At 39.1% G+C, this 65,157-nt stretch overlaps 1 protein-coding gene across 3 annotated transcripts; it reads right to left on the bottom strand.

Moving 5' to 3' along the window:
• Positions 1–4,446: 4,446 nt before the first annotated feature.
• gne (glucosamine (UDP-N-acetyl)-2-epimerase/N-acetylmannosamine kinase) lies at positions 4,447–48,670 on the bottom strand. 3 transcript variants are annotated; one of them, XM_041256627.1, is made up of 12 exons: positions 48,528–48,669; positions 16,421–16,626; positions 14,744–15,198; positions 13,092–13,244; positions 12,491–12,703; positions 11,779–11,866; positions 11,298–11,508; positions 10,469–10,598; positions 9,527–9,748; positions 8,849–9,031; positions 7,908–8,024; positions 5,657–7,611 (listed from the first exon to the last, which is right to left on the bottom strand). In XM_041256627.1, the coding sequence occupies exons 2-12, from the start codon at positions 16,612–16,614 to the stop codon at positions 7,376–7,378; spliced, it is 2,202 nt and encodes a 733-aa protein (XP_041112561.1). In that variant the 5' UTR covers positions 16,615–16,626; positions 48,528–48,669; the 3' UTR covers positions 5,657–7,375. The 3 variants fall into 3 exon arrangements, with proteins under 3 accessions (XP_041112570.1, XP_041112561.1, XP_041112552.1); XM_041256618.1 differs by having other exon boundaries at positions 48,533–48,669; XM_041256636.1 differs by lacking the exon at positions 12,491–12,703 and having other exon boundaries at positions 4,447–7,611; positions 48,533–48,670.
• Positions 48,671–65,157: the final 16,487 nt, after the last annotated feature.

Raw genomic sequence — 65,157 nt, 5'->3', positions numbered from 1 at the left:
CGTGTGTTGTCTACGGTCCTCCTCTGACGCATGTGGGGGAGGACTGAAAGCTTCCAAAACCACTGGTTGGTTAATATGGAATGATGAGACCACCTTTGGCAAAAAGGCTGGGTTTGTTCTTAATGTTACCCACGAGTCATTTCCAGTGAAAGCCATACATGTGTCAATCATTGGACAGCGCATGAAGACATAGGGTAATAGACATTGCTAATAAAAGTGCCACTTTGAGGGAAACAGGGCGCACCTCTGCTGAGGCCATGGGCTCAAATGGGGGACCTGTAAGGACCCCCAGCACCAGCTCCAGATCCCACTTAGGGACCATGCTTTTCATCGGAGGATGGAGCCTCCGAACCCTTTCAAAAAACTGCACTGCCAGGAAGCGTGCCCCAGGGGACACAAAGTCAATTTTATCGTGGCACACTGATATTGCTGCCAAGTAGACCTTCTGAGGATTTTCTCGCATCAAACAGGTAGTTAGAATTGTCTCAATAGGGCAGGTCACAGGATCGTGACCTTCAGCAATGCACCAGTCTTAGAAAACTTTCCATTAATATGAGTACTGGACTCTAGTGCTAGACACCCTAGCAGACTATAATGTCTCTACCACTGCATCTGTCAAACCTTGTTTGGATAGACGGCGCCGTTCAAAGGCCAGACACAGAGTTGGAGCTGGGCTGGGTTCAGGTGCCACAATAACTCCTCCACTTGGCTCAGGAGGTCCTTGTGGAGCGGGAGCTGCCACGATTGGCCAAACAACATGTTGGAGAGGAGAGCAAACCAGGGGTACCTCGTCCATCTGGGTGCCACCAGCAAAACCTCGGCTCTCTCCACCCTGATCCTCTCTAATGTCAGGGGCAATAGTGGTAGTGGAGGGAATGCATATAAGAGCCCCTGTGGCCAGGGGTGAGCTAGCATGTCTACTCCCAGGGGGCCCCCGTCTCTCTCCATAGAGAACCATAGGGGGCAATGAGTGGACTAGGCTGTTGTAAAGAGGTCGACTTGTACCATACAAAACCTCTCCCAAATCTTTTTCACAATCTGAGGGTGCAGTCTCCACTTCAAGCTGTCTAGAGCTTCTCTGGACAGGAGGTCTGCTGCTCTGTCATCCACACCGGGGAGGTGAACCGTCCTGATGGAACGCAAGTTTCTATGCATCCAAGACAGGAGTCTGTGCGCTGCGTGAAGGCCAGGTGAGTGCAGGCCACCATGGTGGTTTATGTAGGCTACCACTGTCGTGTTGTCCGTCCAGACCAGCACGTGTTTGTGCGTAAACTGCTGGCAAAAATGAGGTAACAACAGAGCTACTGCTTGTAGCTGTTGGGCCTTTATGTGTGCTTGCTGCCAATGTCCCTTCCACTGACCTCTTCTTCCCCTCCCATTCCAGACTGCTCCCCAGCCCAGACTGGAGGCGTCCGTAGTGACAACTTCCCTTCAGTGAAGGGAGCTGAGGGGAGATCTGAGGAGCAGATTGGCGGGGCAGAGCCATCACTCCAATGTCTTCCGGCATTGTCTGCACACTCGCACCAGCCCATATCGATCGCAGACCGGGTGCTACTTGAACGTACTCACCCAGGCTTGAAGCAGACGCATTCTCAGCAGCCCTAGGGGAAGGATTCTCAAGGCGGCTGCCATCAGCCCCAACAACCTTTGAAATATTCTGACCTGTAGAAGAACATCCTCTCTGAATTGGGAGAGTGTGACTTCCAATGACCAAATCCTGTCTTCCAACAGTGAGGCAAGCATGCTCACAGAGTTCAATTTGATCCCCAGGAACACTGTGGACTGAGACGGTCCGAAGTTCCACTTCTGTTGATATATGGAGAGCCTTAACTTCGTCACATGATCTATGACCTGTCTGGTGTGTGCCTCGGCGTGTGCATTGGAATACGTGCAAACTAGCCAATTGTCCAGGTAGTTATAACTTGAATAACTTGCAGCCTGAGTGAAGTCATTGCTGCATCCATGCACTTGGAAAATGTGCAGGGCGCCAGTGAGAGGCCAAATGGCAGCACACAGAATTCGTACGTGTTGCCTTGAAAGGCGAAGCGTAGATATTTTCTGTGCGCGTGACGGATTGGGACATGGAAGTCGCCGTCTTGCAGGTCGATCGATGTGAACCAGTCGCTCGGCTGGACAGACTAGAAGATACGCTGTGTTGTCAACATGCTGAACTTCCTTTGTTTGAGGAACATGTTGAGGACCCTGAGGTCCAGAATAGGCCTGAAACCGCCGTCCCTCTTGGGCACCAGGAAGTACCTGGAGTAGAAACCACTGAGGGCATCGCTTGGGTTTACCAAGCACACAGCCCTCTTCTGTTGAAGATTAGTGCTCCTGTTGAAGATGGTGGTAAGTAGCACACCCTTGAAGGATGGCGGGCCTAAGAGGAATTGTAGAGCGTAACCATGTCTGATAGTTGATATCACCCAGTTGTCCTGGGTGTACCCTTGCCATGGTTCGTGTCCAGTGGTCAGTCTGGTTGTGAGGGGGGAAGGTGGCAGCCGAAGCCCTTCAGGGGTGGTCACCCTTGGGTTTGGGAGGGGGCATGTCTTTTTCAGGCCCCAGCCTCGGTCTCTACCTGGAGAACCGATTACCTCTAGCCGGTGGTGGTCCCTTGCCACTGACTTTTCCTCTGCCTGCTTGTTTGGTCTGGGGTTCAGGGTAGCATTCAGGCCCAGTTGCCCCAGCAGGCTGAGAAGGCCACCTCGGGCACTGGCGAGACAGGAAGGTGCAAGAATTTGGAAGCGAACTCCGTGGCCTTGTAGGACCTCTCAAGGCTCACATCAATGGTCGCTCCGAACGTCTGCCCTGGTGTTATAGGGGCATCCAATAATGCAATCTTCTCCGCCTCTACAACCTTGGCTTGGGTTAGTCAAAGATGTCGGTGAGTGGCCACCAGCGCCGCTAGAGACCTCCCTGATGCCTGTGCCTACAAGGGGAAGGAGAGAGTTACCTCTGCGGCCATCGCCTGCCTTCCGGTGAACGCCCTCTTGAGCTGTGCTACCTTGGCAGTGTCCACTTGGATTCTATTTAGGGGCACCTATGCCTCCGCACCGGTGGTGGGGAGGGGAGGGTGACCCAGAGGTATGGGGGAGATCCCTGGTCACAATGGCAGCCTGGGTTCCAGAGGCCCTTTGAGGAGGATCTTGGACCACGGATCTCGTCCTTCCCTGCCCCGAAGAGTTAGAATCCGCTGGGGAGATGGCCGCCCTTCTGTGCTTTGTTCTTTTTGACACAGAGAACAGTCCAAATCACCCTGATCACGGGGTCTGGCCCTAGGCACCGAGCACAAGAAGTGTGCCCATCCTGTTTTGGGAGCTTGGCTGCACACTGGTTGCATTGGTGGAATCCAGTGGAGGACCCTGCAGAGTGCATTGACATGGCGCGTGGGCATCTGTGCCGAGCAACATGCATCGGTGACCGTAGTATAATAAGCGTCGAATAATCAGCGAACTACACAAGGCAGTAGAAGAGAAATAAAAGCTGATCGCCAATAGAGGGGTCTAAACCAACTCTAATCAGTAGAATCTACCGATGCGAGACTAAGGCAATTGGTAATCTCAAAAACACTTGTATTAATGTAGCTTTTAGAAATCCAATTTCTACATCAAAACTATACAAATGAACCAATTTCCAGCACAAAGAAAGCACAAGGCAATCTGTGCATTGTCTCAGTGAGGTGAGAGAGAAACTGGTGATATGCTACTGTGAGGACGAACCTCTTCAGCAGGAGGTGGGAGAGAGTTCCCCCTCACAGCAGGGCCCTGATAGGTCAGCCTTTTTATATATGCTCAGCAATTGATGGGTCAGAGAGGTGCTTCCTATTCGATAATGGTTATCATTCCACTTGAAAGGGAACTCCTCTTCCTCAATATATTTATTTTTCACTGTTAAAAGTGGGTAGGTGGGTAGGTGGGCAGCTGTGCTATGCTGCACATGCAACACTAGCTGCCAAATACTTTAGTGATCTCTACATACATGTGAAGTTGCAATGGCAGAGATTATTAAAAAATATGCATTGTGTACTTTTTTTTTTTTTTACCTGAAATGCAGAATTTTTTAAAAAATCAGAATGACTGTATGGCATCCTTTGTTTTGTAATTTATTCAAAAGGGTAAAGTTGGGCCTTCTGAGATATTTTTCAACTTTTAGAGTTACATACGACGATTGTAGTAACATTTTGCAAATTAACAAATATTCAAATACATATCTGAATCCTGAACAGATATCTGAATATGAAAACAAAAAACCATGTTCATTCCAGCTGTCAGTTTTGCATGTACTCATTTTATTTATATGTATATATTCTTAGCACACTCAAACTCAGGGGAGACGTTTAGGAGGACATAAAGATGTTTCTGACTCCTGTAAGTGGCTCATTCGTACACTGGGCTTGCAACGTATCTGGATGACTTTTAATAATCAAGAAACTCACACAGACTCATTCGATTTAGTATTAGTAGGCTACCCCTTCATTTTATTAAATGCTTAAAAATGGATTGAGTAGTTACAGACTAGGTTGAATCCCAGCTAACAGGCAATCTGGGAAGTCTAGTGCCTTAACAGGTATAATAGCATTAATACTTAAATACATTTTATGGTTATAACATGTTCTGACCTTAAGCTAAGCATGTATAAATCTAAAAACGCCCACGGCTAAATTCTAGAGCATCCAGTATATCACTCTCTTAGACTAAAACATAAACATAAACCTTATAGCCATGCATCAATATAAGAGAGACATACATTCAAAATAGTTTTTACCTCCCAAAATATCTATGGAAGTGTAGAATATAGTGTAAGGACAGAAACTGTCTTCAAAGGCAAAGACTTCTAAATACGACACCAACAGCAATCAGCTTGATCAGAGGTCTTCAAAGCATGGATCACATCAGCTTGTAATAGCAAACTGAGTGACACAGCAGTACAATGCATACATGTTAAACGGCTTGAATCAGTGTTCTATAAAGTACAGTATCTAGTATACCTTGTTACATATTACTATAATATACATTATACATTTCACTTAACTGTCTCACACACTACATTGTAAATATGATAACTGCCTTGATTTTGTACCAAATCTTCGCCAAGCTTTTATTTTATTATTCAATCTTAGCCTTCTATGTACATTTCGGAAAGGATTTGATCTTTTACGTCCAGCTCTTACTACACAAATCAAGATCATTATTTTCTTTTACTTTCACTTTTATTTTTGTAATTCTTAGTCATCCTGTGTGGACCCTCATGACCTTTAGAGGCACCCCAGGGGTATGCGTACCCCTAGTTGAAAACTCCTGCCCTAATCTATTCTGAATAAAGCAAGTAGGAATATATACTCACAAGTGGACTACTGCAGTATTGCAGGTTCAAACACTCAATCAGAAAATTTGGAGTTCCCCAGCCCCCAGTTAAAAACGGGGGAATAAATAAACCTGTTGACCTATTTGAGGCAACAATCAAAACATGAGGTAGTTCTTTAAAATAATGGCAACACATCTGGATTGTCCATCAGTCATTAAAGAGCTTAAAAAAGAATTTGCACAACAAATATAGTGTACTGTACCAAAAGTATCCTTACATTTTAAGTGTATTTAACCAGGTCTGAAGAGTGAGATTGCATAATCTGTAAAAAAAAAACAAAAAAAAAACCGAGACCCAATTTCAAACAACTATAATTTAACGTTCAACCAGATTAACAATACCAAATATATTACAAAGCAACATAATGTCATTTCAGACTTTCTTTCCAGGCACCGCTGAACAGATTAAGACCAGCTTGACCAGTTATGCCACTATTCCTAACGAGGTCAATCATTTTATTAATATTGAATCCTTTGTTTCGTGGATTTTCTGTGTATTTCGTGGATCAACTGTGTATTGAGATAAATAGAATACATTTATAAACATTAACATACATTTAATAAATAATGAGAAATGGTAGCTAATTGACAATTTTAAATTATATATATATAGGAACTCCACTGGTAAAGTAGTGTAAAACAGAATGTTGCTATACTGAATTTACATTCAAACAGACATTTAAAAAAACAACACCGTCAAATATTTGTCTACTAGACTAAGATGTTTGGTAGTTTTACTATGACTTTGTGATTGAGTGTTGCAAAACGCAATGCAGTATGTATCAGGTAGTTTTTTGTTAAGACAAATACAATAACAGATATTAGAAAACGATTCAGTATCATCAGCCAATCAGCTTCCAGCTATAGTGGGCATTAATACAAACAGATGCCCATTGGAATGTCACCGCATCACCTGTGAATCAAATTTAAAATCAATCTGTGCAAGTACGTTTTTTATTTTTTATTTTGACTTGCTGTATCTTTAAGCTTTGTTCACTATTGGAGGCAAATACTAAAACAGACACAATTGGTCCAAATTAATTTTCTTATCCACCAAAACCAGCCAATCAATACTGGCTGCATCGACAAAAACCACCAATTCTGCACCTGCAACTGCAGTCAGCCGATGAAGCTCAGACAGCTGCTTTCAACAACAAAGCGAGACATGGCCAGTTCAGTAATATTGCTCCATACAGATATCTCACTCTGTTCAGATAAACTATAAGCAGCTCTGACAAGGAAAAAAATAATTTGTTTAATAAAGTTTTTTTTTCTTCTCTACTGATGTGTGTTATGAACAATATGAGGACTATTTTCCTAAAACATCTGTCAGCAGAAGGGTACCCAACAAATTATTACAAGTTCAAGGTAAATGTAGGTTTTAAAGTGTTTTTTTTTTTTTTTTAAAGAAAACAGAGAAAAATCATTTCTAAAAGTGCTAACTGCAGTCGCGGTCAACTACCACACTGATCTATTTATTTGACTTTCACCCAGTGATATGTTTGAATGAAATTAAGCAGCATGGATGATACCACTACTTTATAACATTAAGAAAAAACAATCCAAGCTATTTATTCACAAGGTATGTAAACCAATGAGTCATGTTAAAAGGGTACACTATATCACTGTTGTTGCAATGGTATAACAATTTCAGTGTTCTCCTATTATCTGTATGCAAGTTTCCATCTTTCACTGTGAGGTGCATCATGCACCATTAAAAACAAAACAGTAAACTTAATTTGTAATATGCAATTTAAAAAAAATCTGGTGTTCCATAAGATGAACAATTTTGAAGCTTACTTTATATAATGACCTGAAATATATATTTTTAAAAACAAAAAAAAGATACAGAACTTCAGCACAACATGACTTAAGTTTTGACTGAACAAAAAGGCTTTCTGTCAATAAAGGCAGCTAACTGAATGTATATAGTATAGGCATACACAATATTTTTAGAACTGCAATTAAAAAAAGCAAAGTCTGCTTCTGGTTTGAGTAGTTTTTTAGCACTGTGTCTAATATATTCTTCGTGTTGTGTAGTCGAGCACCATGCTGGCAGCCCCTAGGAGGGCAGGCTCCTCCAGTTCTGAAGTGACCACATTGGCTCCCTGGGCGGACGTCAGAGCTCTTTGGCTGACCACATGCTTGACAATGTTCTCGTAGTGGGGGGCTAGCACTCCTGATAGGATCACCAAGGACGGGTTGACAGTGTGTAGGATGTTCACAATGCCTACAGCCAGAGCCGCACCAGCTGCAAAAGTAAACAGGGGCAAGAGGTAAACTCTCTGCAAATCAAAAGCCAATATTATACTGAGAGTCCTGGGTTATTGAAACCAGCCCCACATTTATTCTAAATCTGACCTGGTAGACTGCTGAATAAAAAAGGCTTTCAAAACAGAAATTAAGGGCTAAAATCCCACACACCACAGGAACGAAACATTTTCATTATAAAACAAACATAACTTAAAAACACATACATTATGAGATGAAACATTAAGAAACAAAAATGTGTCAACAGTAATGAATTAGTAGAAATGTTTAACACACCTGCTCTTAAGATGTTATCTGCTTTTGAATTGCCCAGCTTGGCTGCCTGAATGAGATGAACAGCACTTACAGATTCTTCATTCTTCACCAACATTCCTTCAACCAGAAGCATATCCTCTGAGGACAAAAATAAAGACATCCCAAAATTTGCTTGTTTTAAAAAATATATATATTTTAAACTTTTTTAACCACTACTATATACTTTATAGTAATGAAAGCCTTTTCCCCTGATCATTAATTAAGTAGGAGTAAACTTGATTAACGAGATGAAATAGGAGGTGAGGGATTCAGTTGGGCCAGTAAATATATTTCCAAAATAATTACACACATTCAGTTGAACTGGCATTGCTTAGCCTCTAGAAGCAGCCCATGGCTATTGCAATATAATAATACTAGTCATCCGTATTTACTAGGGGAAAGGGGACCATTATCAAACATTTTAGTTTGTAATCTACTCTTAGATTTAAAAGAATAAACACCTGTTCATTTTACAAAACTAAATTGAAATTACTTAGGGGCATATTATCAAATCACGCTATGAAGATTGAGGATTTACCCTTAATGTGCCTTCAAAAAACTACTATTGCTAACCTGTCTATGTTCCTAACATGTACTTTCAGATAGCTTATGTTATTTAACCATATTGCCTGAAATAGTTGCTGAAATCCCCAAAAAAATAGCAGGTAGAGAAGATTAAAAATACCACAAGAATGGCATACCTTTTTATTCTTTTTTTTTTTTGTTGCTACAAGTAGACTTCTGAGAAATAGTCAGCCCCTCCCCCAACAGTAGTATTTGCTATGAAAACTAGCTAAAAACAGGAGATAAAATGTTGGTACTGTCAACACCAAATATCCCCTTGGTTGTTCCTCAAGTAAACATTGACAAGCAGTATTCACACTTGCTGAAAGAGCAGATCTTCACATTTTTTGAGTACTGACCATCATGCAGCTTCTTGGCCTCTCTCTGCAGCGCCATCCCCGACGCATATGCCTCAATGCAGCCTCTGCTCCCGCACAAACACTCTGGTCCATCCAGGGAAACCATGATGTGACCCAGCTCAGCTGCGCAGAAAGTGCTGCCATGAACCAGCTCATTGTGGTGGATGATTCCTCCTCCGATGCCTAGAAAAGAACGGACCCGGTTAGTTATAAGTTGATGCTGTGTGGATGGAAAAGTGTTAAATTGAGGTTGTTTGTTCATATCAGTGGATTTATTTTTCTACACAGAATTGGACCAAAAAAAAATGGTCAAAAACTACATTGCTTTATTGGGTAAAATAAAACCTATTTTAAAAGCAGTCTGCCTGGGTGGTCCAGAAATGTTGTTTTAAATCTCGCATGCGTGTTACAATCCTCCAGTAGAAATGTATGGAAAGTGTTTATTTATTTCTTTTGTAGGTTATTTTATAACCATTTCCAGGTGTTTTTACAGTGTTTATTGGATATACACACTGACTTCATTTTTTTTTTTGGGGGGGGGGGGGGGGGGGGGGGGGGGGGGGGGGGGGGGGGGGATGGGGGAACCCCCCACAAAAAAACCCCACAAAATTTTGGGCTGCATTGAAGATAACAAAATATTCACAGTACATAATTTTGGTAGCATAATTTAAAATCTACCTGTGCCAGTAATAACAGTTACAAAGTTTTCCACTCCTTTCCCGTGTCCAAACTTCTTTTCTGCCAAGGCAGCGCAGTTACCATCATTGTCCACCCACACGGGCAGGTGGAGGGCGTCTGAAATAGGGGTCCTCAGATCGACAGAGTTCCACTCCTGAATCAGCTTTGTAGAGTGGAGTACCACTCCCTTGTGTGGGTTCACACGGCCTCCAGTGGAGATACCTGAGCCAAAGAACAGAAAATCCATTCATCATAATAAACTAGAGAAATACTGCTATTCAGTCCAATCAATTCTGCAACGTACCATAGTAAGCCAAATGATGAGCCATCTTATTTGTATTGTAAACTTTAAATTGTGTAATTCAACACAGGCACTGTTTACTGGTTTTAATGCAATCCTAATCTAGATTTTGTGACTGGTGATCTCTGTCAATCAGACTAGTGCCCCAAAACATTTCGTTATAGCATTTTTGGCATAGATACATTATTTGCAGGAATACTTGTATTTTTTTTTTTTACATAACTGCTATAACAACTGGAATCATAATGCAATCTTTCTCAATGTAATTGCAAAACATGCATTTTCTCAATTCACTTAATTCTAAATCCAACCAAAGGTAGGTCCCTTTACAATAACATTCCAATGCCAATTGACTGTTTTTAGAAAATTTCTTATATGAATCTAATTGCTTTAAAAATGTGTTGGGGTTAGATATTTTAGAAATGTAAAAACTTTCCATATGTTTATGCTTCTAAATGCATACTTTCTAAATCATCTTCATTATTAAATTGCTCCGGAGGCAAAATGATTACTGGTTCAATTTTTCAAACTGCATAATTCTCCAACACAGTCCATAGTCACCGCTTTTGAGACTTTTGAACAATGTTTGCATGTTCTATTGCTTTGATGGTAAAGAAAAAAGCAGACATGTTCCAGCTCACCAACTCCAAGAATTCTGCAGTTAAAGCGCACTGCTTCAGTAGCAGCCTCTACACACATCTTCAGAATCAGAGCAATTCTTTCTTCATAAGTGTTCGGGTTAGACTGGCTGTATTTCTTCATTATCTCCCCCTGTAATGAAAAAGAAAGTAGAGCAGGCTACACTGTCACTGGCAACAATAAAAAATAAAATAAACAAACAAAAAAGTGATCAATCCACCTGCTTTGTGGAACAAGTTGAACTCACTTTAAATAGATGAGGTCAAGACCTGCAGGCAAAAAGCTTATAAAACAGTCAGGTAAGATATACAGACATGGGAATCTTGAGGCTTCTGAAATCCATTGGCAACAAAATTTAAATTTTTATAATGGGAAGGATAAACCAGGAAGCCCAACCATTTTGTCAGGCATAGGACATTTTTCTATTCCCATTTTCTCAATCATTCTGAAAAACTCGGATACAGTAACACAGGCTGATGAACAGCAAAACTGTGGAAGCAAGTCGTCAGCATTTCTGATTTGCTCAATACCCTAATGTTGTGGACATTAGTTTTTGTGGTTTAAAAATGCCTGTGATCATAATGGGACATGCAGATTTCAAGCAGCAATGTATACTTTTTAAAGTTTACTTACAAAAAAATGCACAGTACTTTTAAATGTAGAATACTTTTCATTGTAGTGTAACTGAAATTTGATTCCAGTGTTACTGTAACTTCAACAAAAACTGACAGTATGGATTTGGCTTAGACTCCTGATAATAAAAATTACTGGTAAGACACATTTGTTTGCTGGTCCTTTGAAATTCATATTAATGAGAAGTATTCTCCCTACCTTCATGCTGATGATTGCCACTCGGAGGTTGGTCCCTCCCAGGTCCACAGCCAGTGCGCTCTGTGTCTCCAAGACGTGGTCAATGTCCTGAGAAAAGCATTCCTTCACAGGCGGGAAACAAAACTTCTTCTGCATTGGCTCATCCAGATCAATAGATTTCAGGAACTTCAAGATTCGCGGGACAGCGTTCCCATCTCCGTATATCTTTGAACTGTGGGACAAAGGGACAAGGCATCAGCTATTTATTTGATGCCTTACTGATAAATTTTGGGAAATGTGAGAACAACACGGACAAGATTTTGTTTTTTAGGAGCTACCACATTTAACTTTATTCTACCAAACCATCATGTTTCAGGATTAGAACTTACAGGATATATGCTCAAAGTGGCCATCCACAGTTAAGACCAGTTTCATGAATATCAAACTGTATTTTATTTATGAAAACAAACATGACATTATTTACCATTGTGAGAACACTCACCAGGGGTACCGTTTACCAAACTGAAGCTCCAGTGCATGAAATATTTTATTCTGGGTATCTGCATCCCGTACGTGGAGAACATTTTCACCTAAACAGCGACACAAAAATGTGAGATGGCTCAATATTGATAAAACAAAGACTGTTAATACCAGACTATACATTTAAAAATCTACATGCTGGGTGTGCATAATAAAATAAATAGGTTTTAATGCAGTAGAGGCACCAACAGCAGTTTATTTAATATTTTATTATCTATAGTGCTGAAATGTTTCCATATCCTGAAGTAACAAAATATAAACAAGCAAAACCAGAAAAAAAAGGTTTTCATCACAACAAAAGGGAGACAGACTAAAGTAATTATGCTAATGAGTCACAATAATATATTTCAGAGGCACTGTACCTGTCTCTCTACCAGAGGCACTGTACCTGTCTCTCTACCAGAGGCACTGTACCTGTCTCTCTACCAGAGGCACTGTACCTGTCTCTCTACCAGAGGCACTGTACCTGTCTCTCTACCACAGGCACTGTACCTGTCTCTCTACCACAGGCACTGTACCTGTCTCTCTACCAGAGGCACTGTACCTGTCTCTCTACCACAGGCACTGTACCTGTCTCTCTACCACAGGCACTGTACCTGTCTCTCTACCACAGGCACTGTACCTGTCTCTCTACCACAGGCACTGTACCTGTCTCTCTACCACAGGCACTGTACCTGTCTCTCTACCAGTCTGCCGAGTTCCGAGGTTGATGACAGGGGTCCCGAAGGCCCCGGCTTCCCGAACACCACAGCTGCTGTTGCCGATCATGCAGCCTGCGTGTGCCACCATCTGAATGAACTGTTCGAAAGGGACGTGTTTTACTGCCCGGAAATTGGGGTGGTGCTCAATGCCTTTCTTCCTCATCACTCTTACCATCTCCTTACTGCCTGTAAATCAGTTGTTGGGATGGTAATACAATAGTATAGTTTATATAGGCATCAGAAAGATAACAAATGGCTACATACATTTAAAAAAATATCCATAATGTTATAACAAATGGAAATTGAGTCAAAGCAAAGTCAAACCCAGGGCTCCAGAGATTAAAGGTTGGTGAAATACCCACTACATCACCTAACCTGACAGACTGCAGTATGCTTGATAATGTTAAGTATGTATTAGGCATCCTGTGCTCATCTTTCCCACTTTTCAATAATAACCATTTGTAAAAAAGTTAACTACATTAAATATCTGGTGCTACATTTGTAGTAGACATTTTCACTATTAAAAGATTCCATACTGTCATTTATATACCTTGAACCAGTCCCTATCCCTTACCTGCATCAATATTGGGGAAGAGAATCAGTGTTTTTTTATTGAAGGAGATGAGGGCATCCAGGGTCAGCTCAAACATTTTAATGGAATGTTTAATGTTGGTTGTGACTGGGTGCTGTAGAGCCACTATGTAGTCTCCTGCATTCACCCCTTCTCCTATTTTGGGATAACAGAAGTATTAAAACAAAGAGGGTAACATATTTACAAACATTGCTTTTTATAATATAATGCATGTTTATATTTTGTCATGGCTTACTTACATGTGTGTTTACTCTTGCTCGAGACAGGCGTTTGGGCTATTGAAAAGGTAGGTGATGGATACTACTGAAGTGAACCATGAGTTTGCTCTCCAAATTGTTATTGCCTGCTGTATCCTGCACAAGCTGTGCCAGGATCGTAAGGAGGTCTTCAGGTGGTTGTCGACGGTGAGCGAAGCAGAGGAACAGCTAGCTCAGCCGCCAGCAAGAATTGCACAACAGCAATATGAAGAGGGTCCTGCCATTAGAGATGCACGGCTACCTTTATTTTTGTAACCCGACGGCATACTTTTATTTTGTATCACATTTTTTGTTTCATTAGCTTATTTTGTACCTCTTTATACCATATATAGCAAACTCATTTGCACTGTACTTGTATGACTGCTTCTGCTAAATAAAAAATTGGAATATTGGAGTAGTATTGGTGATTCCCAAGAAATAAGTCGCGAAAATTCCACACCACATTTTATTTTGAGTGGGTTAAACAATGTTCGTGTTGTGCATTGTATCAAGCTGCCTCATCATATCCTCTTCCCTTATTATTGATATTAACACCTGAGTCTCTTCAAATCACTCCAAGTGGAGGATGGACACAGTCATTTTGACAGTTGTTTGGAAAGCTATTTGCAAGTGTATTCTGAAATATTTTACAGTAGCTGTAACCACCTGAATTCACAAGCCCACGATGCAGCTGATCAAACATTTTAAGCAACAGTTTTAAACAGAAACTTGATAAATACAATCTGTATGATACTTTACAAACACATTTAGATCTGTGTACGATTAGCATTATGCAAGGTTTTAGGTAAGACCGAGAAAAAAGTGGGATTATCTGTAACATCAACCTGATAAGGGAAATACTGCAAACAAAAAATGAACACTTCCCTGCTGCCATCTTTGGACCATGATAACTTACGTATTCCCGAGTGACTTATATTGCGGATTTGGGAAAGGACTTGAATGAACTAATTAACATTTTCAAGAGAAACTTGTGTTTCCATGTGTAAATTGGTGTTGATTTCATGAGCATTTGCTCGATTCTCACGGCGGCTGTTTTTTGGGGCACTTTCACAAATTTTTCTTCCCAACATGCACGCGCGCGGCCACATCACATGAAAAAAAACACACATGTAGGCCCAATTTTGTGGATAAAAACAGCAAAGTATTTTTGTATGGAGAAAAGCTACTCTACTTATTTAACAGAGCCCTGTTCTTTGGCCCAAACTCAAAAAGACTGATAAGACATACTACATTGCATCTGACAAATGGCAAATATCGTGCTACAGTGTTTTGCTTTACATTTGATACACCAATGGACATTATAGGGTTAAAAAATGTAGTTGTTAGTTCCAGACCCAGATAGCTGGCTATCATTTCCCACTATATTTTTAGACCCACCTAACCAATTTTTCAGAACGCTCATATAATCCTCCTTGTTCATGGCTGAAAGCAGCTTGTCGTACGAGGGGCAGCCAGCCAGCAGGATGCGGTTGTTGTCCTCACACATGGCTATGAGGTGTTGCTCTGCGGTGCGGGTGCAGCATACATGGTAGTGTGCAAGCTTGGTGATGGCGTGGCGGATGGAGTCATCGATGGTGCCGCTCACCTCCCCACCCTCCACATGCAGAATGCGGATATTCATAAGCGCGGCTGAGGTGGCCAGGGCTAGAGCGTCGAAGCGATCTCCATGCACAATCATCACGTCGGGCCGGAGCCGGTTAAGTACGTCAGGCAGCTTGACCAGCGCCAGCCCCACAGACTCCACCATGGCTGACTCGTCCTCTCCCCTCACAATGGTGTGCAGCTTGGTGTGGATGTCAAAGTCATCCTGTTCTATCATGCGGTATGTGTTGCTGAGAGACAAGAGAAATTAAGTGATTCAACCAGATTCATCAGCGGGTCTACTGTGTCTTTCAGGCTGCATGGAATTTAGATTCATGATTAATGATTAACAGTGAATGAAATGGCTTTGGCTAGCTGGGAACCATGAGAACACTCCGTCACAGTTCTGTGAGTCAAACACTGAACACTAGCAGGGGGGAGGGCAATATATCTGAGCCTTTTCTTTTACCTAAGAAAATGAAGTTTAATTTACTCACTGCTGTTATCAAGCTCAGATGCGCTCCTGTTGAGCACTTTGCTTGTCAGCTAATAATAATCAATACTGGGAGCAGACATGTTATTAATTAGAAACCTGTGCTGCGAATTGGAAATTACATGCAATAATGATGGAACAGATGTTTAACATCTATCACCCTCCCTCAACCTGCTCTGAGAGTGCTTTATTAAACCATTATCATATCATCAAGACCTGAATGAACCTGCTTGCAGCGGCAGGGCTGTGATAGCTTTTTTTAACCCACTGGGAATACGAATGACTATCAAACTACATATTAATGAAAAACCGACTCTGGAAAATCATTAACAGGAATGATTTGTTTACACAACTTTCAATATTTTGCTTTATACTTTGGTTTGAGGTGTCAGTTATACCCCTTAAAATTCCTCAAAATTAGACCCTGATGATAATTGCTACACACGAAGTTCATTTATATTTTATAAATTCAAATGACAAAGTTTTGACAAAAGGTTGTTCAATGTCATCAATCAAAAACAAAAAGAACACATTGTTAATAATCAGGAGGTTCGTTTCATAGCTCCTGCATGCACCTTAGTTGGTAATTGCTAGTTCTATAACACTAGGTGTTGGTTTTTCATTTTACAGAAAAATGATGCAAACTTAACACTGGGGTCAGTGTTTGTGACTATGGCACCCATGTCTTGGTATTCCAGAGTGTCTTAACCATCTTCTCAGAAACACACTTTTGGGTTTAAATGAGGAACAAATCTCTCACTTTTTTTTCTCCATTAGTAGTATATTCAAATATTTGGGATACTATTGAACTGGTGGATCAGGATGCTCATTAATCTTTTGTCTTCTTGCATTTGTTCACGTCTAAATACTTTGTCCAGGGTACTGTGCATACTAGTTTATCATCACAGCCACTTCAGTATTTATATTTAGCACTATTGGGTGTTTAATAGTTATGGATAATTAACTAAAACATAGCATACCCATAATCATCAATCAGATGGGAACCCAAAACTACAACCTCCAGGTCGAAGTTCTCTGGATCGGCCTTGATCCCGAACATGATGGGAGCGAGCTTGGAGTAATCGGCACGGTTGCACGTGGCAACACAGATGCGGAGTTTCTTTTTCCTGTAGCTTTTTTCCATGATGACTTTCTTCTGTTTCTGGATGTTCATGTAGTAAAGTTCCTACAACACAAAAGGGGGGCAAATTGAAACCTAACCAGAGTCTCCCCTTCAGAAGTGGGTACAGATACAGAAATGTGCAGTAGGCTTAGTGAAAGTTAAGGGCCAGCTTTCAACAACTGTCGTGTGAATAACAAACTATTTTAATTATGAAAACAGACTCTTGAAAACATTCATTTCATCACCATTTCTCAAAATTAGATCCAGATTCACACAAGTTTCTCGAAAGTCACAAATTATTTTGCTTTATTATTTTAACTTTGGGTTGGTTTCATTCTCTACAATTCCTACTACACATTAAGTTCATTTATAGTGTGGTGGAGGATCAACAGGTTTCACCAGAGTGAAAATACAGACTGGAAAACAAAATTATCTAAAGCAAATTGACACAGGACTTGCAATGAAAGTGTTATGCTAACAAAATGTATGGCATACTGAAATGTGCTAATCCCATTGAATAACACTAACCAAGTGTAACCATGGTTACCATGCAGTCATACTACTGAAATAGTAAACACTTAAGTAGCCATTCCCCTGCTTATGACAACATACAAGTTGGCTGACTTTTGAACTAAATACATCAACTCTCAGTAACATCAATGGGAACAATTTTCTAAGCAGTAAACACTTCCTGTAAACCCTGCCTATCATGCAAATGAATTCTGTACCAAAACGTAAGGGTACTTACAAAACTTTTTCTGTATTGGAAGAACTGTTGCATGACGACAAAACAAACAAAAGAAATGTTTTAAACAAAAAGCTATCGCAGGTATTGTAGAAAGGTAATCCAGAACTGTGCCTCACACTTTATTACATTGATAAAATCAGCAAATGTAGAAAAGATTTTGGTCATGCCATTGTAACACGGATAAACCAAATACTGTAATTACCCCCATTATGCTTTATGGTACATTTATATTTCCTTCACATTATCTGTAAATTAACCTATTGATAACCTGGATATTTCTCAGGAAGAGTATTTGGTTCCAGATTGTCTACCACTTTGCTTCTGCAGCAGTTTGTTTCCTGATTCGGTTGGCAGCAATCAGTAGTTTATTTATGACAGCAAGACGCTGATTGTATGTATTACAACAGGATGTACAAATAAGGAAGTTGTAGTTGGCAAAGCAACAATGCCTATAATTTAAACAGTTTTTCTTTCTTGAAACTGGTCGCAGATAATTTACTTAATGGGTGCTGTTGACTTATTGTACAAGGTCATGTATGTTTCTCCACCACATACATTTCTCCTAAAACCAGTGTTGTATTCCTTCATGACAAGAAATGCAGTTTTGCGTGTTCAATGTTATTTTTTTTTTTACAAATCGCTATAAAAAAAACAAAAAAATGCAGGGGTTTGTCAGATGCAAAGCGCTGTGAGCTATTCATACAGCCACAGCAGCCTAATGAGAAATATGAATTCCCAAAGCGGAAGACATCAAATAAAGTTGAAAATGATTTCTGGCCATAAAGGAGGGAGGGATTGGCTCACAAATTTCACATAGTTTTCTTGGTTGCTTTATTCAGCAGTTGATGATCGAGCCTATTGCGTACCTTTTGGTAGAAAAACAAGAACAAATTCAGAAAAACAAAAGGTCATACACTAGTCCTTTAAAAACCTGGGGTTCCACAAAGCAGCAGTAATATTGGCAATGATTTGTATCTGTGATGCAATCTAAAACACCTGCACATCAGCAGGTTAAACGAGTAAGTAGCATGGTTTTGAAAAAACAGCTTCATCTCTCCCCCACGTGTTGCTGCAATGTCTAAATAACGAACCTGTCATTTTCATTGCTAGCATCCTGACAATTTTTTCTTGTAACTTTAAAGTATTTCAAAACTGTTTTCAAAATGCCCACCCTAGTGCACTGATAGTGTAAGGAATATTGCCCACATTGTCAAACAAGTAACACAGCAGTAACGATCCATGATGTGGTACGGAACGGAAAAGCCAGAGCACTTTTTTTTGCAGTGATTTAGAGGACAGATCTCAAACCTCAGTGTACTAGAGCGGACATTTTGAAAACAGCTTTGAAACAGACTTTAAAGTTAGAAGAGTAAAACGTTGTCAGGATGTTAATGAAAAGAAAAATTAGCAGGACCGTTATTTAAACAGTTGTAGCAACACATGGGGACATATGCTATATTTTTTAGAAACCTCGCTACTTACTCTTTAATTCAGCTTATAGAGAAAGTGGAAAAAACAGCTTTTACAATTTTTAAAACTATTTTCATATTTTAATGAATCCAAGTACTGCTTATTATAGTTGTACTCTAAGTACGTTACTTAAATTACTAGCACGTGTTCTAAACTGCACTGAAAGAAACATTTCCTCAAAGTATGTTATAAATTTGTTAAATTTGTTTATCTTGGAAAATGTAAGCTACATGACTAGATCCGCCCTGTATTTTGTTTATTTTTTTGTATTGCAGCATGCAGAATACCCCATACATGAACTGATAAAGAAATCATGGTTTGTATTTATATATATATATATATATATATATATATATATATATATATATATATATATATATATACACACATACACACACACACACACATATATATATTATATATATATATATATATATATATATATATATATATATATATATATATATATATATATATATATACATACACACACACACACACATATACACATACAGTGCCTTGCAAAAGTATTCAAACCCCTGACCAATTCTCTCATATTACCGAATTACAAATGGTACATTGAAATTTCATTCTGTTTGATATTTTATTTTTAAACATTGAAACTCAGAATCAACTATTGTAAGGTGACACTGGTTTTATGTTGGGAAATATTTTTAAGAAAAATAAAAAACTGAAATATCTTGTTTGCATAAGTATTCAACCCCTGTGCTGTGGAAGCTCCCAATTTGCACCGATAAGAGAAATTGCCCTAACGAGGACACAATTAATTACCTTACCATTGGCCTCCACCTGTGAAAAATTTAAGTTGCTGTCACATTTTCTGGATAAAAACCCCACTGTTGAAGGATCATTGGTAAGGCTGTGAATCTGAAGGAAAATGAAGACCAAAGAGCATTCTACAGACGTTAGAGATAAAGTAATACAAATGCATAGATTAGGGAAAGGGTACAAAATAATATCCAAGTGTTTGGATATCCCAGTGAGCACAGTTGGATCAATAATCAGGAAGTGGAAGCTGCATCACACCACCCAGAAGCCACAGAGAGGCCAACAATCACTTTTAAGGAGCTACAGAGTTCAGTGGCTGGGAGTGGAGTAATGGTGCACCAGTCAACCATATCAAGAGCTCTGTATAACACTGGCCTGTATGGGTGGGTGGCAAGAAGGAAGCAGTTACTCAAAAAGTACCATCTGAAAGCATGTCTGGAGTTTGCCAGAAAGCATGAGAGTGACCCAGCTGCGATGTGGGAAAAGGTTTTGTGGTCAGATGAGACCAAGATAGCGCTTTCTGGTCAAAACTCAAAGCGCTATGTGTGGCACAAACCTAACACTGCCCATGCCTCAAGACTCACCATCCCTAGAGTGAAGTATGGTGGTGGCAGCATCATGCTGTGGGGATGCTTCTCATCAGCAGGGACTGGGCATCTTGTTACAATTGAAGGAAGAATGGATGGAGCAAAATACAGGAAAATACTGCAAGAGAATCTGCTTCAGTCCACTAAAAAACTGAAGCTTGGGAGGAAATTCACCTTTCAGCAGAACAATGATCCCAAGCACAAGGCCAAAGCAACATTGGAGTGGCTCAAGAACAAAAAGGTGAATGTCCTCCTGAATGTCCTCAATCCCAGTTTTTTTATTTTTCTTAAAAATATTTCCCAACATAAAACCAATATCACCTTACAATAATTGATTTTGAGTTTAAGTGTTTTAAAATAAAATATCAAAACAGAACGAAATTTCAATGTACCATTTGTAATTCAGTAATATGAGAGAATTGGTCAGGGGTCCTGAATACTTTTGCAAGGCACTGTGTGTATATATATATATATATATATTCAATGATATTAATATATATATATATATATGATATAATTGACAACTATTCCCTGTTTATAAGGACTTATCTAAAATTTTTTAACTTTAAGTTTACAAAAACACTCAGGGGTAGCCAAACCTGGCACATGCTGTCCATTCCACAGCAGGACTTTGTTTCAACCTGACCTGTCATTTAAATAATAAATGTTAACTGAAACCTTTACTTTTTAAAATGTATTTATTTATTTATTTATTTTTAAACAAAAAAAACAAAGGAAATTCACTGCAAAAACTTTGTTAAAGTAACGTTAAGATTACTCAAGCAAAACCCACAACCTAATCACTGCACCACATTGCGTATGTATGACATCAAATATGACATCAGCAATGACATCACTGATGACATAACTAATCACATGACAAATGCTCCACGAAGACTGGCCATAGGAACATATCACTGGGAAATCGTTCACCATAACTTGGTCCCAAAGCATTCTGGTAGTTGATCAGTGTAATACAGACAGAGAAAAGTGTCCTTCCACATCAGTAATAGTGATTAAGATCACCAGTATCTGTGGAGTTATAACAGACTAGCCAATTATCACATTATTATGGAAGAGAAAAATAAATATGAACTGTGAAACAGTTAAAATACATTACAAATAAACACAGACATTACAAAGTTACTAAATCCGTAAATAAAATGGCAAATAGTACGAGTTCAACAAATGTATTTATATAAATTAGCATAAATCTATTGTCATTATAGCTGTTTCACCAATTACTTTTGGACATAAAAGAAACAAATGTCTCAGTGTATGGAATTACAACATAAAACATTTGCAAATTTAACTTTAAAAACGTGAATTATTATGAAAGATTAGCAAAGATTTATAAAATAGTCTTAAAATGATTAAAACAGAAACATTTAATTAAATAAACACACAAACTACTTTTGTATGAAGATATACCTACACTGGAAACCATATTTTTCAGCCATACAAACTTATACTACACTCGGATAAACAAAGAAAGAAGATATTAGATATAACAAACATTTTAATGGAAAATTTGTAAATAAATGATAAATATAATGGTATATCATATAAAGTGACTTAAGTATTGTACTTTCTGTTACTTAGGGGAGACAGAATATCTAGATGAAATGTCTGTGCATTGGATTTCAACGTGGGTATATTTCTTCACCGAGTAGTAGCACAAAGATGGAACCCCCCCCTCCCCATTATTTTATTTTTTTTAGAACATACCATTTTAGCAGACACACCCAGGTTATGTTCCTATGGCCAGTCTTCGGTGAGCAGGTAGGTAAATAAGTAAGGAAGCTAAACTAACTGTATTTCATTATTGATTAGTTTATTTCTTTCTACGCTACCTGCCTTTAATGAAGCTATAACTAGCCATTTTAAATCATGGCCGTTTAAGTGAATTATATTTTCTGATGACGAAGAAATTAGCTCAAAATTATTTTTCTATCTACACATTCCTTAAAGGAAATTGATCACTTTACTGTGTAAAGGATGCAGTCACTACACTACACACCGTTAGTTTCATAAAGACATTCTGTCTGGAGAATCGCCTCTCTTTAAATCTTGCAAATATCACTGTAGAGTTAGGAAAGAAACAATTGAGAGGATTAATTATGCATTTACATTAAAAGGGGCGCTGTTTAAATTACAAAATCGGGTAACACACAGCAGTGAACCTGTTTTAGAGCAACGAGTCAGTCAACATGCCTTTATCAGCGTTTCATATTTTATCCTGGTTATTATTATAATGCCAGTAAAACGCTAAACTTAATTTGTGGAGTACTGTCCATAGGATTACTCTCACATGACATTGCTGGACTGTTACTGAACTGTTTCAGATTTTTTATTGTTATTGTAAATGAGAGCAATAAGCTAAACAGGTCTTTTCAAAACACCTTTATTTGTAGACTGAAATACTGTGTTAGTGGAAGACTGTAAATATGATTCTCACAACTGTGCTGGACATTTGGCTTTCTGAAACTTTGTAATATAATTCTCAGGTTGTCCTGCTTATTTTAATGCCAGCAATGAGCCAAGTGATGTCTGTAAACATTATGACAGGTTTGAAGTGTCTGCAGATGCTTTACTACCTATTACAGCTCTGATTGAAAAAAAAAAAAAAAAAAAAGAATTGTGGTAATATTTATTAACTACCAACGTTATATTTATGTTCAAATGCCATATTTAATTATTAATACATTGATATAAATTGGGAACAAATGTGACTGGCCATTTTTGAAAAACTGAATTTGGAATTTCCAAGAATGGAACAATTAGTAGCCCTAGAGATGGTTACAATTGAAGGCAGTGCATATGCCAGTGCTTTAGGCAGTACAAAGCAATTTTATGCAGGCCACCAGTTAAGCATGTGGTCTATATCTATAATAACAACGGACAGCACTGCAAAGGATCAGAGGATGTTTCAAAATCAAAGGCAGAGCCACAATAAATGTCTTGTTTAAATTTCAAGTAAATTGTAAAATTGAAATACTTCTGTTGGAAAATTGTTTCAAAATTGTATAATGCAATAAAATATATTAAAAGAGTTAACGCATGGCCAAAGGTTTTTCACTGATAATTTACCCTCTCAGTCAAAACGGTAAGTTTCTCAGTATCTAAGCTCAGAGGGAACGTTGGTGGTGAAACACCAAAATATACATTTTCAGGACTCATTCTGGAACGATAGGGTGTAAGGATGTGACCACTGCCACTGAATACCCTCTCTGAATTTGTGGCAGGTATGCACAAGTATTTTCTTGCTAAGTTAGACTGGACACCACGCTGTTTAAACCAACGTCAGCGCCGCTGTTTTTTTGTCAATTTAACCTAAAAAAAAACACGTTGTGGAAACCCAGTTTAAGAAAGCTGTACAATATTAGTAAGTCGCGCAAGTATACCCTCCCGTATATTAATATTAATTCGGTTATTTACATTTTAATACATTGTTGGAAAGAGTCCATTTCTCGTTTTAACGTATCTTTCATAGAAAGTGAGGGTTTTACCTCACTGTTTCTATTGACAAAGATAAAAGGTTTCTTTAACTGAAATAACAATATTGTAACATTAACTTTTTCCAACATTTAAAAAAAAAAAAAAAAAAAAAAAAAAAAGAGAAAAAAACAAAAGTCTTAAACCTATGGCAAAGATTTTTATTATTACTCCCCCCCCCTCCCCCCTCCCGGGGGCGTGGGGATGTGTTCCTACACACAAGGCTAAAGGTTTCCACACACCAGACACGATTTTTCGGTAGCGACATGACCAGGCACATAAGAATCGACACAGAGGCGATGCGGCAGAGCTGAAAACTGCCAGATCTATGCAACTATTACAAATTGCTATCTGATTGCTCAATGCCCTAGTTGACACGTGACAAATTGCAAAAAATAACATTCAATTCTATTTATTATGAGCCGCTCCAGCGCTGCCCAGGTTCTGCTCTCGCGTCGCCTGTGGTGTGAAAGAAACATATAAAAAGTACAGGGTTTACTCATTTTGTTGTATCGCTGCACAATTTGGCTTGATGCATCGCGTCTGGTAGGTAGCAGCTTTTATTCTGCAAAACAGAAGCCTTCTTGTAGTGTTTAACCTAGAATCCACATGGATTTCATTTGCTATTTTGTAAAATAGTGACTGTGTTCTTGTTTTTTATACAACCATGCATTCTTCTATTCTTGTAAAACACTCACTAGTACTTAGTTAAGAAATACTAAAGAAATAAAATTCAATGACAAATGTTTCAACTAGAAGTCTTTTTGAAGACAATGGAAATGTTTGTCATTTAATTTTTGTTTCTTTTAGTATTTCTTAACTACGCAGTCTTACAATAGGCTAGGCTGGTACAGTAATATACAATTTACCAAGTCTAGACTTAAACAACACATGGTACTTGTGGTATTAGCCATCATTTAAAAAGATACATTCTTACACTATTAAAACGTGTATAAATGTTTAACCTGCAATATCATATATTCATCGTATAAGCTTTTCTTATAAAACAGATGTCCTTAAAGAGTACATATAAACTGAGCACAGAAGCACAAGGGAGATTTCCCCCATTATAACCAGCAGGAAGGGAGACAAAGAAAATGTATTTAAACATGCCAACACCTCTGCTGGACAAAATAATTAAAACATGCTCCACCACCCCTTCTCTCGCATCCTCAGCCCCTCACAGGCATGCAACTGTCAGCCAACCATGCAGTGTAGAAAAAGCAACCTATACCAATTAATTTGCATCTCCCTGTACAGCGGAGTCAAGCAGCTAACTAATGCAACAATACCGTCAGTATACCCCAGCCATTAAAGCATCCTCCTTTATGCTCACTGCCAAAGAAAAGAGATCACAAGCCAGTCTGCAAGCCTCTGCTGGAAGATGTGGGGGGAGGAGGGGGGTGATGATCATGAGAAAACAGCCAGTTGACATACATGTGGGTTTCTTCTTGAGTTCTCGCCATAAGGATTCATTGTTACCTTCTGCCCAGCTGTATCCGACTTGCTGTTCTGCACATGACTGTTATAGTACAGAGTTCCCGCCTCTAGCCAGAGCTTCTGCTCTGTGGTAGGATGTTACAGCCCAGCCAGCAAACCTGAATCCCCAGATGTCTAACTCCACCCTTGTTTGGTAAGGAGTTAAAAGAGTTTCTTCCTGGAGTACAGCGACTATGACGCCAACAACCAAGTACCTACCCATTCCAATAAAAGTAACATTAGACCACTCATGTTAAAACATGTTTAACCTGTTAAACAGAACCAGCGTCATTCTACAACAAATGTACTAAATATTGGGATCTTCTCCACCTCACCATATCTGGTTTTTGTGGTACAATGGAAGTACCTATTAGTGTTTTTTTTTTTTTTTTTTTAAAGAATCCAAAAATATTAGCTCTCATTTTTTAAAGTATATTAGCATGGTCTTAATGCTGGCATATGATTATGTTATTGTGATTAAAAAAAAATAAAATAAAACATAGCTGACTCAAATTGTCCTGGAAATGCCTTTCTATATTGCCATAGGCACCAGTCTGTCAAGAGATGGCTAAAAATACCATTCTGCCAAACTGTATACTGTACATTTTTACATAGTTTGGTTGATCATTTACATATTATCAATTATTTGCTGTCTAGATGTATATAAACTTACAAATTATTTGTGTGTACACAAAGTGTGATATTTCAAAGATAAAGGGTACCATATTTAAGTTGAAGGATACACTTTACAATACTCTTTCTTTCCAGATTTATGACCAATCAATCACAGGTGTGTATCTGCTATCACTTTTGAGTTCTGAGGTATGAAGGAACCCACTTCGGAGACTCACAAATCAGTAACCAATTACCTTGCGACACCAACATCCATGGTCACCAACAGGTAACATGTTAACACATTATTAAACTACAACAGCAGTTCTGTGTGTGCAGGAGTATCAAGAAGTTACCTTGAATACCTTTCAATATCTGACCTTCCAAAAGTGGCCCTTTTTCACTACCCTAATTTGATATAGAATTAAAATGTTGGTTTGCTGTAACTTCCAACTTATGGCCCATTTACATATTTGGGTAGGGGTAAAAATGTGCCGATTCCACCTAAACAACCTACCATATTTTTTGTTAGGTTAAGCAGACTGCTATTTTTCAATACAAATGTTTAACTAGTCAAAACAGACTTTCCCAAACTAGCTATCCATCTGACCAATTATGAACCCGGATTATGCAAACATCCTGAAATGTTCCTGTAGTTGTGTTTGCAAAACAGGTGTACATAAAACGACTAAGAAAAAAATTGCTTTTTACAAGCACAGCTATAAAAGTGACATTTCAGGGATTTCAATGAAATACAACTATTTACATTATTACAGCACCTCATTATTTTACAGAAATTGCCTAACATGTTGCAAAATTATACTTTAAATGTTTTTACTGTTATTTTAATGTTGATTTCTCTTGAAAGGACTGCAAGGACAGGGTTACTATATATGAAATCGTACATCCTGTTAATAAAAACAGACTAGGCCTGTTGGAGAAACATGCACTTTAAGATTATTTTTGTAGCTTGAAAACAGAAGAGACACATAACTACCATGCATGATGAATACTTACACATATTGTAATGACCATAGCATGATAGTTTAGACTTGGGCGTATACAGAGTTCATACCCAGCAAAGAGGACAGAAGGCGGCTCGGGGTACCTCGTGGGCGACCCTGTCGCGGTACGACCCCCCCATCTTTATTTCTAAAAGTGGCGTTTGAATGAAGAAGTTTGAATGCAACATAAAATACATGTGTTTGCAGGTTTTTACACTTAGTTTTAAAATGAGATTATCAGAGGAGATATAGTAACTGGTAAATGCGAGATTGCAAGATTGCATTTCATTACACTGACGACAACCGTCTAACTGCTAGAATAAACACAATTGCACATTGCTGGAGGAACCGATGCACCCAAGAGATATCTTATGAAGAACAAAGACCAAAGGGCCACACCAAGATAACACCATCTTAGGCATTGTGAGCCAGAACCAGTTTTCTTTAAGACATGTGCATGGCTCTCCACAGGGGGTTGCCCGGGGTGAATGAACCCACAAAAGCAAGGATGGTGAGGCTGAGTTCAGTGGCTACTTAATTAAGGTGCACTCAGCTCAGCTCACTCCTCTCTTTCATTATGACTAGTACTGGAGACTTGTCGATCGAGAAAGTCCTGGAGGATCAAACCTACAGTATTGCATTGTATTATTTTGTTCTCATGTTTTGTTTTGAACTTGAGTTTTGCAACGTGCAGTTTGCATATGAAAGTGTGATCTGCACTGTTTTGCTTTGAGAGTTTGTTTCCGGAATTAAACCTGTATATATTGAATAAACCAAAATTAATACCTGAAGAAAAGGACTGCATATCTTTCATCAAGAAAAAACTACTTACTACTTTTAAAAAATCTACTTCAAGGCCTATGAAGCCAAAGCTTAAGATTTGGCCATTTCCATGCTAACGGGATACACATGTATAACACAAAGTTTGAAAAATAAAGTTCATGATGTGATGTTCATCCCCCTCTTATCATAAGCGCTAAAGTCTCAATAACAGAATTATTAAAATTGAAGATCATATTTCATGTTGCACAAATGTTGCAAGTTCATACACCATGCATGGTAACGCTGCCAATGAGGACGGACACAAAAATTTACAATTGTGTAAATTTTTTGCCTGACCTTTTATTGATTGACATTTTATTCTGAAAAGTCAAATATGGGAGTCCACAAGCTCCTGAGTGGTGCATCCAGTAAAGGCGCTCCGTGTGGAGTGCGGGATGCGCTCTATAGTCTGGACGTCGGCAGTTTGAGTCCAGGCTATTCCTTTGTCGACAGAGGACGGGAGCTCTCAGGGGGAGGTGCCCAACTGGCTCAACTGGGGGGTTGGTGAGGGCTAGGTCGGTCAGGGTGTCCTCGGCTCATCATGCACCAGCGACCCCTGTAGTCTGGCCGGGTGCCTGCAGGCTTGCTTGTAAGCTGCCCAGCTGTAGCTCTGAGTGGCTGCATGGCTGCATGCTGTGTGTCAAGAAGCAGGCGGCTGACGGCACACACGCTTCAGAGGACAGCATGTGTTCATCTTCGCCTTTCAACAGTCAGTGCAGTGGTGGAAGCATAACATAAATAAACAGGATAGCTCTAAGCAGAAAAGTTTTGCCTACAAGTGGATTATTATTATTACTACCAGTTACATGGAAAGGCATACGCTTCCGTCCACACAGCTTTTTTGCAAGATATATTGAAACACATGCTTCATCAATCTCTGTCAAATTGCTGTAAAATTCAAGAAACATATCTTCTTTATTAATTCAGAGAGATGGAAGATGTAGTCCACAAAATAATTATACCCTGCAGCAAGTAAGTGATCGTTCCTAACCAAAATCACGTTTGCAACATGGACCAACCAACCAACAGATCAATGACGACTCTCTCCAGTCAGTAGTCAAAAGGCATGGGTTAAAAGCCTGGATAATGAATAATGAATGAGTAATGAATGGTGCCGTTTTAAATTTACTACAGCCTTGTTGTTACGAACATAGAAATGAGAGGACAGACTTCAGGATGCAAGATTAAAAACCTTTACTGGCGATTAACAGAATGCTGCATCCTGAAAAGAACACATTAAAAAAAAAGTACAGGTATAAGTTGGCTCCCTAAAATGAAAACTGAGTATTATTCCTTCCTAAAGAGCTGAAATAATAATTTTCACATTCGTAAGAGTGTAGACAGACACTGATATGAACGTTGCGCATTTTCTTAAAAATGATCTAGAATACAGAATCGCTTGCTACAGTGATAAAAACACACTTGCGAAAATATTTTAAGTTTGAGATAAGAACAATCAATTGAATCAATTGGGGTCCCAGCATCACACCCCTCCGTCCCACATTCAACTCAACCCAGCTTACTTACCCGTACGTCAGCGTTTCTTTCTTTCTATTGTGCTTGAGATCCCCATCTTTTCCCCGTCAAGAATCTTTTCGTCTCAACCACAGCCAGTTCCTGCTCCTCTGCTGCTTCAGATAAGTTCTTCACTGCGATGCAACTCTTGGCCACTGAATCCATGTCGCTTAGAAACCGGGTTGTTGAGTGTGCCACAAACCCTCGACAACCCACCACCACTGGGTAAACCTGGACTTTCCATCCTCGCTGTTCCACTTCAGTGGCTAGTTTCTTCCTCTCATACGCCACATCTACAGCATCCTCTCATGGCACTGTTAATTCTACCAGGTGAACAAGGCATGCTGATCCAGACCACAAGACAACGAAGGTTAGTGGTGGCAATCTCAGGTGGAAAAATAAGCCGTTGACCAACATCTGCCAGTATTTTCCAGTCTCTAGCAGCTTCGATGTCCAGGGCGAGACTTGATTTTAACACTTTTTCTTGGTGGTTGCTCTCCTGGGCAGAGGATTGTTGCCTTTTGTGTGTAATGTTTTGTTGGAACTGGTGACAACTTATTAGTCATGTTACGCTTCCAATGCTAAGGCCAAACATCGCAGCACCTGGTCATGGCGCCAAGTAAACCGTCATTGGCTAAGACCCACCCTACATCCTGTAAAAATTTGCCTTAATGTTGCAGGAGATAAACAGAAAGGACATGAGGGATCCTCTCCTACCCAGAGGTTTCGGTTCTGTGTGATGGGAGAACACCATATGTTGATCTGATGAGGCAACTGATCTTGCTCTGTTCCACTGTCCATGTCTTGCCAGCTGATCTTGCCTTGTTCCACACTCTCACATCTCATCCATTCTACCTGCTTGGCCTGGGAAATGGCCTTTACACATCTCATCCTCTCCTCCTGCTTTGGCACCTCGTTGACTACCAGCACCCTCTGAGCTGAACTGAGAACAAGGCCTCCTCTTCCATACTGAACCTGCCCCATGATATCATGATATACTGATTAAAGCTACTAGCTTCTCTACTGTTGTCAAAGTTATCTACACTATATCTCCTGTGTGTTTTATCTAATGTTATTATTTAAATCTCAAAGAAATCAAGCTGCAACTTATCAATTTACTCAAACATTTACACATGTGCAAAGTTTTCATTAGCATGGAAATGACTATTTGTGTTTAGAGGGTTATATTCACTTAATTACATGTTAAATCTTTGGATTTCAATAAAACTTAACCGGCTAAAATAAAATCTGATTAGGTTATAACCTGCAAATCTCAAAATGTAGATTACTGTACCAAGCCAATTAGATCAATGTAGGCCAACCCGCAAACTGCAGTATCTTCAATACTGCTTTTTTGTGAACAAAATCAAAGCATCTCCGGTGGCACAAAACCTAAGGGAAACACAGCTGTAAAAAGTTTACATACCAACAGAAATGTATAATTTCTAGAAATTTCTCAAAAACAGAATTTCAAGAAAAATCTTTTGTAGCAAAAGTTTTGCTTTTGTGGATGAGAACAAATTTAAATAAATAGATGTCTACAATTACTTACTTCAGCAATTCTTTTTGCAAAACTCAAAAAATGCTAATGCTAAGTCTAGAAAATGCTGGATTGTAGGTGAACATTCATAGAGAGTATAAAAGGGTTAGGCATGGTATGATTGCTGTCATTACCAATAACCAACCTTAGGCAGAAAATTATTTACTATCATAAAGCTGGAGAAGGATACAAGAAGACTTCCAAGCATTTCAGTATCCCAATTTCAACTATTGTTTCTATTGTCTACCGTAACAATGCTCCTTGAGTCTGGAAGGAAGGCGGCTCTTTCTCCAAAAACAAGTAGAAGAATTTTGAGGAACGTTAATAACAATCTGAGATTGACTACCAAAGACATTCAAAGTGAATTGGCTGCAGGTGGGAATGGGGGTTCGGTTTGCATGAAGGTCTCAATTGTCGCAGGATTAAGAAAACGTCACAAGGACAACTGCTTAATCCTTTGTGGTCCTACGCCGGACCAGGTCAGACATTAAACTTTTCCCTTTCCAAAAAGATGTCGGACCCCATTTGCCAAGCTTTTTGAGATGTTATAGTAATAAAACAATGACTTTAAATCGCACTATTGAGGAGTTTGGTGATAAAACGAGTGATCAGGAGATGATTTATCAGTATGCATGACTATGAAGAGGTATGTGATAAATTCAGCGAACAAGGGGTGGGGCTTGGCTGGAGATGCAGTACTGAGTGTCCTGTTGATATGCAGTGCCTTTTAAACCTGTTTTAATTTGAATAAAATTACTTTTAAAATAGCATGTGTAAAATAAACAGCGCATTTGAAAATAAATTGGACCTGATGTGCCTGACAGGCGCTGAATAAATGGACCGTAAAGGGTTAAAGTTTGCAAAATGGCATTTGTATGATGGATATGAGTTCTGCTCAAAGGTTTTGTGGAGTGATGAAACAAAAAATCGAGCTATTTGGTCATGCTGGTAGTCGTTACATTTGGAGAGGTCTGGTGAGGCGTACAAAGAAAAGAAAACCATACCTACTGGTAATAACCTTCTAGGGGTCTGTTTTAACTCTAATAGCACAGGAAATTTAGTTCCAATACATGGTAAAATGGATTCCATCGCATACCAAAAGATATTGGCCAATCACCTGTAACCCTCAGCTACAAAATTTGGTTTAAAGCGCAGCTGGACGTTCTAACACAACAACGATCCAAAGCACACATCAAAATCTACTTCTGAATTTTGCGTTGAATGGTAAAAAAAAAAAAAAAAAATCACTAAAGAATCATGCCAAAAGCTCATTGACAAATATCCTAATCATTTAAAAGAGGTTATTATTGCTAAAGGTGCCTCAACTAGCTACTAATTTCATTTTCCTTGTCAGGGTATGAATACTTTTGAATTAGCATTTATTGAGTTTTGCTAACTTTGTTACTTTATTCTCATTCACAAAAGCAAAACTTTTGCTAGAAAAGATTTTTCCTAGAATTTTAACTATTGTACTTCCGTGTTTTTTTTTGGTTGGGTTTTTTTTGTATTTTTTTTTATTATTATTATTTATTATTATTATTATTATTTATTATTATTAGTACCTTTATCAGTTTAGTGCTTTGCAGATAATTAAAAATAGCTGACATGATGTATGCTTTATTTATTGGCACACATGTGCATAAATAGAGGATGCTGAAGGATTGTTCGTGGTACACAGTTTTTGTTCACCTTGTTTTAATAGTGAAATACATCCCTGACAATCAAACATATACATTTGCCACAACAAGAGAGTCATTAGCGGATTACAATGCTTAACATAAATATATATTTCCCATTAAGTTTTACACACCTATGTGGTTTATATAAACATATTTTACATATTTAAAAATTGATGTTGCTTTAAAAAGTCCATATTAGTTCCACAGTTTCCTGTAAAATGTTTCCTGCTATTAGAAGTTTGTAATAACTTTATTATTTATATATTTGGAGAAATGTATTTTTGCTTGACATTTCTTCGATCAGCAGTTTAAAATCATTAGGCTTCCAAGCAGAATGGCTGGAAGCCTGTTATTCAAAAGATTATTATTATTATTATTATTATTATTATTATTATTATTATTATTATTATTATTATTATTATGCTTCCAAGCAGAATGGCTGGAAGCCTATTGTTCTTCAAAATATTATTATTATTAATAATATTATTATTATTTTCTTTCCTTACGCCGCAATGGTAAATCTTTAACAGCCCATAAAATGAAAACTATTGCACGCAGAGACTCGCTGTTTGGAATGTTGGTAGATACCAATGGGAAGTTGACCCTGAAGCACGTAGGTCACATGGTTTGGCAGCCAAGTTAGATTTTTGCAAAACTTTGGTCATTTTCAAAACTCTTTTCCTCCAAAATCGCTTATGCTGGAGTTCAGAAACTTGCTGGACATGTTTATGAAATGGTCAATCTTTAAAAGTTATTCAAACAAAAAGTTTGTCAATGGCGGCCACGTTTATGACAGAGGTCAAAAGTGAAAAGTAGTCAATAACTCCTTATAGAATGCAGATAGGGCCACAGTTACAATGGAACACATACTTACAGGAACCCATATGTGTTCTATCAAAAACAGTCATTGCCTGTGACATTTGACCTCTCATGATAGGATTATCACTATTGTTATTTCTTATTGTCTGCCAAGGAATTTAACAACCCATAAAACAAAAACCTTTGCACGAAATCGCTCACAGTTTGGTATGGTGATATATGACTATGGCTAGTTGATCCTGAAAAAAAAAAATGCAGCGAATAGGTCACATGGTTTGGCAGCCATGTTGGAGTTTGTATTTTTGGTAACTCATTTAAGTAGATACTAAAACAACAAAAACCATTGCTGCTGTCACATATGTTGAGGAGGGGATGTGCAATTACACATATCATGTGACGTGACACGTAGACACCATTTTTGGACATTTTAGCTTTAAAATGCAACTCCTCTAGAACTGCTGGACTGATTGAGCTGAAACTTTCCAGGGATCTTACTAAACATGAGAGTATCAAAAGTTATTAAAATGGTGAGTTTTCGTCAATTCAAGATGGCCGACATGGACCAATCTTGCTTATAACTCCTTACAAAGTGCAGATAAGGTCATCATTACTATGTAAGACATATAGTAAGCCACTTATCCAACCTGATCAGTTTAAACTGACATCTGTACCGCATTAAACTATGCAATATGCAAAACCTGCTTCCCCAGTCCCAGCATGGTCTAAATACCAAAACACCTAACTTGTAATAAACTAAAAATAGTGTTCTGTGTTATTTTCGAAGCTGGTAGCTTGGAAGCCTTACAGTTGCTGCCAACTCTAGTTATTTTTACTGATGTAGACTGTAAGGTTGTGGGTAAACATTACAGTAGTTTTTGTGATGCTGTCATGAAAGAAGAAAAGAAAAACATCCAAGTAATTTTTCAGCCATTTACAGTGAAAATAACTTTTCAATTTTAAAAATAACAATAAAATCAGAACCTGCATTCCCAGCCTTCCCGACAGTGTGTTACCCGTTGTTACTGTTGATGGCGACAGATCTTTAACACACAGTTAATTCCAGCACGAGTAAAGGCCTGGACACTATGGAAGGCCATCCGGGTCAACAAACAAGCTCTTTAGTACACGTCTCAAATATTTACTACACGTTATCATTTGACTGTAGTATATGTTGCAATTCTAATTACTACGCGTACTAATTTGACCAATCAGATTGCTGAAAATGAAACGAGAACCAATGAATTTAATGAAAATAGTACATGTACTAAATCAATTAAAAGTCGTTTTACATCTGCCATACCCCTCCAATTCGTGGCGGTATATCTGCATTGGGTAAAGTCTGGTGAAAGTGGTAACCCCACCGTAACTAGTATGCAATTATTAATAGCGTTTTACTTAAATTACACCAAATCACGTTTTTATTTACTTCACTATAAATAACGTGATTTGGTATAATTTCATTAAAAAGCTATTAATAAATGAATCATGGTTGCAGCAGTAGTGTAAGTATTTTGTCTAAAGTACAATGCTTATGGGGCTGTCAGGGGTTCCTCCTCCTCTGTTGATGTCACACTTTCCATGTCTTCCCAAATCACAGCCATATTTTCTTTTTATATTAGGCAAGAACAACAGTGGGGGGAGAAAGGGTAGTTTCACGCTAAATGGAATGTTATTAAAAAAAAAAAATTAATTAACCAGGAAAGGGAATATACGCTTGGGTATAGACGCGCTGGTGTGGCACTGTCTACCACACGTTAAAAAATAAATAAATAAATAAATAAATAAATAAAATCTAAGCAACGCGCTGGTGTAGCCAGGCTTTAAGACACACAACAACACTTTGCTGTTATCAAACGGCATCCCTTACAGAAATAACCTATAGAAAGTTCTATAGTAAATTGGTCAAGTCCTATAGGATATCATATAGGATTTCTTTAAAACCTTTTTAGTCTTATAGAATGTCCTACAGTACTACCGTAGGGAGACCCTTTGAGTACTTGGTTGCAGGAAATGGCTGAGCTGTGACGTCAGACCAGAGAAGGAAGACGACAACAACAAAGGTATCTGCAGTTCAAAAAGATGTGTGCCGTTTATTACAGAGCACAAAAATAAATAAAATATTTAAACAAAAACAAAACACTGCTCACAGAGCACAAAAATAAATAAAATATTTAAACAAAAACAAAACACTGCTCACAGAGCACAAAAATAAATAAAATATTTAAACAAAAACAAAACACTGCTCACAGAGCACAAAAATAAATCAAATATTTAAACAAAAACAAAACACTGCTCACAGAGCACAAAAATAAATCAAATATTTAAACAAAAACAAAACACTGCTCACAGAGCACAAAAATAAATCACAAACACAAAATACAAATATAGGTCAGGCTGGGCGAAGCCTTCACTGCTCCTATATCTGGTTTTTAAATGAATCTCTCCTCTCACTCTCCCCTTCTTCACTTCCCAACACCCACCCGGAGTGCAGAGAGCTGTAGGTGTTCATGGAGGTGACCATCTCCCGATTAGCAACAAATTAATCACTTCATTAATTTGGGAGATGGCCACCTTCTGCACAAGTTTTAATTAAAACATGGATGGGCTTGGCTTCCCATCCATGCTGCAAAAATAAAACACACACGGCACTTCGCCGTCATACAATAAATACAAACATAAATCATAATAAACAAAGCATGAAATAAGACAGGGGCTGAAGGGAAAACCCAGTTCTAAAATAAACAAATAATACATTTAAGCAGGGCTTTTCTACCGCCCTGCTACAGTACTATAGGAGGATATTTTTTTTAAAAGAATCCTTTATAATTTCTCTAAAACCTTTTTAGTCCTATAATGTCCTATAGTTCCACCATAGAATCCTATAGGACATTTCTGTAAGGGATATTTTAATTAATTTGCACTTCTAAAAATACAAAAATATATATTAAAAAAGAGCATTCTCTATTGATACGTTATTGGTTCAGAAGTGAAGTAAGATATGCGAAAGTGGTTTACTCTCACTTAAAAGTGTATCTTGCAGGTCAAACACACCACCACATCTGTACAGATTTCATCAATAGAAATAAAATAGTTTTTATGCAGTTAAAAAATATTAATAAACAACAAAGATATGATGGATTTTGTGTGGTGCATGGTCACTTCTACTCAAAAATCATGCTGGCTGGAATAAGTTACATAAGAAACAGTAAACACACATGGTGACTGCTGCTGAAAACATTGAAGATGTTCAAAGACCCAATTCATTTTAGGGAACAGGGACCACAACCCTGAAATACAGGTTTATATTCCAATATGGTAATGCCAAAACAACTATTTACATGTTTTGTATCCTGACGATGCACACACAATAATTCACACTCTATATAATTTTAAAAGTGAGTGCTGATATTATGATTAAGTTTCTGTCAAAAATAGTAATGTAACTGAAATCCTGTAACTTACTTACTTGTTAGGTAAGCAAGGAAATTAAACGCAGACAACCCACGTTCCACAAAAAGATTTCCTCAGAGTGGGTGTCAATAGCAGTTGTTTTGTCCCTGCCTGTGTTGTTTTAGGTGACATTATTTTTTCAGGAACATGATAATTGCTAGATGAATCCGCTTTTCCGATAACCGTGATCTTAAAAATTGCATCACAACTTCTTTGTAATCCCTTTGATACTTGACCCCTTTTCAATCCACTCTTTTCCACAAAGATCACTGCAGCTAGTTTTATCCATTTTCATTACTGTATACTGTACTCAATGCACACTTTTGCAGTAACCTTGACTTGACAAGGCAAGTTGTATTTTTCAAATCTTATTTTCATAAAAAAAAACAAAAAAACCTTACCTTATATTTGGGCTAATACGGGTGTATATATATATATATATATATATATATATATATATATATATATATATATATATATATATATATATATATATATATATATATATATATATATATATACATATATATATATATATAGACACACACACAGTGCCTATAGAAAGTCTACACCCCCTTTCAAAATGTTCACCTTTTGTTGCCTTATAGCCTGGAATTAAAATGTATTAAACTAGTTATTTATTTTTTTATTTTTTTTCTACACATCCTACCCCACAACTTCCAAGTGAAAAAAAAAAAAAAAAAAAAAAAAAAAAAATTCTAGAAATTTGTAGAAAATCAATTAAAAATAAAATCTGAAATAGCTTGGTTGGATAAGTGTCCATCTGTGAAGCATGGTGGTGGCAGCATCATGTTATGGGGATGTTTCTCATCGGCAGGAACTGGGGCACTTGCCAGGAAGGGAAAATGAATGGAGCAAAGTACAGAGAAGTCCTTGAGGAAAACCTGCTGCCCTCTGCAAGAAAGCTGAAACTGGGACGGAAGTTCACCTTTCAGCATGACAACGACCCAAAGCACACCGCCAAAGCTACACTGGAGTGGCTAAGGAACAAAAAGGTATATGTCCTTGAGTGACCGAGTCAGAGCCCCGACCTAAATCCAATCGAAAATTTGTGGCATGACTTGAAGAGTGCTGTCCATCAACGCTCCCCAAGGAACTTGACAGAGCTTGAACAGTTTTGTAAAGAAGAATGGTCAAATATTGCCAAATCTAGGTGTGCAAAGTAGGTGGAGACCTATCCCAACAGACTCACGGCTGTAATTGATGCCAAAGGTGCTTCCACCAAGTATCACTCAGGGAGGTGGAGACTTATCCAATTATGGCATAACACAACAAAATGTGAAAAATGTTCAAGGTGTATAGACTTTATATGGCCTCACACCACCCACTTGATATATTGCAGGTCTCGGGGTCCAATATAAATCCGCCATATATAGAGGGCCATGATATAGCGAGAGACCCACAGAAAAACAAATAGGCTAACAAATAAATACTGTAATAATTATATGTTATGCATTAATGTGTAAACGTAACACTTAGAAATGGGCTTGAGATTTCAGTTTAGCATTTCATATTGTTTGCTAAAAATAATTAATTACAAATATAATGTAAAAAAAAAAATTCATAATTACAAATTGTGACCATGTCTTTATTTGCAGAATAACTAAACACAGTTCTGATAAAACACGTTAGACATCAAAGTATGGGTTTAAGCAGGATGGTACCTGTATTCGTACTGGTTTTACATTGTCCCTTTTCCAGTGGGATAGCTTATGCCTCTTCACTGCGGACTGGGGCTAGTGCTGGCCGGTGTATATCGAAATGTGTACGCCCGTCATAAAATGTATCCCATACTATTACGCGGGTTCATTTATTGACATTACAACGGCTACATAGAAATAAATTAAAACTATATCGTTCTAAATATTAATATAACATAAATTTCTGAAAATTTTAGTAGTTTATTTTTAGAGCTGAAGCAGCAAGATACAACTCTTGTAAAATGTTAACGATGAACAAAAACACTTTGAATACCTTAACAAATCCACTCATAACCCAGTTTTAAAAATATATATTATTTTACTTAAATAGTTAAAAAAATTCCGTTTTCTAATAAATGACTTAATGCCAACATTATATTAAAAATAACATCAACGTTTTGTAGACGTCTTCAATATACCGATACCAACATGTAAAAATAACGTAAGTATATGTAAATATTAATGTATATTAAATAATGAACATTAAACATGTTGCCTACTTTCCATGATGTCTGTTGTCAGTTAACAGGCCCTAGGAACAACGGACATTACCAAGATAGCTATGTCACACATTTATAGTGGGGAAAAATGGTACAGATACGTTTATTTTTTCATACAAGTTTTAATACATTCACAACGTGCTTTGTTTCGTAAGTAAAGAAGCGGCGAGACCACAACATAAAATACACAAACTAACTTGAGATCACAAGCCAGGCAGCAAATGTGATTTAACAGTTTATTTACAGAAAAAGAAAACAGTGCTCGAACGAAGACATTTTCTGGAGCAATCAAAAACAAAAAATACTCTTCGGAACATTTAATGTGTATATTGCAACGCTGAGTGCAAATAAGAAGCCAGATGACCACAGCAAGATCTCATTTGCTAAACAGCAGACTTTATTCAGCAAGGGTCAGCACACAACAAGACAGCCCACAGCAGCACCATTAACTTTCTTACCCTGTGTGGACTGGATACCATACCACGCCTATTACAGCATGAACATAGAGTGCGCCAGATCGACTGCGGATAAAACCCGCCCAGTGTCAATCTTTCTGTTGCACCAATTAGAAAAACTATTCGGAAGCAATTGCTTCTTTAGAGTTTATATATTCAGCATTAAAAATTCCCATCCCTACACACAACCCAATCTGCCAAACAGTGACCTCTGCCAGCTAAAGTCAAAGTGTTACTTCAGATTTGGGGGGATGGGGTATGGATTAGTGCTGCCTGGGACAAATATTCGAACGAATATTATTTGACATGTATTTGGATCATGATGATAACATGTTCATATTCACTAGAAATGACAAAAATACTTTGCACTTAATGCCTCACCTCACCAGAATATATATATATATATATATATATATATATATATATATATATATATATATATATATATATATATATATAAAAAAACCAAACAAGATTATGCACGTACACGCATAATGATTTCTATGGAAAACCATCTGGATCAAAAAGGTGTTGTGCTGCTTTAGAACGAGTCAGAATCTCATCGGACAAAAAGGCAAGCACTTCATTCTGAAATGCCTCGCGTAAACAGTGCCCAACTTGCTGGAAATTGGGTAGTGATTTTTATACTAAGCATCAAAATAAACTTATTACTTGTATTTGTGCATCAAAAGAAACATATCACTTATATTTGGATAACATTCACTACATGTGACTGAAAAATGACAAACTCTGTGACTTTTTATTGTGCTGATTAACAACTGACATCACGAAGATGCTGCAAAATGATCTATCGATCTTGGGCAGGTGTTGTGACTCTTGCTCTCCCAGTTTGTGGCTGTTGTGTATGGTTATACTGGCTCACCAGGTTTGAAATTCCTGGCTGTGACACCCAAGACGGCAAGCCTAGTCTAACCTCCAACATGCCTAGGTGCTGCTCTCTTGACAGACATGGCATATTGTTTTGTTTTTTTTTCCTGCGATTCTTTATTGCTTTTAATTCAAGCTTGCAATTCAACAGCTGAAATCACTCCACATCCAGTGTTCAATCAACTGTCTCACTAATTAGGTGATTAAATGCATATGCTTCAGTCAGTCACTCAAGTGTGTCACATTTTGTAACTTATTTTTTTCAAAACTAAATGTGTTATAGTAGTGATAAGTTTCTTTTGATGCTCGGTATATATAGATTGTATATATTATATATTTTTGTTGCGACTTCCTGTTATGTGGAATGTAATAAACAAGAACCAAAATGGTGAGTTTTTCCCTTTTGTTACAACGCCCTTTCCACATTTGAAGTGTTTAAAGTTCAATTTCAGTTTTGGTTTGCTTGTTCAGCTACAAAAAGGCACAAGTAAACCTCATGTTATTTATTTAAAAATAAATAAAATGTGTTTAACATTATGTGCTATTTATTTTGGGAATACAGAAAACAAAGTTTAACTTGAACTGCTATTTGGCATCCTTTATTTTGTAGTTAATTCAGTGGGGTAAAAAAAGGCCTACACAACGTATTCTTTACGAACTGGAATATTTTTTTTTCTTTAACGTGTTACATAGTATAATGTCTTGCTGTAAAACAAAAGGTACACACACAGGCCACACACCCCTGCTGCAATGTGGTCTCTGGCAATATAAGGGCTTTAGCACTTTTTGAAAACAACCAAAAATATTTTAAATTATACGCAAATATCCGAACATGAAAATCCTGTGTTTGTCCAAGCACTAATATAGATGCAGGTACAGTTGCAGACAAAAGTTTTGGCACCCTACACTCAATATAAGATTATTCAAGAAAACATGTTAAATACAAGCACTTAGTGAACATTAGCCACCAACTAATATGACAAAGACCAACATGCACAATTTCAGGAAGTTTAGCAAACAATCTTTATAAAAAACTCAAGCACTTAAGCACCTTTACACTAAAAGTCTGCACAAATGTCATAGAACTACAGTAGCTTGTATCTGACTGCGGTGGGACCAGAATAAGGGTGGATATGTAAAAAGTCAGATGAATGAATCCTGTTTTAAATGTCATTATACTCAGCTGTAACAATTACTATATTCACACAATTATTATTTTGAGATTCAGCTTTTATTAGGACGCTCCCCTAAAGCTCTTGTTTAGAAAGATACAGGGTAGTTGTCTGCCGTGTGGGTGTGTGCACATTTGCTGCTGAGTGACAGGCAGGAGATCGAGACAAAAGTCGATGTTGATACACCCCGGAGGCGAACATGATTTCTGAACTAATCTTCTCTGTTCAATAATAAATTACCTCCGGGTACTCACCTGGCTGTTTCAATTTGCTTACCTCGCTCTTCGGTATTGAACCCTGATTCTGGGCCTCGTTTCATCAATGCTGTGCGACTGCGAGGTGCCTGCGACCTGCTTGCTATAGTGCACAGAACTGCGATGCAAGCGTTTCAAGAAGCAGCTCGCAACTTGGTTACAAGCGACTGCTTTCCCTGCGATCTGCGAACTGTTGTAAAGCAGTTTTAAGAAGCGTGATTGGCTAGAAAGTCAGTGTTAATGCTAGCAAACATGGTCAGCGTAACATGGAAGAGCAACTTTCCGAAGGACGAGATTGAAGTTTTACTTGAAATGGTGAAACAAAACAAACAAACCTTATTGATAAACTTGCTACCAATTTAACCAACAAAGACAAGAAAAGATTGTGGCAAATGATCACTGACAAAGTTAATGCTGTTGGAAAACAACAGAGAAGCGTTAGTGATGTGAGAAGAATATGAACAGACCTCGCTAGCCGGACAAAGCTGAAGGAGACTAAAAGGAGAAGGGAGTCGAGAAAGACAGGAGGAGGGGGCAGCCAAAAGATCTAACAGAAGAACAAAAGATGGTTTTGGAAGTTATCGGCAAAGTGGTAGTTGAAGGAGTTCAAGGGGGACTGTATGTAAGCAGTCAAAGCACAAGACAAAGTTTCATGGAGGACAGAATGTCATCGATGTCTGAGTAAGTAAATATTCTGCTATATTATACTATACGCACAAAAATGAAAAAATAATAAGCTCCGTAAAATAGCATATAACATGGAAAAAGTTGTACACAAAACATTTAAATGATTAAATTTATACTTTGCTATCAATTCGGCATCGCTGTCTAGATAAAGGGGGTTCGATCGATCCCTAAACACCCTCTCCCTTCTAATCTCGCTACCGTAACGACGAGGAACAAGTAAAATCAACGCCATTGCAAATGTGTTCTTTTTAATCTTGATGTTAACTCTGGTACTGCGATGAAAAAAGGCACTTGCGGTTGCTTCCAAGCACTCGCAGATTTCAATAGAAAACCTGCGAGATCGCAGCCCCTGAAAGATCTGCGATGCCTTCGTGAAACACGAAATTTCACTTGCGACCTCACTGCGAGAGTGATTCCTCACAGATCGCTTTCATGAAACGAGCCCCTGTTTCTCACTCACTGTGCTGAAGAGCTTAATTATGGCAGATAAACGGTTAGGGCGAATGTGCGACATGTGGATGCACGACAGACTACTGTAATTAAATATATTGATTGAAAACCATTATACAGTAATCAAGCTGCATTATAAGGTCAATAGCCAGAAACAGACATAATTAATGTTACCATCTGTGCAATAAGAATGTTTTGGCAACACAGAAGATGACACTCAAAACAAAGGAGTTGGATTCATGTTTGAGAAAAGCACTCGTAGCAAACTACAACAAAGGAAATGGCTACAGAACAGTATTAAAAAAATATGGAATACCAAAATCTACAATCAGAGCAATAATCAAGAAGTAACACGGAACAAATTCAACTGAAACGCTTGAAAGAAGATGACAACGTCCAAAGCAATTTATGGATACAGCAGGTAGGCGAATCATCTGAGCAGCTAAAAAAAATCCAAGACTAATACCCTTTTTCCTCTGGGACATCCGACCCGTGAAGGCTCGGTACAGTACGCGTGGTTCTCCACTGGCTATGTTGAGCTGAATGAGAACCAAACCTTGCAACTCTAGCCTCACGAGACATCCGAATCCGTCTTCGAGCCGAGCCAAGCATGGGGCGGGGTCAAGAATTTGTGTCATTATGTTGCATCAGTCAGTACACTCCTCAAAAGACAAACAACATGCTGGGCAGAGAGTTGGATGAGAGAAGTACAGCCTCTGAGGAAGTGCAGCCTACTTTCTCTCAGATTGAAATGTTCAGGGAGACTGTGCATCAAAAATTGGAAAGTTTATGCCCGAATTTATGATGATTTGAAGCAAATGGACATTAACCGCAGGTACAGTACACTTAACTCACACACTCAAAAACACAAAATTCTACCACATTTCTCATCCTTGACCTTTATGATATTCATATAATGAAAAAAATATGGAAAATAAAACAATTCTAAACTCATTTACAAAAATATAGTAAAACAAAACACAGCTGTACCATACATACAACTACGGTCTATTTGCGCTCACTCATTATTATTATTATTATTATTAATTTTATTTTTTTAAAGCACTCAAAAAATAAAACTCTAGGAAAAACAACCATCTTTAAAACATGATATCTTTGGCAAATCATATTTTTCAAATATTTCAAATCAAACTTCTTTTTTCCCCCTTCAACAGAACTAATTGAACTTTATTAAGTCAATATAATCAGTAAGATTTGTAGATTATAAAGAAATTCATAAATATTATTTACAAAATATAGGGATACAAGATACAACTGTACCGTTGGTCTGTTAACTTCTGAACATCATTTGTTTGCACATCTTTTGGCAAACTGAGTAAGTAATAACAACTAATAACAACTGTCTTTCGTTGCGTGTGACGTCAGTAGCATGGCTCGGCTCTGCAGTGGTAAAACAACCCAGACTCCCCTTAACCGCACCGTGAGGGCTCACTATAGCTCTGGCTCGATTGCATAGTGGAAAAGAGGCAGAACAGCCAATGACTTCACAAAAGAACTGCACAAATGCAACCGAACACAGAACAGTTGCAATATCTTGCTGCAAACCACTTTTTAAAGATATTTCTTTGTTTCATGAATTATGAACAGGAATCTAAAGCATTCAACAAAATTATCTGGTCCAATGAGACTAATGTAACTTTTTTTTTTTTTTTTTTTTATGGATCTGTTGTATTAGGTTTATTGAATTGCTGTTAGTAGCCTACATTATAAGAAAATGTTTTTATCTGTCATCTAAAAGTTACTGCATGCTTTGCTACAAACTCACTGCATGCCACTGATATTCTGGGAAATTATGAAAACTGTCAACGTGCACATATGAACAAAATCTGCTATATCAGGTGCTGGGTTCAGGATTCAAGTGCAAGGAAGTACGTCATGCCACTATGAGGCGCCATTCGTCCTGCGAGAAACTACATCAAAGTCTGTATGGGCTATGGACCCCAGGACTATGGATTCACACTACTGTGCTGGCCCAGGGCTGTCTCAGATTTAGGTCTGCAACCCTGTTCATATTTGCGGTTTAAGGCGCCTTCACATAAAAGCAGCACTAAAATAGGGCAAACTGCTTGTTTTTTGTAATGGAACATTATCCTGCAATCATAACGGAAGAGCTACCGTAATATAAAGGTAATCCTTGATTTGTAGCTGATGTTTCTTATTAATAAATATTTTTTCAATGCAGTACAGTAGCAACTGTATGGTGTGTGTGTGTGTGTGTGTATATATATATTACTGACTACTTTGACTTAATATTAAGGTGTGTAACAGGGTGACGGTCCGAGCTTAACCCCACTCACAATCACATTATTCTCTCAAGAACAAGGAGGTATTTAGAATGCAGGAAACAGCAACTTGCTAGTGTTGACAGGTATAAATATTTATTTTCATAACTGATACTTCACTCAGCTTGCAAATGACTATCAGGTTGTACATACAACTGACATTCACGAGACAAACTCACGAATGACCACCTAATAACCCTACTGCTCCCTCCGTGCAGGGGTTGCATGTGGTGTGTGTGTGTGTGTGTCCCTGCACACACACACCACCGTGCAACCCCTGCACACACACACCACCGTGCAACCCCTGCACACACACAGAGCAGTAGTAATATTAAAACACGTTTGAGAAGGACACTTCATTTGCTTATGTAATGTCCACCAATATATAGTCATGCGTTGGGGTTTATTAGACCTTCTGGGTTTAAAGACACCAGTGCCCTTCAACAACTTCGTATTGTATTAGTCAACATTTTTCTTATCTGTTCCTGATAGTTTATACTGCAGGCTATAGATACCGTTTAAACAGTTGGACTATGCAAATATAATGGAAACAAATGAATACATTGTACAAAAATAATAATTACATCTAGTGAGAGATTACAGGCATTTTTGTGCAACATACATGCAACGTGTAAAAATGTGCCCCTCAGACATTTACTTGGAAACATTTACACTGGCCATAAAAGGGTTAACTGAAAGTGATAGAATGACACAAGTTAATTGCATCTATCTGTGTGACCTACTTACTGCCTAGACTGATACTTTATGGTAGTTGATACTTCTGACAACCCATAGGCATTCCTGATATTGATGGAATGCCACAGGTTAAATGCACCAACCTATGCCTCTTATTAAGTGTCTAGATCTGAGGTCTCCAATTCTGGGCCTGGAGAGCTGGTGTCCCTCCTGGTTTTTGTTCCAACTGTACCACAAATTACTTTAATTGGACCAATTAAGCTTCCAATAAGCACTTACAGTGCCTATAGAAAGTCTACACCCCCCTTCGAAATGTTCACCTTTTGTTGCCTTATAGCCTAGAATTGAAATGCATTAAAATAGTTTTTTTTTTTTTTTTTAATTTATCTACACATCCTACCCCACAATTTACAAGTGAAAAAAATATTCTAGAAATTTGTAGAAAACTGATTAAAAATAAAAACTGAAATAGCTTGGTTGGATAAGTGTCCAACCCCTTGTAATATCAATCCTAAAAAAAGCTCAGGTGTAACCAATCCCCTTCAAAATCACACACCAAGTTAAGTGGCCTCCACCTGTGTTATATTGTAGTGATTCACATAATTTCAGAATAAATTCAGCAGTTCCTGTAGGTTCCCTCTGCTGGGTAGTGCATTTCAAAGCAAAGACTCAACCATGAGCATCAAGGAGCTTTCAAAAGATCTCCGGGACAAAGTTGTTGAAAGGCACAGATCAGGAGATGGGTATAACAAATATCAAAAGGCCCTGAATATCCCTTGGAGCATGGTCAAGACAATTATTAAGAAGTGGAAGGTGTATGGCACCACCAAGACCCTGTTAAGATCAGGCCACCCCTCCAAACTGGATGACCTAGCAAGGAGACTGATCAGAGAGGCTACCAACAGGCCAATGACAACTTTACAAGAGCTACAGGCTTTTATTGCCAAGACTGGTCAAAGTGTGCATGTGACAACAATATCCCAAGAACTCCACAAATCTGGCCTATATGGTAGGGTGGCAAGAAAGAAGCCAGTACTCAAGAAAGCCCACCTTGAATCCCGTTTGAAGTATGCAAAAAAACACTGGGGAGATTCTGCAGTCATGTACCAAAAAGTTTTGTGGTCTGACGAAACTAAAATGGAACTTTTTGGCCTTTATTGCCCACAAACCTCATTTACACAAGTAATTCTCCCAAACGTGCACATGCATCACCATTTCATGTGCAAATTGCCTTGATGGAAACCCCATGAATGCCTCCAAACTTCCCCACTCGTGCTGATGTCATATTCCTGTGACTGACAAGGGCCAATCAAAACACGAGACTTATGCGGTTCCATCCCAAAAACCAGGCGTGTGTCATACCTTGGCCCTGGACCAGATCGAAACGGCAGCCTAAACCTGGCCCTGGCCTTTTCTTTTTTGGAGCGTACACATGAGAGTAAACTGAAAGTGTGAACAGGGTCATTGATACACGAAACATAAATTAATTCAGGTAAGCATTACATTTTAAAATACTAATTATACATACCTAAGTATGTCTGTTGTGTATAGATTTTTGTCTTTGAAAAATCAGTCAGACTTACAAATCCAAGGTTTATTCAAACACAAAGGTTGGAATACAAAAGAAAATGGTTAGGCAAGAAACTGTTTCACTCAGTTTGATTAACCTTGGATTTTTCCAAAGTGAAAATACAATACTACTGATCGAACAAAATAGACACGAAAATATGTTTAAAATACACTTTAGATGGTTTCATTATCAAGTAGAAAAAAGTAATTTAGTATGTAAAAAGATACAAACTGCAAATTCATTGATCTTTGAGTATTTAATGGAAAGGTATTTATAACAGACATAAGAGATTAATTGACTGGGTTGCAGCGATCTGATATGACTGACACTCATCTATGGGCATATATGTGTAGTTTTGTTGAATCACATTTAATTTAGTGGAATTTCTAATGCCTGACATGTCTCAACCAATTCGTTTTATTTTCTGTATGTTTTATTATTTGCACCTGCTGAAAGCTTAAACAATTCTCCTCTCTCCACTTTGGCGACTACAATGGCAAAAAGTCAAGGTAACTTATTTGATTTTTTTCAGAAGAAAACAAAAACAAATGTTGATGAAAAGAAGAGTACGCCGCGTGTACTTGTTTTCAGTAGTATCTCTGTGTGCCTTTAGAATCACCTGCTGTTTTTGTTGGCTGTACTAGCGAGCATCTTGAACTGCCACCCGTTTAACACGGGTATGCAATAGGTAAGGCTGACCCTATGTGCTTGTCCGTGTTTAGACCTCGGGTAAATTATTACTAGCTACGACCATGGCCTGATCTCAATCCAAATGAAATACTTTGGACTAAGTGGCACTGTGTGTTCAATCTGTCTGAGCTGAAAAAAATACTGTAGACAATGGGCCCAGATTTCACCAACAAGATGTAACATAATGGTTAAGAACGGTCATAACATGTCTGAAAGTCGTAAGGACACACGAAATACTAAAGCAGGGGTGCCAAAACTTTTGTCATGAATGAATACTTTATATTAAATAAATATGTTTTTTGATATAGATAATGAGTAGTGTTAATCACAAAAAGCTACAGTCTCGTGCTGTATAAGCATAGACTTGGCATCAGGTTAATACTTAGTTACGTGTTGTATTATTTGCCTTTGTGACAATGACAACACAGTGGATGCGAAAGAACTAGCATAATTGCAGCTAAGTTATACACAGACATACACAACAATGTAACCTAGACTCAGCCAGAAAAACGCGTATTCAGCAGAAGTAAAATTATGTATGGCAATAAAAAATAAAATTGAATATTTACTTTACCAGATGATGGATTTGAAAGAGAAATCACTTCTGTTGATATAGTTCTTCAGTTTAAGTATTTACAAACGACGACAGTCAACACGATTGAGAGTACAGCCTGAAAAAGCCCCCCGGAAGACAAAACAACCCATGCCGACTGGTTCCCTGGCTCAACCAGTAAAGCGCATGCGTACGATGAGCCAAACGTTCTCATCAAAATATTCTATTTTACTCAACTGTGCCGAGTCTTTATGGGGACTCATCATGCTGCGCGCAATGGGTTTGTGGTGGGATATAAAGAAAGCTCGTATTTGTCGGGAGAATTTTTTTTTTCTATTTAGTCAGTCAATTGAGCGGTGTCAGACTGAGCTTCTTTGAGCTGATTTTCTTTCCCAGGGTATTTTGACGAAAAACTTAACCCGTGTTAATGATGACATACTGTACCGTAATACATACGAAAAATGCACTTTTGCACATGCGCAGAAAGCAGCTGGAGCATCACATTGGAGATTATAAAAAGTCAATTAAGCTAATAAAAGTAATTAACATACTATTTAACTGCGGTACTAATATCGATTGCTGTAGCCTATGTACACTGAGATTAGTACAGCAAAATATAATGCTTATCATACTACTGCAGTAAATAAGGTATTTTGTTAAGTATGATAGGTCCTAATGCAATCACAAAACACAGCACGGGAAAACTTGAGTGCGCGGATGGAGGACTACAGATGAGAGAACACACCCAGAACATGTGCATAGTAACGACAGTGTTTTATTTTCTTTACCACTGACCCCAATGAGCTTCTTTAGCGTGACGTCACATCCGCGATTATAGTTCTTAGATGGTTCCCGCCCTACACAGGCTAGCTAGTCTACAGTAAAAGCAATTCGTGTGTTTTAAAACATCTGTAAAATTGTATAGTAAGAGGTCGTTTTGTAATGTAAATCAAATTAAAGCACGGTGCAGTGTTCTACAGCAGACTGCAACCACCATTCAGAAAGACAACACTGAAAAATGTAGTCTGAACACCCTTGTCATCTGTCAGCCATATGTAAAACATTTAACTATTCAAGGATTAAAATAAGATGCAAATTTAACAGCACTTTTCATCTTTTGCATAAAAAAGCCTTTTTCTTTTTATTTAAACAAAATACAGAACATTTATTTACAATATTCTGAAGCAATGTGTCCATACCAGGAACAACAAAGTGAAACTGTTAAAATGTATAGCAGACTAATATAATATTATCTACTACTATTATTATTCTTGTTTAAAAAGTTTTTGTAATCATTTTATATCAAATGAAATTTCTTTAATTTGAGAGAGTTTTATCCCTTTTTATTTAGTTGTTCTTCCCTTTAAAAAAAAGTGAGCACCAAAGACATTGAAAGTACCATTTTGTTTGGAACCAGGTAGCAACCATCTCTAAGGAAGCGAGTGTTAGTGATGAAAGCACTGAAGAGCTGTATATCAAGGCTAACCTCAACCTCACGTCCTATGTTAACTTCCCAGGGGATAACCCTTCAGTTGTCTACTGGCACTCACCCCCCCCCCATCCTTTTTATTTGTTATTATTTTTAACAATGCAACTATACTCAATTTGTTAACTACATGAACCTATCTAAAGGCCAGGGTAGAATGCCTATGCCTTCGAATCTGCTGTGGGGGTCTATTCTGCCACTTTTTTTCAGTAGGCTCTCTGTCCAGCTCTATTTACATTTATTCCAGCTTCTATTTTTCACAAGTCCATTTGGAGTGGAGCTCTTGAAATCCTAAAGACTTGATCAATTTTCAAAACTTTTGTTGACAAAAATAACTTAAGATGGAGATCGGAGAATGTCAGCATATAGCGCATGAATGGCCTATAAAAAAGAAAACGTTGAAACAAAATCAATTGGACAGTTGGTTTGCTCGCTGCGTTGGATTTGCACAAAATAAACAAAGATCTTCTTGTCTGAAACTGCAATGTTGATCGGCACCAAAATTGTCATGTTTGCTCAGGACAAGGTCCTTTCTAAGTTTTGTAAAATCCCTGCTTTTTCGTTCAAAAACATGGATGCAGCAAGCAAAATAACAATTTCACGAGCGCTATATTCACATATATTAAAGTATAAATCCATACCGCAATAGACTAGAGACATGAAACTGTGAATTACTGTCGATTTCAAAATGGCGTGTTTTGTTCACATGGTTTGGCGGCCATATTGATAATTGAAAAACGACTTTTATGACCCATAACAAGAACAGTTTTGCACGTATGTGCTTCAATGTTGGCACAGTTGTGTGGCCCATAATAAAGTAATAAGCACTAACATCAAAAAAAGATTGGTCACATGGTTTGGCGGCTATATTGGAATTAACATTTAAATTTTATCTCCTAGGGCGTGCCGATGGATTCATAGTTATAATGGAACATGTATAGAAAGACATGTGCTCTATGAAAAATGTCATCACCCATGACCTTTGACCTCTCTAAAAAGGTCAAGCTAAAAGCTGTCTTCTTGTGCCTCAGGGATCACAGATAGAGTTATGGTTCATATGGAACACATTGGAAGTCATATGTGCTCTATAAAAAAATGTCATTACCCATGACCTTTGACCTTTGCTAAGGTTCAAAACCCACAAATTGTCCTATAGCGCCTCAGCTGTATCAACACAGATCAGTGCACTTAAACTTCAGCGTAAGATTATGCTCTGTACACGATAAAATTTAAGTAACCCATTAACTAATTATAGGAAACGTGGAGAGCTGTATTGGCGATTATTTGTGATGATTGAACCATGTTTTCTTGGAAGCCTTTATAGTTGCTAGCAACTTTAGTTTTTTTATTTTTGAAAACCTTGTGAGGATGCGTGACTTATCAGCTACTGATTATTTAACTAGCTGACAGTCATGCATCCTTATTTAATCTCGTGCAGACTGTGGCCGAGGGGTAATACAGTAATTTAATTAATAGCCAGAATATAAAAGCTGGCAGCTGTTTATGCTTGAGGTGGAGTGTAAGAGGAGAGGCATAAGTCTTTGTAAGAGACGTAAGTCTGTGCAAGAGGAATAGAACAATTGCTAGCGTGCTGGTTTATACACCAGCACAATACTTGTTTTTTTGCTGTTTACTATTTGTTTATTTGTTTGGCAAACGCGTCTTTTGTTTTGTATCTTGTTTTGTTCAAACTGTTTGTTTTATTGTTTATTTAATAAAACACTGAGCGCCATTGCGCTTCAGGTTTGCCACACTATTCACTGTTTTGATATCTGTTTCTGGTCTGACGTCACCCCTACAAAGCCATCCTCCACAAGTCAGACCAGGGAAGGACAGCGTTTTTTTTTTTTGTGTGTGTGTGTGAAGTTTCGAAGTGTCCTTCTGGGGAAAAAAAGGGGATTACACATTTTTTGAAAAATAAATAAATAAAATGGGAAGAAGTGGCCGGAGGAAGTAACAGCAACACCAACATCAGCAGCAACACAGGACCAGTCGCAGGTCCTGCGCTCTCTCTACCACGCTGGACATCTGCCTCACCTGCCTGAAAGGTGAGTAATGGTGCTTTACCGTTGGCGAGGTTGGGCACATAGCACCCGACCAACCCCCTCCATTGCCAGAGACAGAGGAGCCCAAATGCCCTATGCCTGAGTGGGAGGAGCCTGTGCATCCAATGCCTGAGAGGGAGCTGTTCCCACCTCCACCAGCAGAGGGAGAATGCCTGCTGGTTTCACCTCCACCACCATCATCTGAGAGAGAGGAGCAGGAGCTGACTCTGCATCCTCCGAGGCGGACTGGTGCTAAAGGGAGAGGTGCCATCGCTGCTGTCTCCAGCATCAGAGGGAGAGGAGCCATCTCTGCTATTTCCACCAGCAGAGGGAGAATGCCTGCTGGTTTCTCATCCACAGCCTAAGGGACAGGAGCATGAACGTCCACAGCCCAAGAGGAAGGACGCCGAGCGTCTGCAGCCCAAGAAAGGGAAGCCCCCAGGTCCAGAGCCCAAGATGAGAACAACGGGGGAAAAGTGTCTGCTGTTCCTATCTCCATCAGCAGAGGGAGAATGCCTGCTGGTTCCACCTCCACCCTCACGAGGAGAGGAGCAGGAGCTGCCTCTGCCTCCATCCCTACCACGCAGGGAAGAGAACCAGGAGCTGCCGCCACAGAGCTAGCACGACCCCCTGAGCACTATCTTCCCTGCACAGCACAGCAAGGACACAGGCAACACTTTCCCAGGATTAAAGGGAGAGCTGCACCAGTCCCCTGCAAGTGAGGGAGAGCTGCACCAGTCCCCTGCAAGTGAGGGAGAGCTGCACCAGTCCCCTGCAAGTGAGGGAGAGCTGCACCAGTCCCATGCAAGTGAGGGAGAGCTGCACCAGTCCCCTGCAAATGATGGAGAGCCATACCAGTCCCCTGCAACAGGGGGAGACACGCTGCTCCCACCTTCGTTGCCAGGAGAGTACACGCTGCTCCCACCGCCACCGTTTCCACCACCAGAAGCAGAGCAGCAGGAGCTGCCTCTGCCACCTCCACCAGCAGAGGGTGAATTCCTGCTGGTTCCACATCCACCGCCATGGGAGGACTGCTTGCAGCTCCCACCTCCACGAGCAGAGGGTGAGTACCTGCTGGTTCCGTCTCTACCACCCAAGGGTGTCTGCCTCGCTCTGCCCAAGGATGCCTGCCATGCATCGCCTGCGGTTGCCTGCTGCTCCGCATCGCCTGGGGAGTTACCGGTTACAAGGTACGAGGGAGAAGTGGAGCTCCCGCTGCCGGCTCTATAACAATCGATTCCCCTCCTGAGTTCGCCTCCCGAGGGTCCGCTGCCGCTACCGTCACCTGGGGTCGTCGGAACTGCTTTGCCTGGGGTTACTGTCAGCCCTGCTTTTCTGCAGGAAATACTGTGGCCGGAACCCCACAAGGGGGAGCTGCCGGCTATGAAGAAGGGGGATTGGTCAGGAGACCACCTCCCCCCGCAGCACTTTCGCTGCAGGGAATTTGGTGGCCGGAGCCCCACAAGGGGGAGCTGCCGGCTACAGAGAAGGAGGAGAAGGTCAGGAGATCACTCCCAACAGACAGCCGGGTGGCAGCCAGGATTGCCTTGGCCGGAGGAGCCGGCCTGTGTACAGTTGGCCTGACCTCCTACCGTGGCTGCCACCTTTGGCCCGTTGCTGCCCATGTTCCTGGGCCGGGACTATAAACCACAACTTTTGGACTAAGGGGGGAGGTGGCCTTTTAAGGCCATGTGTGCTGTGCACGAGGCTGGGGGGGGGCATGTGTGTCCAGTCACCCCCCAGGTTTGTTTATTATAAAACCTATTTATATATTATGCAATGGCGAAAGCCGTCCGCTATTATTATTATTATTATTATTATTATTATAATGTATTGTTTGGCCAGACAAGCGAGGCACAGTCCACCACATTATTGTTTTTATTTTTGAAAACCTTGTGAGGCTGCCTGACTGATCAGCTACTGATTATTTAACTAGCTGACAGTCACAGTATCCTTATTTAATCTCGTGCAGACTGTAGCTGAGGTGTAATAAGGTAACTTAATTAATAGCTAGTTAATCCCTCGGCCAGAATATAAAAGCCTGCAGCTGTCTGCACTCGAGGTGGAGTGTAAGAGTGAGGAGAGGTGCAAGTCTGTGTAAGAGGAATATAACAATTGCTAACGTGCTGGTTTGTACACCAGCACAATACTTGTTTTGTTGCTGTTTACTATTTGTTTATTTGTTTGGCCAATGCGCCTTTTGTTTTGTGCCTTGTTTTGTTCAAACTGTATGTTTTATTGTTTAATTAATAAAACACTGAGCGCCATTGCGCTTCAGTTTTGTCCAGCCATTTACTGTTTTGATATCTGTTTCTGGTCTGACTTCACCCTTGATCCTGGTCACAGAGCAGTACATCGTCAGCTCTCTGCTTTCCTGTCAACACATTCTCTGTTTGACCCCCTCCATTCTGGTTTTCGCCCTGCACACTCCACTGAAACTGCCACCCAGGAGAACCCAACCACTCAACAGGGTGGTGGTGGGGGCGGGCTCCGTTCCCCCAAGAAGCCAGTGACCGTACCCCAAAGGGAGCCACTGTTGTTGTCGGGAGGACTTCTGCCCCATGCTGATCTGGATCGAGGGGGTCCCATCCACAGCCTTGGTTGACATGGGGTCAACCCTAACCATGGTGTGCCCTGATGTGGTTCTGGAGTGGATTCGACTGGAGTCAGTCTGTCCAGCTTCGCACAATGATGATTGAGGTGGCGGGCAGGACAGTACAACACCCTATTTGGGTAGCAAAAGTCTAGGAACCCTGCATCCTCCGTCTGGACTTTTTGCACACTGGGATTCCCCAGGCCTTAGCCTACCTGGGAGGACCAGCCTACCCCCGGGACAGCTTGGTTTGGACAGGGACCCCTTCACCCGATGCACACAGCCAGCCAACGATGGGACCCCCTAGGCACCCCCTGGACAGCAGTGGCAAGGGGCTTAGCCTAGAACAGCAGGCCCAGCTGTGGGAGCTGTTGCTGGAATACTGCAACAGCTTTGCCACCAGCCCTGAAGATACTGGCAGGACACACCTTGTGCAGCACAAAATCGATACAGGGGAGGCCAGGCCCATGAAGAAGCTGTAGAGAAGGTGCTGGGAGAGATGAGAGAGGCACTGATCGAGCCGTCAGACAGCCCCTGGACATCGCCAGTGGTTATGGTGCCGAAAAAAGCGCTTCTGCGTCAACTACATATCGATGAGTCGTTTGACCTGATGGGTGGCTCAAAATGTTTCTCATCGCTGGACCTTCAGAGCGAGTACTGGCAGGTAGCTCTTGCCCCAGCGGCATGACCGAAGACAGCATTCTTCACTGGCCAGGGACACTGTCAGTTCAGAGTGATGCCATTTGGGCTCTGCAACGCGCTAGCAATGTTCGAGCAGGTCATGGAGAAGGTGTTGGCAGGAGTTCCTGCCCAGGATTGTTTTGTCTAGTTGTATGACCCTGCTGGTTCTCCACAGGGATCGACTTGCCCAGTACAGAGGACAAGATCTGGCACGGCCTGACTCAGTGGTACCTGTCCCTTTCTTACCTGACAACCCCTTCCACTGTCCCCTGCCCCTGATGCTCCTTTCCTCGACGACTCCCTTCCACCCTCTGCAGCATCTGAGAGCACCAGGCCATCAAGGAGACAGCAGCCCAGACGACAGCGCAAGCTCCCGGGTCGTTTTCTGTCCCTCAAAGAACTAAGTGTGGAGCTGTGTAACAACCTGGGCATTTGCGTTTCAAAAGGACTTGTTGTTTATGTGTTCCACGGTTCCACGCCATTAGCTAGTGGGGAGTGGAGCACGGATGCCCTTTTGTCCAGGTCCACCAGTCCTGGACATGCATCCAGCCCCTGACTTTATCCGGGGCTGGTATTCAGCTATGTATGCCCGAGGTTGGTGAGTGCTGGAAAAGTGGACAGGAGAAAGTGGGGTATAAATGGGGGTGCATCTGCTGGTACAGACGTGCTCAAATTTGTTGGTACCCTTCCACAAAAAAAGAATGCACAATTTTCTCTGAAATAACTTGAAACTGACAAAAGTAATTGGCATCCACCATTGTTTATTCCATATTTAATAGAAATCAGACTTTGCTTTTGATTTTTTATTCAACATAATATTGTAAATAATAAAACAAATGAAAATGGTATGGACAAAAATAATTGTTGTGTGAGGGTGGTAATTGAGAGAACATTTGTGAAAGATGAGGATAAGTGAAAAGCAAAAAGAGAGAGTGGGAGATAGCCTGGAGTTAGACAGGGAGACCGGTTTTATTATTTTATTATTTTATTTTGGGAGTGGTCCAGGGATGACAGTGTTCCTTTTATTTCATTTTAAAAATAAACCGCTGTGTGGATCCTGCTTTATTTCACATGCAGTGCTACAATATTGACTTTAACAACCTAATGAAGTCATTCAACAGACCTGTAGTCATTGTGAGATCTGGTAAAACCTACAAAAACTTTCTGAGGTAACACTAACACAAATGCCTAAACGGAAATGTTTGTCTACATGACTCAGTAAAATAAAGGGGCAATCTTTAACAAATTATTATTGAGAAGTTAAAGGGTATGCATTGCTAAAAATCACACTAGTCAGCAAGCACAATGAAGTATGCACCTTGTGCTTCACATACAGCAGTGTTTTGTGTTTTGTAAAAGGAACAACAACTAGTTGCACATGCATATTGTGTTGTGGCATTTCTTTTTGTGCTCTTTCATTTCTTCTGTATGTTATTTTTCATTTGCCTGTTGGCCATGGCTGTTTTTATCAAAAATTGACTTGGAAATGCAGAGGAACAATCTATCTATCTTTATGTACAGTTCCCACATTTAAGAAAATGTATTACTGATTGTTTAAACTGAAGCTATATACAACCAGCCCAATGTTGTTCAAAATAACAACAGTGCTTGCATCAGCTTGCACTTGCTCTGAACTGCTCCATACCTTGCTGTTTCTACTACTGCTCTTAATTATGACTTCCTGTATCTTATACTTGATTTTACTCTTATAGGTATAATAATACCTTTAATATCTTTATATAGCACCTTTCATAGTGGACCACCACCACAAAGCACTTTACAGAGATGTGAACTGTGCATTATATGGAGAGTCACTTACAATAGGACATTAACTTAACCTCTCATCTGCAGGATGGAACACAGAGGTTAAGTGACTTGCTCAGGGTCACAGTGACCTTCTGGTTACAAACCCTAGCTGGACACCTGGCAGACCAATGTTTTCTAGACTTTAACCACTGGACCACACTGCCTGTTTTTTGTAATTGCTCTTATTTGAAATTGTTCTTATCCATTTATAGTACTTATTACATGCTCTTAATGGACCTCACTCGTTTAAGCAAATATTTGTACTATAAGTTAAGTCTTGGTCGAACTCGCTCTTAAATGTAATTAATTACAACATTCTTTATTTTGCTCTTATTTTCTACTGATTTGACTGTACTTTATAACTGCTTTTACCTGTAATGTGATATTCTAAAAATTAATAATAATAATAATAATAATAATAATAATAATAATAATAATAATAATAATAATAATAAAATAATAATAATAATAATAATAATAATAATAATAATAAATAATAATAAGGAACATTCAAAATCTAACACCACTATTATAGAGATGAAGAAGGTATTTATAGTGGATTGGTTTCTAGGATGTAAAAGTATTTATTTAAAGAAATATCTGTAAAAGTACTGGTAAAACCTATAATAAATGACCACCTTTGGTTCTGGATGAAAACCACTTCTAACTGGTCTTTCAGTTATGTACATTATATAATAAAGAAAATGCATCTGAATACAAGATCACCTTCCAACTTGTCATATCCAGCCCCTTGAAAGACTGATAACTAATGCCTTCAAATATATTTTCATATTAGCAGTTGGTGTGTTTGTGTTTACTCTAGTTTTATTTCAAATAATATGCCATAGTTTCAAAGTTGTTACTGCTTCCTGGTACTTAATCACTTCCTGTGCCAAGGCCAATTTAATTCCTCTTGTTAAACAAGTAAAAAAAAAAAAAAAAAAAAAAAAAAAAAAAAAAAAAAAATCAAAGAATCAAAAGATTTTCATAACAGGAAACGGTGTCCTTTGTGATAATAAAGTTTGCTAAGGATTATGTTATTGTATAGGGAAAGCTAACTGCACTTCTTGTGTAATCCCATATACAGTGTATATATTTCAAGAGACGTTTCAGAAATTGATATTCCCCTCATAACACGATCCTGCTTTCCAGAAGCCTTAGTTTCCCTGACCTTGTAAGAAGGTTAAAATATTATGTTCCCCATAACTCTGCAATGTCTGTTGTGCTGCACCCCAAGAAATGTAATTTTTCTGCAGTATTCCTTTTACTACAGCTTTCACTGTGAAAAATGATTTTACCTTTTACTGTACTGGTAAGTTCATATTTATTAGTCCTTTAGTTTTAGTGATTGCGTAAGCATTATTTTCAAAGTTTAATTGTAATCAGCAGGTACATAGTCCCAATTTGTACTCGGTTTCTACCAGATTTACAACAAATCCCTGATAGATAGATATATATATATATATATATATATATATATATTATATATATATATATATATATATATACCATATAGCTTATATAAGATAACCTAGAATAGATAATATGGATATAGATATATATTATATAGATATATATATATTAGAATACTAAATTTATGAAGGAATCCTTTCTAAATTTATGAAACAATAAATCACTTGGTAACATGGCTGCAAAAATCAAGATAACTACATCTATTTGGAATGTGGTCATATTTTACTATCATAAACTTTCTTCACAATCTTGGCAGTGGGCTCAGACCTGCTGTATGACCAATACGGTATTTTCATTTTGGTGCATAGCATATGCCATATGCCAGGTGCCATCTGCTGGGCAAATGCTGTTATTGTAATGTGTATATTATGGCTTGCTTTACCTGCAAAAATAAATAAATAAGTCATACCTTTTAGGCATGATATTTTGACAGTACCTTTCGGGCAATTTGAGTTTACATGTAGTTGTCTTTTAGAGAGAGAACTTCTCCTTTTAAAATTCAAATTTCCTAACATAAAAATATTGGATATTTAAATTAGAAACTCTATTGATCAAGTAACCATACAGTTCAGCGAAAGTTCTGTAGGTCAAGCAAATGTTTAAATTGAAGGTAACTAGGACACATTCCAAGACTTACAACAAGCTTTACCATCCTAAAAACTACAACACTTAAAATTATAAATCTGCAGATCCTCCAGTACCTCACACACACACTTTTTTTTTTTTTTTATTTGACCAAGATCGTGAATCAATGTGTGATATGGTATCTGAATATATTGCAAGTAATACCTTTTCCTTGGCTTGTACAGGTAAGTCTGTTTACTGTCTCAAATATTTGTTTAACAAATGATGTACAGGATATTTATCTACCGGTACATGTTCAAAGTCCTCTGCAGCTGTAATCTTTCCACACCTGTCACTTCTGATGCAACCAGACCAATCAGTCATTATTTACCATTCATTAAATGTGGCCTTCTAAATGGTTATTGTTCTATACTATTCAAACAGCATAGCAAAGTGAACTATATTATTATCACACTACCCATTTTATTGAAGTTTTCATGCTTTACTGTTTTCATTCTATTATTCCCTGTTTTTTAATTTCGTTTTTTGATCTGATGACAATGTGTATTTGTAAGGAAACTAAATTAAGGTAACTAATTTCAGGGAGACAGCATCGGACACTGTGCTGGTGTGTGTTCATAGATATTCTTGAATGCTTCATAAATACACCTCTATGTGCCTGCTGTTTTATACAGTTTCTATAGCGCTTGCACCTTTTCTCAGGCAATAAAACATTACGTCCCTGATAGCAGCATACACTGCCCACATAACAGCATGAATCTCAGTTTTGTAACTCTTTCATTACATATTTTACAGACTGATAGGTATAACCAAAACAAAATTAAAACAAAACACGTACCAGTTACAAATAAATTGGTATTACATTAAATTGCAAATGTGATAAATCTTAAAGAGTAAGCAGTGGGTAACTTGTTTCACTTGTAGGTGAGTTTGGTTCGTCGGAGGCAGACACAGAGCATTGAGTGTTGACACGCCACACATTTAATCAACACAAATGCTGACACTGGGGTACTAGCAATGGTAGCCCTAGTGTCATATTAATAAAGAAAACAAAACAAAGATAAAAATAAAACTCTGCCACACAAAATGGCGAGTGCTAGTCCCACTAAGGAACATCCTGCTCCAGGAACCTGCTACTCTACGCAAACCCTCTCTATACACTATTTGAGATCAACCTCCCCTAAGTTAACCTACTTCTGGGCTCACAGAGTCCAGGTCATCTCATGGTGACTCCTGCCTCTTCACACGGCCTCGGCTGACCAATGCCTTGACAAGCACCGTCTTGCAGTTGAAGGGTTTCATAGTAGTTAATCCTGCGGAGTGGACACTCTCCTGGATTGTGGTTGTGTGCAGGGAGGGGTAGATGCTCCTGATGTTAGTGCTGGTTAGTGCATCAGCTCCCGGGCTGATATGACAACACAACACAACACATTTTCATTCAGCGCCCGTCTGTATGTTTATGGACATGCAGCAGCCTCAAGCTATAGTGCAGATGCTTTTTGAGCTCAGCGCAGTCCCCCCAGGACACACATCTAGCCAATCATGACCTTCTGATTAGCTCAGTGCCAGATAAGCCTACCTGCTCAATTATTTCCTTAGCAACACGTCTACTGTTGCGCATTCCAGCTGCTTCCATAAAGGCACACAGGCACCCAAGAATCAGCGCATATAATTTTATAGTCTGTTTCAAAAGCTTGTTTCAAAATGTGCACTGGGGTTTGAGATTTGTCCTCTAAATAACTGCAGGAAGAATGAGGAAAAATGAAAAAAAAAAAAAAAAAAACCCCATAAAAATAAGTTCTCTGGCTTTCCGTACCACATCATGGGTTGTTATTGCTGTGTTACCTGTTTGACAATGTGAGCAATAATCCTTACATTATCAGTGCACTAGAGCGGACATTTTCAAAAGAGCTTTGAAACAGATTTTAAAGTTATAACTGTAAAAAGTTGTCAGGATGTTGTGACGGGCTGTCCTGGGGTGACAATGTATTTTATATGTATTATTATTATTATTATTATTATTATTATTATTATTATTATTATTATTATGTTTAAAAATGGGTGGACGGAAACCGTCTGTCATTGTTATTTATTTTGAGACTGGCGAAAAAGCCCGTTTTATAATGTGTAGTTAGCGTGGATGAGGTAAAATCCCCATCCAGAGAAATCTTGTTTGAATGTGGCTGGAGCCTTAAGGTAATTATTTTATTAATGGGTAGTTAAGACTCTAGCCACAGAATATAAAAGAACCACTCCAGGCTTATTAAGAAATTAGAGAGTTTAGAGGAGTCGAAAGCGATAGCAAGAACGAATGCTACCTGTGAGAGGTTCAAAAGGTACTTGTTTAGAAAGATCATTATTGTTTGTGTTTATTTTGCTTTGGCCAGTGTGCCCTTTTCTTTTTGTGTGTTTTGTTTAAACTGTTTGTTTGTATTCTTTAATAAAAAGCTGAGCGCCTTTGCTCTTCGGTTTCGCCCCGCACTTACCTGTGTTTTTCATTTCATTTCCCTGGTCTGCCACAGATGTTAACAATGAAAAGAAAACAATGAAAATCGACTTCAGGGTCCGATTAAAGCGTTGCACCAAACCGCCCCTCTGTGGATGATGAAAAGACGTTCTGCTTTGACGTATTTAATATTTTATACACCTGCTGTAGCGTGTTAGAGAGAAAGTTGGTTCCAATATCAGTGAAGATCTCCTTGGGGATCACTACTCTAACCATAATCTGCACTAATTCTGTTGCTGTCACAGTGGCACTAGTGGACCTGAATGGAACTGCCTCATGGTATCACATTGCATAATCTACCACTACTAATATATGCTTATACCCGGAGTTAGAAGGTAGCAAAGGGCCCAATATGTCCATTACAATGCGTTCAAAAGGAGTGGAAATAATCGGCAGTGGAACCAAAGTGGCAGGGCGCACACAACCTGATGCTACTCGCTGACAGTCTGGGCATGTGGCTACATATCTTGACACATCAGTAAGAAGACCTACCCAATAGAATCAAGCGAGTATCCGTTCCCTTGTATTGTCAGCTCCGAGGTGCCCCACAAAAGTGATATTATACGCCAGCCTCATGACCTCGGTCCAACAAGACGGGGGAACCAATAATTGTATTACAGGCTCTCCTGTGCCGTGGCTAGGTTTACCCTATACAGTAACTGCTCCTTGATACTGAAGTTTGGATATACTAGCGCCCCAGCGCCATCAACACATCGTATCACATGTCCGGTATATTGAGAGGTGGCGGGAGTAGCATGTGCCCTAGATGGCCCAGTAACCTCGCCCTCTTGGTCACACTACGTTCCGACTTTTTTTGACTGGGGTTTGTTACCACCCGAGCATTCTCCCACCAGATCCCAGCCTTGTCTTAATGATGCACCATGCACCATGTGATCACACAACTGTTGTGCAACCACCCTGGGGCGTGTATCCGGGGATCTTCCATACTCCCGGAATCGTACCGTGCGTTTCCCCCATGATGTTGAGCCAGCGTAGGATGGCTCACTTTACCAGGTCGTAGTCGGCGGCTTCGGTGTCCGTCATGGCCTGATACATTGCCTTAGCCTCCCCAATCAGGCAGGATCCCAGCTAGCTCGCCCAGTACCTTCTGCGCCATGATGTGGTGATAGCCAGCCGCTCAAAAGTGACCAGGTAAGCCTCAGGGTCATCCTCCGTTGTCATTTTCATATCGCGTGCCGTTGGGACCATCATGTGTGCCGTTGATACTGCGGTCTGGATCGCCAGACCGACCTTTTCCACAACGCTGTGTAACACTCCTCTCTCAGTCTTTCCACAGCCTCCTGAAAATAATAGTCCTATTATTATTATACACCCACACAAAACACAAGACACATAAACAAGTCAGTTAGTACGTGAATTAGTGCTAGTGGTGCAAATACAGTTTTCTTTGTGACAAAGGTGCAGTGTTGTCCGGTTTCATGCTGGCCCCTGGCGACAGCTCCGGAACTGTGTTAACTGTCTGGTAACGTACAAGACGAGACAATTATAAACAAACAAAAATACAACACTCACGATTTCTGGCAACAATACACTTTTACTGTCCTTCTGGCTTTTACTTACTACAAACCAAATGCGAAGGAACAGATTACGATTCTCAATCCCCCTTGTATGCTGTCACTCATGACCCCTTGATAAACGAATGCAGCTGCCTTTACAAGCTGTGGCTGCTACATTGTTTCCCTTCAAGGTCAATACATACTTGCAACAGACTCTCACCTTTTTTCAGACTGACAGACTTCCCAACCCAGGAAAAGAACTGTAAAGCCAGCCCGTCCAAAAAAACTCTGTCCTCGCTTAGTACCCTCACAGGTCGGGAGGGAGATTTACAACCAAGGTTCATTGTATTTCTGTCACATGCCTTCATTAAATATTAATAATATATGTACAAGTATAAGATAATTGTATCTATAATTGTGCAGGTGTTTGTGTAAAAAATGATCTGATGACGTTTTTACTGTGTTTAAAAAAACTGTAGTAATTTACATCTCTCCACTTAAATTTTTAAGTTTAGACAGTTTGAATTGATTGATCTGCATAAACAATGACACCATGGAAATGGTTTTGAGAGTTAGTTTAGTTGCTCTGCAAACAAGCTAACTAACCTGTGACAGAAGTTGTTATCAAGGCTGTAAAAATGTTTGTAAACACGGCATCTGTTAAAACAGTAAAATTATGGGCATCTAATAATCTGTTTTGAGACATACCCTTGTAAAAGTTTGCTATGGTGAATTTGTACTACCAGTATATTTGTTCTTATTATATGCCTTTGCTGTTCTTTGTCATGTTTTTAAATACTAACATACAGTGCCATGAAAAAATATTTGCCCCGTCTGATTTTCTGCATTTTTGCACATTTTTCACATTGAATTTAGTCAGATCTTTTTGTGGGTTGTAGTCATAGTAGTGCTTCTTTCATTTGTTTGGTGTGCAAAGTAATCAAACATGCAATCTTCAGGTGTGAAAAAGTTATTGCCCCCCTAATTAACTCAACCCAATTAAAGGGATAATTAGGGTCAACTGTTTGAATACTTTGGTTAACAATCAGGCCTGATTTGGGTCAGCCCTGCCCAAAAAAAATCTGACTAACTTTGGCCCTTACCATTATAGTGAAGATGTCAGCACACAGGTTCTAGAGACGCATCATGCCACAATCAAAAGAAATTCCTGGAAACCTCTGGAAAAAAGTCTTGATGCCTGTCAGTCTGGAAAGGGTTACAAAGCCATTTCTAAGGCTTTGGGGCTCCACCAAATCACAGTCAGAGCCATATTGTCCAAATAAAGAAAGTTTGGGACAGCAGTGAATCTTCCCAGGAGTGGCCATCCTGCCAAAATCACTCCAACAGCAAGGTGTAAAATCATCCAGGAAGTCGCAAAGAACCCCAGAATATCGAGGGATCTGCAGGCCTCTCTCACCTCGGCTAAGGTCAGCGTTCATGATTCCACCATCAGAAAGACACTGGGCAAAAATGGGATTCATGGCAGAGTAGGAAGGCAGAAACCACTGGTCACTAAGAAGAACATGAATGCTCCTCTCAAGTTTGCCAAAAAGCACCTGGTTGATTCTCAAGAATTCTGGAACAATGTTCTATGGACAGATGGAAAACTTTTTGGCCAACATGGGCCCTGTTATGTCTGGCGAAACCAAACACTGCATACCACAGTAAGAACCTCATACCAACAGTCAAGAATGGTGGTGGTAGTGTCATGATTTGGGGTTGTTTTGCTGCATCAGGAACTGGACGACTTGCCATCATTGAAGGAACCATGAATTCTGCTCTGCATCAGAGAATTCTACAGGAGAATGTCAGGCCATCCATCCGTGAGCTGAAGCTGAAGTGCAGCAAGACAATGATCCAAAACAAACAAGCAAGTCTACATCAGAATGGCTGAAGAACAAGAAATTTAAAGTTTTGGAATGGCCTAGTCAAAGTCCAGACCTAAACCCCATTG

Source organism: Polyodon spathula, chromosome 1 (genome assembly GCF_017654505.1).
Source record: "Polyodon spathula isolate WHYD16114869_AA chromosome 1, ASM1765450v1, whole genome shotgun sequence".
Classification (NCBI taxonomy): Eukaryota; Metazoa; Chordata; class Actinopteri; order Acipenseriformes; family Polyodontidae; genus Polyodon; species Polyodon spathula.
This window is presented reverse-complemented; position numbering and strand designations above follow the sequence as displayed.

What these genes read in the sequence shown, in the direction of transcription:
- gne (XM_041256627.1), bottom strand. Translation starts at nt 16,614, where the DNA reads ATGAACATCCAGAAACAGAAGAAAGTCATCATGGAAAAAAGCTACAGG. An exon ending in TTTGGTAAACGGTACCCCTG is followed by an intron (nt 11,509 to 11,778) that starts GTGAGTGTTCTC and finishes TTTGTCCCACAG; the next exon opens with TTCAAAGATATACGGAGATG. An exon ending in TGGCAATCATCAGCATGAAG is followed by an intron (nt 10,599 to 11,297) that starts GTAGGGAGAATA and finishes TTTTCATTACAG; the next exon opens with GGGGAGATAATGAAGAAATA.